Source organism: Clinocottus analis, unplaced genomic scaffold (assembly GCF_023055335.1).
Source record: "Clinocottus analis isolate CAN_PGR_092001 unplaced genomic scaffold, fCliAna1.0.p SCAF_15, whole genome shotgun sequence".
In the NCBI taxonomy this organism is placed as follows: domain Eukaryota; kingdom Metazoa; phylum Chordata; class Actinopteri; order Perciformes; family Cottidae; genus Clinocottus; species Clinocottus analis.
The window spans coordinates 2,679,570-2,748,813 of record NW_027175876.1 but is presented as its reverse complement, the minus strand read 5'-3'; the positions used below and the strand labels follow the sequence as shown (position 1 = coordinate 2,748,813).

Here is a 69,244-nt window from a genome sequence, read left to right as displayed (position 1 = left end):
GTAGCGCACACTGATGAGAGTGAAACAATGAGCTGAAAGACACCGAGGAGCTCTGTTAAACTGATGGAAGCTGTGAAGTCATTTATCCCCTTCCACTTACCTTCGGTTGATCAATCGTTAATGTAAAAATATTGATTATAGCTTAATAAGTACGTCTGTACGCTGCCTCCTGTCCTTCGTGTAATCAAAAATAGCAGAAGCACTGCGTGACTATATCAACTCCTATGGCAAAGTCATAAACTTTAAAGCGTTTTGTGCGCCGTATAAAACATAAAGCCAGACTGTGGATTCGGCTCTCTATACTGGCACCGGCATCAACGCAAAGAGAGAAGAGAAAAAAAGGACAATGTTCATGCCACAAACGCTTTTATTAGAGAAGTGTGCAATAAGCGTCTCTCATCGCTGCTGGAGTTTTGGCTTCGGCTATGAAAAACCCAGTCGGACCCTTTGGCAGTACGAGCGTCGACTGAAAGAACATTCAAAGTCAACAGTCTGTCCTCGGGTGGATTCTTTTTGTGCTGAACGCTGACACACAAAAAAAAGGGGGGAACGCCGTTCTCAGATGACGAATCAAAAGGAACAAAAGGTGAACGACTGTAGCGCAAGGCTGGCGGTTCCTTTGTAGGCGGCTGTGAAAATATTACCCTCCGAGGGCTTTCCCTCTTTCCCTCTTGCTCAGCTGTCAGCGCAGACATCAATGTGTTCTTAACTGAGCGAAGACAATATTGTTAGCGCTTGCCTCGTGAGATGTAGATGGAATAATGAACTTTGCTTTTGTGACTGGTGGCTTTTGGTTATTAGGAAACCAAACTGTTACCAATAACGTCCTGATAGAATCGTGCTGTACCTCCATAGAAACAGCCTGGCCGCAGCTCCCATCGGCTCTAATTGTTTCCAGATATGAAGTTTCTGCACAGTGGCTCACTGGACCCCTCCCTGTCTGTGTGTGTGTGTGTGTGTCTGGAACGAAAAGGCCTCTCCCCATCTGCGTGCTATAGTTGCAAGGTCAGACTGCAGCCGACAGCCTCGCCCTATGCCTATCTGTCTGTTTGCCTGTCTGTCTGGTGCCAATCAGACCCCGCTGTGTTCGTCCATATGTCTGTTTGCTGGTAGTTTACAGCTGGCCTGTTGTTTTTTTTGTCAATTGAATCGCTCCCTTTCTAAATCGTAGCTCTCACAGTTCGGCCTATCGTGGTTTTTTAGAGTCGAATGGCCTCTGCTTTTTTTTTCTCCCCACGAAGCTAATGAAAACCACGAGAGACGCGGCGATGCAATACAACTCTGTCTTATGTGACACAAGACCCGCCCGCTGGGAACTGACAGCGGGACGATACGACGCTCCCATCGTCCTCTTCACAACAACGTGGAATATTCCCCAGCTGGAACATTGGAATGGTGGATTTCTCAGCGACGTGAGGAGGAAGTGATGACGCAGGAAGGAGTCATCGCTCAGCTAGCTGTCAAACCGGGAGCAGACGACCCAAGTTTCACATGTTTCTCCTACCTCAGCACACAACACCAAGAAATGTGTTGTTTTTTTTCCACCGTCGGCATGAGTGAATAGCAGCATAAACACAAACGTTTTTAAATAGTTTAGTGGTGAGTGAAACACGCTGTCTACTTGGGACTTACGACAATGTGGACAACAGCCAATTGAAGGAAAACATTTGTACTTCTTCGCATTACTTACATCACTTTAAAGGAATTATTTGGAATTTAAGGGAATATGTTTATTTTCTTTGTTGCAGAGAGTGAGATGAGAAGATGGATGCCAACCTCTTTAGTTTAGCGACACTTTCAATTTTAATTAAATTGTGTATCTCAATATCACGCATACCAAAAATTTGCCTCAAAGGGTTTCATAATCTGTAGAATACACAAGGACAGAGGATGTCTCTGTCCTTGGACCCTCACATCGGATGAGCACGAACTCCTACAAAAAGCCCTTTGACAGGGAAAAGTGATATGAGACAACACATAACGTGTGAAATCGCAGCTTATAGGTTTACACTTTGGTTGTTGTACTGATTAAACAGACAAGATGTCATGTTTCTAGCTTTAGCTTTGTTGTTACTTTTGAATGGAGCTAGGATAGCTGTTTCCATTACATGCTAAGCTAAGCTAACCCTCTCATGAGCCTTGCTCCAGATTAAACAGTTAGACATGAGAGTGGTGTGAATCTTCTCATCCAATTATCAGCAAGAAAGAGAGTAAGCATTACCTAAAAGTCAAATTTAAAACTATATTTTCGAATACTATGTGCAAAACACTCAGTTGACCCTTCAGTACCTCTCTGGTTGACCGAATCTTTGCTGTTAATTAAGAGTCTAAACACATGGCCACACAATGTAATGTCTGCTTTAAGGATTATCAGTTTGTCCGATTTACAAATCTTAATTTAGGTAAAAAGTACAACCGCATGCGTTACCACTAATGTATCTCATGCATCATCAACTGCGAGTTCACTGCTATTTTTCCAGCTGCATCCAGTCCTGCTCCAGTGTATAAATCCATCAGCAGAGTAGGAGGAGGAGGAGGCGATGACGCAGGAAGGAACTATCACGCTGGTATCTGTCAAATCTGTGGCAGTGAACTAAGATTTTTCACAATCCATGTAATGCATTTGGGAGCTGTGACTACATAATTACCAGTTATTATCAGAATGTGTAATGTTTTATTCATATCGTGCAATATTTTCATTGCTAGATTGAAATATAGCATTAAATTATTGCTTTCACTTCGGTTTCTGTTGCTGAGATTTTCCCAGAGTCCTCCAGGATCAAAAATGGAGGCCTGCTTGCAAAAGAAAACCCCCCCAAAGAGCACAACTCCTGCGCTATAACAGTCCGGCATGAATGACCGGGGCCCCTTGTGAGGTCTCACTTACAGTACCGTGATTGAAGGGTGCGACAGTTACGTAACTGCAAGGTGTCGTGTGATGCTGTGTGAATATGAGGCCTTGTCCCACTGGGGAGAGCCTGCACGGGGCCCGTCTGACAGGTAGGTGTTCAATCACAGTGTGTCAATACGCAGCCATATATCTCAGGGGCCCCATTTGCACTCTTGCTGGTCTTTGCACATTTTTGGCTTTCAACCTTTGACTCGCTCATTTTGCCTAATCATTCTTGATGTTTCCGAATAGTTTTTCTCACCCAATCTGATTAGATTTTCGTACATTTTCTCCCTTTTCTTTGTCTCCTCCAGCCATCTGGTTTCTGTTGCACAACTCTAAACTGTGTGACTGCAACCTTTTGCGGTGAGCTGTATTCCACGTTACCTCTACTTCTCACGGTAAATGTTCCCAGGTATGTTTTTCTCCTGCCTTTTGGACATGTGGTTTAGCGTGCCTGGCAGGGCGGCTCTCTTGGCTCGGTGTGTTTATGCAGGTGCAGGACATTCAGGACACACCGCCCTGCAGAGTATTTTGGAGGGGCTTTTTCAGGGCAGCCTATCCTGCAGGATTGGAGGGGGCCGCCTATATGTGGCATTTTAGTGGGACAGCCCTGAAAAGGCATTTCCTCAGGTTACTGGAAATGGAGCAGTAAAACGTTTGAACAAATACATGAAAGTGAGAAATGTTTTAATGACAGGCGAAAGATTGATTGTCCGAAAAAACATCATGAGATAATAACACCATGAACAACAAGAGTGCTCAGTTTGAATCAGATCATAATCACTTGTGTGTTATATGAGTACATTTGTGGCTTAAAGAAAGTTCATTGAACCAGACAATACATTCAATTACAATTCTTATGATCTTCAATTTTCCTTTTTTTTAATTATGCGGAGGAGATACAACTCTTTTAGGTTTGCAAATAAGAGGCATGACCTAATTATTTTGGTCAAATATCTCGGACTGCACTACTTGAGTCCTCTGTGTGTCAAAAGACAGTGAAGTAAGCAACAACATTTAGTTTACAGGCTTCTTATCTGACATTATTAATTTTTTAAAAGACACTTATACTGCTATAATGGGTCATTCAACTGCAGGACATTGGTGGATATTCAATTTGCAAGAAAAATTGAATATTCAACAGCAAGGAAAAGACATAATACAGTGCACGTCGGTGGTAACAAGCTTTATTGGGACATACAGCTCTGTATCATCTGCATAACATTTGAAGTTTAACAATATAATGTTTGCTGGTGATTGTTTATTAAGTAAATATATAGTATTGTAATGTTATGTGAAGATGGAGTCTAAACTATCCCAAGTAGTAACAGACCATCTTTGCCTTTTCACACAAATTGTAAAAACAGGACTTCCAGCTAACCAGATACAGTTCATATGGTGCAAGAACAGTGGTCATCTGTAGCAGTAATAACTAAGTTGATTGTATGCCATGGCTTCATTGTCAGGAAGGACAGCAAAAAAGAACAGCCTTGCTCTGTTCTCCAAAAAGTTTCCAGGATAATGAATTCCTCCGGTTTGGTCAGCCAACAGAAGAAATTAGGAGAAAGGGGGAGGTGGACTGTGTGAGAGAGGAAAGGTGTTTGTCCAGTCAGCATTGTAGTATTGTGGATAATTGCAGATTACCGGTTAGATTAGTGGATTCAGCATGTTGCAGTCCAGAAATGCAAAAACAACACATTCAAGTTCGAGTTTGTCGCTTCGGGGAGATAAACGCATTAAAAATACCAAAGCAAACTCTTAAATGTTCATTAAAAAACAGGCCTTTTGGCTATAGAAAGCAGAGTTTTGTTTCAATCTGTAACCCTTCACATTTATGACCTACACTGGAGCTGGCTGGATATACTGGGCTCAGAGTTTATAATTTTTTAACTCTCCAGTATGTTCCACTTAGAAAACGATGTGAACTTTGGCACCGGCTTGAAATGAGCACATGCTCAATGAGCCATACTGTTGCTGCATGCGCACAAACACAGATGCACACCTAGCGCACACCGTAAAAACACACAAACACACACACACACACATGCAGCACACTGCGCTTCCACATCGGAGTGAACTAGGTTGAGAAATTTGAAGGAAAACAAACAGGATTCCAGAGCGGTGCGGTGTGGCGTGAGGCTGCTGGACCCAAACACAAAGAGAGGCCTGTTCGCGGCGTGCAGCAGCATTCCGGCTAACAGAACAGGCTCTGGGACACTGTTGACCTAAGCTACTTTAGAATGTTTGTGCAATAGCTTTTGACCACTTGATTAAAAATATCGTTTGATGCCGGAGTGGCCGGGTCCTAGCGAGGGGCAGTTCAGACCGGTCTGAGCAGAGCAACATGTTGCCGCATGAAGGGAGGGCTCTTATGAAGACGTGAGCGCTGGAGCCATTTTGCCAGGAACACTGAGCCACAGTCGGACCGTTGAGGATGACCGTCCGTGCTGTCGGGCAATTTCTGCAGTTATGTAATGTCAATTCTGTTGAAACATTTTGTCTTTTTTAGTGCCAGCATTTTGAGCATACTGGACTGAGACAGTAGATGAGCTTGTACATGGTTCATCTGATTACCGTTAAATGTTTAGACATTCATGTCCCCCTCAGGATGAATTTTAATCACTTTGGTGGTCCCATCACGAGGATATGACTCAAGATGTGTTCAGTACTTTGGTTTATTACCAAATACCTGCGAAACTAAGACTAAGAGTCTCTGCTGTTCCTTGTCTTTCGTGCTAATTAATCATGTCAGCATGCTATCATGCTAAACTAAAAAGATGTACATGATAAACCTTTTATTTAAACATCAACATTGTTAGCATGCAATGTTACCATTATCTAACATCTAACATTGTTAGCATTGTTCACATCAGCATGTTAGCATTATCTAACATTTAACTTTGTTAGCATTGTTCACATCATGACGTTAGCATGCTGACGTTAGCATTCAGTTCACTGTTGGGTCTCACAGAGCCATGCAGACTCATGTCTGGTCTTCACTGAATCCAATTAAAGGTAGAAGCCAAACCTGGATTAACTAACTGCAAACATAAACTACGACTTCAGAAATATGATTATAAAGTGTAAACCATTTTGTTCTATTTCAATTGCTTTAAAAAAAAAAAACACTAATCGGGACCATAACATGTAGGCTTTGATAGAATAATAGCATGGATGTTTATTGATTTGCTTTCCAAAATCCTTTCACCAAACGCTGGATTGTTTCTCTTCAAAATGTCTTTCATTACACAAAAGGTCCAGTTTCAACATGTGCAGACATCAAGCTCGGGCCAGTGGGCTGATGAGAAGATTGAGATGTCGGATGCCTGATTTGCCAAGAAAAATGTAGTTCATTGAAGGGAAGGCGGCCGGCTCTCCTCTCCTTCAGCTAACACCAATGAAATGTCCTTGAGCACATTTCTTACCGTCCAAATTGCTCAGTGGACCAACACTAGAGGACTGTGGTTGCACTGGGCCGCTGCCAGGTACGAATGTGTGTAACTTTGAACGTGTTGAGCGGAGATCGTTGATGAAAGAGCTCGTGTGTGCTGGGCAAATATTCCCAGGATAAATTAAGGCAGAAAGCAGAAGTCTATACTGAGATCTACAGTAAAAGAAAACGTTTGATGTGTTGGCAGATTCGTGCTTTGAAGGTCAGATTGAACCGCCGGTCACAGAAGGAGTTAAATGAAGTCTGACCCGCATCTGATGGGTTTGTTGTGTATCTTCTGGTTCAGAAGTTGCTGCTGAAACCCGCAGAAAATATCAAAAGTAGATCAAAGATTCACCAAAAAAAAAGAAAAGAATCCTGTTGTCAGGTTTGTCAAAGCTCTAATAATGATGATGATGTCATCGCATTAGTTTCTGACAGTTTGTGTCTCTTTACTTTTAGTTTGTCTCATCTCATCTCTGACGTTAATTAAATTTTATCGAAACGTCTTATCATTTTACAACATATGTCATTTTTAGCTTTTAGCTCACGTCACATTTTCTATTCCTGTATAGTTCATTTCATCACTTATGTCATCCAACCGTGCTTTGTAAATTCATTTAATGTCTTTTCATATCAGATTTGTCTCATTCTATCTCAGTCTAATCTAACCTGAAAACTTCCTCTCCTCCTGTCTCATCTGGTCTCATTCATCCGCTACACTCAGCTCCATCTTGACAGGTGGAGGATGAATCCCAGACAGGGAAATGGGAACGCGCCGTCCCAGAGTTCCCCCCGGTGTGAAAACATGACGAACATATCACAACACTGTGAGTAAACCGAGGGCCTCCCTCCTTCACTCTTTCCCTCTCGTGAGCTGTCTAGCCGCCGCTCGGCCTTCCTCTCCCTCGCTCACACACGTATCCTTCCCCTGCCTCTCTCACGGACTATGTGGCTGTTCGTATATCACGTGTGTTCGAGACGGCGAGCCGTGTTTGCCGAGCAGCTTTCGACCCGACCGCCGGCACTGCCCCGCCCATCAACCCCTCTTAACCTTTGACCCCCAGCAGCCCCACCTGCTTACTCAAACACACTTACGCACACACTCTTTCACACCTCTTGTTCTGGTAGCTTTGTCCACCTGTGACGTCAAACGCCTTTCAATGCGGGTAATTAACAGGTATGATTCAGTCAGGGCATGGAAGTAACGGGTGTGCATTCCTGCTTGTGCGTCGCTGTCTGCGGTAAATCGACCGCATTGAGATAAATAATCGAAAAATAGTTTAAATCTACATTTTTTTTGTTAGTCAGTAGTCCAAACAAAGAAAATGTATCTTTGATGCTACGTTCACACCAAAAGCGTTGCCAATATTCGCGACGCTTTTTCGCAAAGCTTTTCCACGTTAGTTTACTCGCTGGACTTTATGTGGTGAATAGTCTTTATTTAATGATTGTCACCGCAGTGATGTAACCAAAAAAAACCTCTTAACTTTAGTAAATCCCACTAAGGTAACATCCACGCTTAATCACGCTGATGCTCAAATATGATATTCATACTTCAGTACCCCCAAAGAAAAACCTGCTTCTTTCTTGTGGTTGAAAACTAAAGTTTTGCAATAAAATTGTATTTTTTTCTCTAAATTCACAGAAACTATCAAGGTATGTGTTCTCTTTGCTTCTTCTGTCTCATTTGATAGTTTTATATCACTATAAATACGTTAGATTGCACGTAGCTATCACAGTAAAGGATCAACTAACATAGAATTAATGGATTTGGTTCCCTAATTACCTAACATTACACTTATATGCATGGGAAGCTGTCTAGCTTACTCTGCTTTATCCAAATCCTCCAAGTGCAACATGGAGTTCCACAGGAACTTCTAACCCGGAGCGTAATTCCTTCCCCAGCACGACAAACACCCACAATTTATTACCCACCATTTTAGAAACGCAGAACCAAATACCGACCAGCGGACAAGCCCAGACGCTAATTCCTATGTTCCCTTCATAGTAAAGGGCCCGGAGTTAAACCTAACCACGACATAACAATAATAAGAGCTTGTTGCTAGTATCCGTGTGTGTGTGTGTGTGTGTGTGTGTGTGTGTGTGTGTGTGTGTGTGTGTGTGGTCTGACCAGTGCCCACTTCCTTCCAGAGCAACACATGGCCACCTAGGAGACACATCCATTCCTCAATTACCTCCCGGCCTCCCTCCATCCATACCTCCATCCTTTCCCACCGTCCTCGTCTTCGTCCTCGTCTACATCCTCCTCCTCGTCTTCGTCCTCGTCCTCGTCCACGTCTTCGTTCTCGTCCACGTCCTCGTCCACGTCCAAGTTTTCGTCTACGTCCACGTCCTCGTCTACGTCCTCGTCTTCTTCTTCGTCCTCGTCTTCGTCTATGTCCTCATCCTCGTCCTCGTCTATGTCCTCGTCTATGTCCTCGTCTACGTCCTCGTCTACGTCCTCGTCCTCGTCCTCGTCCTCGTCTACATCCTCCTCCTCATCTTCGTCCTCGTCCTCGTCTTCGTCCTCGTCTTCGTCCTCGTCCACGTCTACGTCCTCGTCTTCGTCCACGTCCACGTCTACGTCCTCATCTACATCCTCGTCCTTGTCTACGTCCTCGTCTACGTCCTCGTTCACGTCCTGGCCTACGTCCTTGTCCTCGTCTTCGTCCTCGTCTACGTCCTCGTCTACATCCTCGTCTACGTCCTCGTCTACGTCCTCATCCACGTCCTCGTCTACGTCCTCGTCTACGTCCTCGTCCTCGTCTACATTCTCGTCTTCGTCCTCATCTACGTCCTCATCCTCATCCACTCCACGTCTTCATTCTCGTTCTCGTCCACGTCCACGTCCTCGTCTTTGTCTACGTCCACGTCCTCGTCCTCGTCTAAGTCCTCGTCCTCGTCCTGGTCCACGTCCTTGTCCTCGTCCTCGTCTACGTCCTCATCTACATCCTCATCCTCGTCCACGTTCTCGTCTTCGTCCTCGTCCTCGTCTACATCCTCGTCTTTGTCCTCGTCCTCGTCTTTGTTCTCGTCCACGTCCTTGTACTCGTCCTTGTCCTCGTCTACATCCTCATCCTCGTCCTCATCCACATCCTCGTCCTCGTCCACATCTTCGTCCTCGTCTTTGTCCACGTCCTCGTCTTTTTCCTCGTCTTCGTCCACGTCCTCGTCCTCGTCCACGTCCTCGTCCTCGTCCCACCATCCTTCCCACCGACGGCGAGGCGGCTGGAGGTTATGACGTCCGTTGCGATACACAAGGTCACCGTAGTTTGTCTTTCTGCATTTTTCACTCCTGGTTACGTTGGCCTGTGCAAACAGTCCCCGCGCACATATGTAGGAGATGATTTGAGGTGCGCAAACAGGGCTGGTATTTAAACTCGTTCACACGGGATGTAACAAAAAACGGTCTGCGGCTCTGAGGTTGTTGAGGGCCTCTCTCACGTACTCCTTTGTGTCAAATGAATAAATCAATTTGTGCTGTAATCAGAGATGCGAGGAGAGACGAGGAGTTCAGGAAGAGCGTTAACACAAAAACAACCGCTAATATCTGCTGCCACCGTGGAGACGAGCCTCGAGTTTTAAGGTCAGCGTTTCAACCACAAGGCACAAGTAGTTATAGGAACAAGTCGGAGAATGTAAACAGAGTGCAGGAGAACTGAGATTGGAACAAGGATAGGATTTTTTTTATTTTTTAATGCAAACTGGGAGATGTTTTTCACTGCGGGACCCACCCAGACTTGTGAAAATACAGCGGTATCCCTGTGATGCAGTAATGTGGAACACGTAGACCTGGGAGGCATTTATAGTCGAAGCTTGAGGAACATCTGGCTCGGGGAGAGGAACAAGTGGCTACTAAGCAGGACACATACGACAAAATACACAAATGACTCAGGCTGGAAAAGTATATTTCAAACAGCAGCAGGTAAAAACACTGGCATATCTAGTGGGAAGTCACAAGAAAGACTTTTATTACAGACTTCATGTGTATTATTGTATGATTATGCATGTGTATATATGTATGTGTGTAGACCACAGGTATATGTGTATATAGGTGTATATGTGTATACATATATGTATGTGTATGTATATATGTATGTATATATTCATCTCATTTGATTTCATTTGCTTACATATATATATTTATTTCTCATTTCTGTATATATCTGTTATCCCTGTTCCTGTTATTCTTTATTTGATTTGATTTGTGTGTTTAGCTTAGTTTGTTTACTTCATTGGATGTCTGTAAGTGTGGGATGCTGCTACTCTGACAAAAAAAATTCTCCTTGGAGATTAATAAAGTACTTTTCATTCATTTTTCATTTCTTGAAGATGACTTAAACTCAAAAAGTTATTTCTGGCCACTAGAGGGCGATGCACTAAGCTGTAAACACAATGTTGACAGTTGTTGTAGCGTTGCTGTTGTGTTAGCCAGTTGCTCCTTTACACATTCAACCAACATTAGCGTTCTTTTTAAGACTTTGTTTATGGCTACCGAGAGAAATCCATTCTTGTTTTAGCTCTGTGATCTCTCCTGAGAAAAGAAGTACCTGGCTTTTCGGATGATGAATGCTCCATTATGCAGCTGGAAACACAGCCGATGAGGTCGGTGAGGGTGAACCAAAACAAGGCAGCAGCTGGACGAACAAATACACACAATGCGCTGAAAGGGGAACTGCAATCGCGCGATAATTCTCTGAGTTTCTGTTACTATAAACGATCCCTATCACATTACACATAGTGATTTGATCCATTCATTTAAATATTTTTCTGTGCAGCATAAAGGTACTCTGGTAAAACTAGATATTGCATGAAGCAATAAAAGAGAAAAGGGTCCCATATTTATGCGAATAAAGATACTATAAATGTGTGCTTTTTGCAAATGCAAAATGGGGATACAGGGTTTTTTACTGTGGGTAATATAAATACATATTTTTGTCCCGTTGGTGTTCTTTGGATTGAAAAGACCAGCCACTTTGGGAAATATGAGGAAAAATTGACTTAGAAAACATCTTTCTAGTCTTCCAACCACTCAAAGAGCTTTACACAATGTCAACATGTACCCATTCACACACACACACACACACACACACACACACACACTCACTGTTGGTGCTCTTTCACACTGCTGGCACAGCCTGCAGGAGCAATTTGGTGGTTCAGCATCTGATCAGCGTCTTGAGACTCAGTCATTGGGATTGAATCGTCAATCTTTCGATTAGGTTAGCGTACGATGCGCTCTTTCTTCCTCCTGACCCCCGGCCGCCCTGCCCAGCGCTCACTGGCGTCGCATCACTGGGTTTCTGCTCAACGGAGTCGTTGAGACGTTTACAGGAAGCCACCGGCACATTAAGGCCTAAATATGCGAGGCCGTGCGAGTTCAAAAACACAGAATCTGCACTCGCTTGATGCCCGTTATGGATTTGTTTTTCAGAGGTGATGAACGGCTCAGCGCAGGTGTTCTGTGGGTTTCTTCGGTGTGCGAGCTAGGAATTTTTTGGACTTTGAAATGGCAGGTGAGGGCAGCAGCTTCCTCTCGCCGTGGAACATCGTGTCACATACCCGAGAGCTACTTCCTCTTTAGAAAAACATCAATATTTACCAGAATATACAGGAGCCTCTAAATCTGAAAAAAAAAACTCTCGCCCGCTAGCGTGTTTTTCTGTTCTAGTGCCAGTTGTCATGCCACCAATGCCAGCTCTACCACATCTTTATTTATGACTTTTCAGAGAGAGAGAGTACACCTCAGGGAGGATATTTAACTGCAAACACTCTGCATTCCTCCTCCTGGACCCGGTGCTGGACTCCAAAGTAAAGTTTACATTCCTGGGCTGCCGGGAGGAATGCTGCCCTCTGGGGCTCTGGACCAGTCCTGAGGATTACGAGTCAGGAGATCCTGGGATGCTCGGTTACAGGTCCATTTTTCAAGATGTCAACAACACAGGCTCATTCACACGGACGTTAAGGGTTTAACTTTGTGAGGCACTGATTGCATCTGCAGGAACATACATGAATAGCCTGTTATAAGCGTTTAGTGATCGTTTTGTCACTGAACTTTGACTCCGGGTGGCTGTTAGAAAATGGAAAATGTCTTTAATGAACATGTAGTTAATGATTCTTTGTTAAAGTTTGATTAAGTCAGTTATGATACTCAGTGATGAAAGGCTTAGTCGGCTAAATTCGTCAGAAACACGCTCACAATTCCTACAATTTAATGAACTGACTTGGCAATCTTCATGTTGTGTATCAGTACTCAGGACAGTGTGCTCTTCGTGATTGTCCTGTGAAGGAAGCTGACATCCTGTAGGCTTCAGATAGCCCTAAAAATAGGGAGGGCATCCATAAATACAGCACTGTGGATGTACTGTAACGGAGAGCAAAGGAGAGAGGAGGGGAAGTGAGAGAAGGGCAGGAAGAGAGGAGAAGTTTCAGTTGTGATGAGCACGAGCCGACCGCTAACACGATTTCAGCTGAGAGAAATATTGCACTTCTCTACAGCTATTACTTATCCGTCGGATGATTATTATTATTATTATTATTGGCTGATCTGCACCACAGAGCAGACAGGGGTTCAAGGACACTTCTGCACGATGGATGCTGAAGGGATTGAAACTGAGCATCCACTTTGAAGGACAGTCCAGACCTTGATCTGAGCTAATTAGCATGAAAGATCTCACTCGGGAGAGATGAAAGCCCTGAGCTGTATGATAAAGGACGAATGGAAGAAGCACTTGCGTTTATTATATACATAATACATGAGATGTATCATTATAATAACATATTTAGCCCTCGCATTAGTGTACAACTGAATTGTGGTGTCGCTATTGTATAATTTCCGGCATACCAACAATAATACCAGCAAGATAACAGCTAAACCAGTGTGTGTGTGTGTGTGTGTGTGTGTGTGTGTGTGTGTGTGTGTGTGTGTGTGTATATATATATATATATATATATATATATATATATATATATATATATATATATATATATATATATATATATATATATATATATATATATATATATCTGGTGTGGCCTTATGGGGGTTATAGTCAGCACTGCCCCCTACTGGCAGCATTACTCATCTGGTTTAGTCATGCATAACAAAAACATTACTCACATGTGTGAATCCATATTTAATCAACATTCAACTGAAATACAACAACAACCAACAATAGAGTCCAAACATATTCATCTTTCTTAAATGGAATAATAAGTATTTTTCCACTTTGTTAACGGTTTATATATTTAGACATTATTTATGGCATACTCCATTATGATATTTTGTATGACCTTATCATGGCATAATATATGAAGACATGTCTATAATAAACTATACTGTGACTTTTAAATGACATGCTCATGTAAGATATTTCTTTATGTTGAACTGCATTCAGATTTTTCGACTTTTTGCATTTTCATATTGTACAATGTCTTTTTACTGTATTGTAGTTATATATTATGACATATTTGTGATATTTTCATGGCTTCTATACTTTTTTATCCATACTACACAATTACTTTCTTATTTTTTTGGCATGCTATACATCCCCATCAGCTATGCTAATGTTGCGAATGTCGTCGCTCGTCTTCCTGGGGTCTAAAAACAAAAATGAAGTCAAAGAAAAATGTGCGAAATGAGTTAAAATCAACATTTATTTAGTAAATAAAGCTGTGTCTGCCATAGAGTGTCGCGTTCAAGGTTAAAATTACACATTTCAAAGACCTACTTTCAGATTACTAAGGAAAAGAAAACTAATAGCAAATAGTTATTTCCTCCTGTCTTGTTTCTCATGACGCAGGTAAGAGACAGGGAGCTCAGTGTTTGCCCTGATGAGTAATTATTTTCCAATGTATGTGCATCACAACAGTCTGAAACTTGTTTGTGCCCTCCACCTCAAACCAAACACTTCCTTTGCAGTAACATTGCACCCGGTCAAAGTTTCCTCATCAGTTTGGAAGGAAAATCTTGCTCAGCTCTTTGCAGGAACCTGCTACTTTCTATGTGTGTGTGTGTGTGTGTGTGTGTGTGTGTGTGTGTGTGTGTGTGTGTGTGTGTGTGTGTGTGTGTAATCAGCCCAGAATACTCCCTGTCCTACTGACGCCCAGTTCAACTTGTTTTCTGCCCGGGTGATGTATTTACAACATTGTGTCCAAAGCCTCCACCGCTCTCCTTTTTGCCAAGGAAACTTTCCCTTCTGCGTCACAGCAGTCTGTTGCTTCCACGTCTCAATCCAGTCCTGACATATTCAAGCTACGTCCTGTCTGCTGCTTCATCTCATCCTCTCGTGGCGGCCTCCAACTTACTTTCTGCACTCTTTACGAAGAAAACAGGGAGATTATGTTAAATATTTGTATGTTTTTTTTAAACTTGTTTCGAAAATAGATATGAAAATGGTGTACCACATGGATCTGTCATTGGTCCTCTTTTATATCCACACTGGGTAAAATAAGTATTGAACACGTCACAATTTTGCTCAGTAAATATATTTCTAAAGGTCCTATCGGCATGAAATTTTCACCAGATGTCGGTAACAACCCGAGTAATCCAAACATAGAAAGGGCCGAAATCACACCGGAGCAATATGCGACTAGTTTCTCCAAACAGGACGCGTCTAGAAGCTGTCGTGACCAACAAAGGCTTATGTATGAAGTATTAAATACATTTCAGTCAGCATGTAAAATACTTTGTCATTCCATTTTATTACACATAACCTAATTTCTGTACTTTTTAAAAATTTTATTTGGATTACTGGTGAAAAAAAATGTCATGTCAATAGCACCTTCAGAAATAGTGACATGTTCAATACTTATTTAATCGCTAATATGATCAGAACCCTAACACATGAATTAACTGCCCAACAATGACGTCAACAGAGAGGAGAAATTAGCTGAAAGCAGTGGTTTAATAAGCAGGTAAAGTCCCTGAACACACATTTCTCTTTTTAGATGACAAGAATATAATATCTTACTTACAGTTTTTTTTACAATTTAAAAATCTAAACTCAAGACACACAATAACACACACACAAGATAATAACAAGACACAAATTGCATTTCTACATTTAATTGGCCACCAATATTTATTAAAAGTCGAACAAATAATATACATAAAACTATAAAACTAACACAACAACATACATTTACTTGTCTTTAATCTAGAAGTTAATTTTTTTTTAAAAACTAATACGGAAATAGAGACACCGTGTCTACTTTTTCCACAAGCACAAAGACAGAATAAAGCTAACATATTGACAGATATTATGCATCTTCATGTGAAGGCTCTGAACTACAGAGAGACGCGTGTTGAGCAAAGAAAATTGCTTCTCTCCAAACAGTTCCTCATAGGCAACAGCTTCCCCGTGGTCGACATGGCCCCACAGTACATCCCGAACGGAGGGCAGGCTTGCAGTTCTTCCAACATGGGCATCCCGTTCACCCACAGCCACTCTCCTGCCAGGAAACGTAGACCTATCCACACCTCCGGCGTCTGGGAACCCAGGATCACTATTTCGTCTCCCGAGTTCCTCACTCCGAAGTGGACGTGTGGGAGATCGAAGCGATGGCTGATGTATTCGCTGCCCGGCGTGTCGTCAACCTCAAGGTTCCTGCAGTGTTCCAGAGCCTCCTCCCATGTCCTGTTCTCTTTCACCATGATGAGGTCATCGTAACACAGAAATGCACGTTTCTGATCACATGGGATATCGTACCAAAAAAATGATCCCGTGACAGCGCAATACTCTGTGCTTTTAATACCATTAGGTTCTTTATAATGCCACTCTGTAAAGGTGCTTCTCTCTCCATCAGACCAGTTCCAGACATCATAATCGTTTTCGTCTCTTTGGAAACCAATCCAACAGGCGTTCACGTGCACGATGCATGGCGTCTGCAGTGCATCAAATTCATTCTCATTTCGAAAGGTAGCCAGGTCAGTGTGGTGCTTCCTGCAGTAGTCTCGGGCCAAATTCCAGGTCATCTTTGTCGCCACGTAAACATATATCCTGTCTCGGTGAGAGGCCTGCTCGAAGAGGGGGAGGTTGAAGATGGAGACGGCGATGAAGAGACCGGTGGAGCTGTTCTTCCACAACATGATTCCCCGGAGGTTACTCGACTGTCAGCGTTAAGATCTCTGCACCTCCGAGTTCTCTGTTTCACGTCGCCGCTTCAACACCTTGATGACCTGCGTTGTTACCAACTCAGCCAGACACATTTAGTGAATCCCTACAACAAGTTTCCCAATATAAGGAGCCGGGGACTCACCTGTCCAGACCCACCGTCACTCCCCCTAACATCAAACTGACCAATGATATCGTCCGCATTAACATGGGTAGCTTTGCATCAGAACCAACCCAACACACACACACACACACACACACACAGGCTCATCCACATTTCACTTGAGGCACAATGACCCCTGTGACACGACGCATTAACACGTCAGCAGCGTTGTAATGTTATAGAAGATGGAGACGGACTAATTTAATCCAATATTTACTGGTTCATTTAACAGTGCTCATTAAGAAATGTTGCTTTCGTGAGGCAAGTGGCACATTTTCAACAGATTTAGTCGAATTTCTAAAACACTATTGTGTATTTTCGATATTTCGGTAGCACTTTATAATAAAGATCAAGATTTAAACATAACTGTGTTCGTGAATGGCATACTATCGAGTTACTAATGAGTGTTCATGTTGGAATGATGCTTTAAAAATCATGAATTCAGTGTAAAATGGTGTGTAGTGCTACCGCTGTTTGTATATGAATAATAACTATAGCAGTCAATTAAATAACAAAGAGTAAAATGATCTCTAACAAGTCAGGTGCTGTGTACTTAAGGAAATTACCTGCAACATGTTCCCTATTGCTCACAACATTTGTCTTTTCTATTTGTTTAGGTAAATCAGAGACCCAGACAAAGTTGATTTCCCTTCTATCCAAATAGGTCTTACATGTAAACTGGGAAGTGAAGAGAACTTTGTTGCTTTTGCTTGGATCAACATGTTTGGTGTTCGCAGCTAAGGTAGGACTATATTAAAATAAATAATGCACGTATCATAAATCAAGTAATATATTTTATTGCTATTATTCATGCTTTACTAATGCTAAATAGTGTGTACTTATTATAAAGTAAATTAAATAAATAAATGATGCCTGTTATATTGCCAGATACGTTGTTATATTCATATTGCTGATGCACCAAAGAGTCAGCAGCATGTCAATGCGTATCGTTAATGAAGATAGACATAACTAATTTATTAATAAGTTTATTAACAACTGGTGCGGGTTATCATCTGAGTTAAAGGTGGAGGTGAATTTCTAAAACACTGTAAAGCAATCACTGTGTAATCCAGATATTTGTAAGTCGATTAAATACCCCATTGCATTATCCAAAGCGGTTATCGTATCCTGGGTCGCGGGGAGGCTGCAGCCAATCCCAGCCAGCAGCAAAGCAAAGAACAGGTCGCAGGGCACATGTAGAGACAGACAACCATTGCTACGAGCAATTTAGGCTCCAATTAACCTGAGCTGCATGTTTTTTGGACTGTGGGAGGAACCCTGGGCCCCTCTTGCTGTGAGCTGACAGCGCGAGCCACCACACCACCGTGCAGCCCTTCAATTAAATAGAATACAATATTCTCAAAGGATAAATAGCATAAAAAGTGATTTGCGTTGTACTTATAAACTTAACTGACACGTTCCCTATTGCTTACAACATTTTTTTGTTATTTGCTTAGGTAAATCAGAGACAAAGCATCTCTTTTCAAAGTCAAATAGGTCTCACATGTAAACTGCAAGTATCCGTCATCACATAGTCAAACTTGTTGCTGTTGCTTGGATCAACATGTTGGGTGTTTGCAGCTCAGGTACGAGTCATTTTAAACGAAATAATGTTAAAACATTTGATAAAAGTACGAGTCATTTTAAACTACATAATGCACATTTGATAAATACATGAATTACACGTTGAATTTACACATAATTTCCTCCGTCCATGACTGTAAATGTCTTATTGTGTGCTTACTTGGCGAGTACTTTATGAAGAACGCAGTCATACCTAAGTTATACTTCTGAAAGAAAAACTTTGGCCAAGAAATGTTGCATGTCATGGGTTATAGGAACGACAATATTTTAAACGCCGAGTTAATGATGTTCTCAATAAACAGGAAGACGCGCTTGCGTCACAGGCAGATGCAGTTGATGACTGTTTTAACTGTTCAGCAGCTGTCGCCAACATCGTGCTGAGTTTCATCACTTTGATCGAGCGTTCCTCATCGAGCATTTAGGCCACGACACCATTTTTCCGTTCCATGTGTCCAAATTGTGTTTGGGCCTGAATCCCGGTTTATTTTCGCCCACGGAAAGAAACTTGAATGTTGTTTTCCAGCGTCGCTCCCAGTAGACAAAAGTTGTACTGAAGCAGTTCAGTTAAATGTCTTGACCAAAGTTGAGAAATAGTCGTCGACGGAATCTTCCCAAAAGTGTTGGTGACAATTATGCTTTTTTTGGGAATTACAGGAACACTGTGGAAAAGTTTTAACCCGAAAAATAAAAAACTAATATAATACACGGGCCTTTTACTGCAGAATAATCGTCATGCACAAAAACTTTAGTTGAAGAATAACATCAGAATGGCACATACAAATGTTCACACTCACAATTTATTCCGCACACTACAGGCATCTCAGAAATACAAATATACACGTGACCATCATTTTACATACAAGTCAAATGGTCGAAGCAAAAAATAATTAGTGTTTGCTCTCGCTCACTTTACTTTCAGTTACATATGTGGTTCCTTCATATGAGGAATAAAGAGATGAAGACGGTTGGTTGCTGTTGGTTGTCACTCACAGAAACTGTTTTTCTCTAAGTCCCGCCCCCACACACAGGTGTTTTCACTTAATTTGGCTGATTAGACTTCTCCTCTGGACTGCTGTTGATTGACGTGGCTTTAGGGCCAGCCAGATAATGGGAAACACCTGTGTGGTGTGTGCAGCCTTCACAAGAAGCAGACCTCAGTAGAGTCGAGTACAACGAACCATAAAACACATTAAACACCATCGCTCTCTGTGTGGGATCATCTCTGATGCTGTGACATGCAATTTCATTTTAATAACAATGACTTTCGTTGACGCCCATTCAATCTCTCTGAGCTGAACATTTAAAAACAAAAAGGAAACACCCTGCCGACTTCAAAGTAAGAACAATATCTTGACTTGGAATGACTGGTGGCAGTGGAGTGTATTACATGGTCCCAATCACAGGAGTTAGTGTGGGCACGCGTGGCACTTCTCAATTTATCAATAGACTACAAGAGCAGGACGGGACGTGGTATAGAAACAATTCATTTGAATTCATTATAAAATAAAGGAAATGACAGGGAAATGTCACTGAGAGCCCTGCATTGCAATGAGGTGAATGCAGTTTTATTGCGTGAGTTTTACATATCTGACTTGAATTAAGAAAGCAGCTGCTGCAATATCGCTGATCTGAGGGTTCATCGCCTCCTTCCTGCATGAGGACACTTGCTGCTCCGTTGCAAAACCAAGTGAGGACTAAAACATTTAACCTTTCCCGTAAAGTAAATCACGCCAAAGTCAGACACGAATAATTCAATTAAAGCTGTGATAACGATAAAGACCTCGACCCTAGATTTGTTCTCACAGTGAAGGAGTGTGCAGTACTGTCAGTAAGGTCGGCTGCATCTCAAAACTATAATCGAGTGAAAGAAAGACAGACCAAATGACTCCCCTCGGGAGAGGGGTGAGAAGAGGAGGAAGAGGATGTCGAGGATGAAGAGGGATAGGTGCTTCATGCTTTTTGTCCAGGTTGATGACTAACCAGGAGAGGCGGATGAGAGGAGGAGGAGGAGGAGGAACAAACAGCCTTCAGTTTTTGACAGAAGCCCAGATGATGACTCCAATAATAACAGCGACTACGAGAAACACGATCAGCAGGATGCACATCTTCTTCCGGGAGCTTTGCTGGAGGGAAGGAGGGGAATAAAAGCATAAAGAGGTTGCTTTTGTAATATATATATATATATATATATATATATATATATATATATATATATATATATATATATATATATATATATATATATATAGTATTCAATATAATCTGGATCCTAATGGTATGAATCTGATCATCTTGTGACTCAGTTTTTATCTTTTCCTTTCCCCTTTACGCCTCTTTATCTACATCTATTGCCAAAGGAAACTTACTAAGAACTGAATTACACACAGGAGGCGTCACACATGCACATATATTCCTACCTTCAAAGAGCCCGAGAGCCATCTCTCTTACTCAGATCTATTCATTGCTCCACCAGTTACAGGTTAACTTCTCCAACTGTTATACATCATAATTCTTCTCCTCTCTTCCTCTCCTCAATCCCTTCCCATCCCCTCCGTCCTCTTGACTTTTACCTGGTAGGCTGCAGCGCGGGACAGCTGCTGGGTCGCCCTCTGGACATTCACATCTGCACTCTCCACATTGGCTTCTATACTGTCTGCAGAACACACACAGGAAACACACACGGTGTACACGCAGCAGGTGGCAGAAAGAGGAAGCACACACGCGGAATAAATGTACACGCTAGATAACTAGACAGTGATATGATTCTTTGTGTCATTTGTTCATTATTAACCTCTATTCAAGGTGCAAGTTGTTATAATAAATCTCCGAGCAGGTGTCAAAAGCTCACCTATCATGTCTCCCTGCTCGTGGACCATCATCCCCAGGTCCTTGAAGATGTCATTGATATCTGTGATGTCCGACTGCGCGACACAGAGAGAGGTGGTTCATGTGCAGCTGATGGGATGCCGTACGCATTAAGTGCCCGTGACGAATATAGACGTCTTATTTGTACCTCCAGCTGCCTGATGGACGACTCCCTCTCCTGGATCAGCCTCAGATCTTCTTCGGTGATGGCCTCAGCTTGAGCCTGCACCTGGGAGGGTCTGCGGCGACAAATGCAATTATAATAATAGTAATAATAACAAACGGAAAATTTAAAAAAAGGACCAGAAATAGTGGACCTACTGAAGAAAATCAGGCACATTTCCGACGCTGTCGTCTGGCTGCCCTCCCTGTGGAAGGACATTAAGAAGTTTAAGTAAACAAACTGCTCTGGTGTGCTAGTAACTGCAAACACACAGTAGAGGACGTTCTTCTCTGTGATTGTGAGATGATTCATTACACACAAGGGTGTACAAAACCTACAGTGCCCATAATGCCTCATTATATGTATGATTTGATTGTGTATTATATAACGGTTGTGGAAAAAGGTCTGCTTGGCAACACGGAGCAGATTAAACCTGGACTGCAGCTCCTGATACGTTTCTTAACAACCATTAGACGCTGGAAGGAACTGTTCCTGCTTATCAGCGTGAACGCAGCAGATACAGATACTTTTCTGTGCAGTGAGATTAGCGGTGCGGGGACGGAGACGCCGAGCATGAGGGCTCTCTAGAAGGAAACCGATGTCCAGAAACATTTAGCAGCACCTTAAATGTGAGAGTGACTTCCTGTGAAACTTCTATTTGAAACTCTCAGTTCAAACAAGTATGAAGACGCCGCTGAAGGGGAGAAACCAACGACAGCAAAGAGCGCTTCAGCAGCAGCTCCTCTTAAATGTTTTTTTAACGCTCGGATTTATGTCAACATTAACAATAAATATTTTACTTTGCATTATTTATACTTTACTTTTGAATGGATGTATAATTCAGAGACATGAGAAATCTGAGAAAATGTAGAATTTCTCATTAAATACAACAACGTCTGTCCTTTGAATCTTGCTTTGGATACGAGGTAGATAGGGTCTTTTATCCAAAGCAAGACTCAAAGGACAGACGTTGTCGTATTTGTAAAGATGGTTAAGCTCCTTGAGGCAATTTTGTGATTTGTGAGATTGTGCTATATCAATAGATTTGACCTTTCTGAGGCCATCCATCCTAATGCCTGTCTCCACATATCACGCTTTTGATTACACATCGCCTGCTTTAAGTATGTGGACCGCTGGCTGCTCACTGGCGTATGGATTATAAGTCACAAATATATCATTTAACTACTATCGCACTGGTCGATCGCCCTGACCTGGTGACCTTGTGACCTTGCAGACACAGCAGGCTACTCACCGACACCCTGGAGCTCGCTCTAACTCTGGCCACACACTCTCTCTCTTTGTCGGCCGCCTGCCGCTGGGTCTTCTGGAAGCTGTTCAGGGCGGCGGAGAAGTCGTTCACCAGGCGCTCCTTCTGCAACTTTCTCTGCCGCTAAAACACACGCACAGAATAAAAAATGTTACGGTAACGGAAATCAGGACTTAGAATAGTTAAGGCGGCTCAGGGCACCTGGTCAGGGCCGACAGGAAGTGCACTGAATGCTTTGATTAGTCGGTCCGTCTCCTTCGCAAGCTGGTTGCCTTGCTGCTGTTTCTGTTGCCTGGAGACCGAAGACATTTTTATTTAGTTGTTAAAGAAGAGAAATACTGTTCAGACATTAAAAAACTAGATTGCTGAGAGTAGAAGTGGTGGGTAGTCTGATATCATGAGACATCAAGAGCAGTTGATGCGTTGAAGTGTGTGCGGAGTTGCTAATTTTGACATTAAGATGGATTTCTATTAAATGCAAAATCATGATCAACCCAATATACAAATGTTTTATGATTGATCACTTGATAACTTCACTGTGTAACTTTTTTTTCTCCACCTGCAATTAAACCGAGCTGTGCAAAGTACAGCTGTAGACCAATTAAGCAGACCGAGCCGCGCCCCTCCATTACTCACAGCGTCTGTGGCAGATGGCTGCTGTCATGCTCCGGTCCCAGCTGGGAAACGACCCTCTGCAGCTCCGAGGCTGGAGAGGAAGAAAGAAGGCAGACATTGTTTATTGTTTATCTGTACACAAGTATCCCCACGCGTCACATGATTCACTCAGTGGAACCAGTAAAAAGGGTGCAATATGAAAGTTGCTGCTGAAAGTTGGTGGTGAGGACCATGAGTGTGTGTGCGTGAGTGTGTGTATTACTCAGTTGTGTCAGTCTCTGGATGTTGGAGCTTATGTTGTGGACCAGAACACTGGGCTCCTCTTGCATCCCAGCCTGGTAGGCCATGATGGAGAGCTGTGAGGACACACAACACATTTAATCACATTAACAACACATTTAATCACATTAACAACACATTTAATCACATTCACAAGTCAGACAGAGGTCTGACTTGAAAATACTGAAAATACTGAAATTACCTGGGCATCTGCACTGAAACATTAGTTTGGTTAGTTGAAATTATTTGTGTGTGTGTCTCAGTCACAAGTTTTAAATCCTACATGATTGTGAACAACACTAAATGACTAAAAGTGGCATGCAGATATTACACATACATATACAAACATACATACATATATGCACTGAAGCTCAAAGGTTTGTGATGATCTGCCACAAAAGCTTGATTTGTTTAAGGCGGATAGCTGAGGGGAATATTCTCTATTTATTTATGATGTTAGTTGTAAAAAGTACATGTTATTTTTGTATGAAGGGTTTGGAAATAACGTCATGTTTTGTACATGCAGAACAAAACGCTGTTCAACCAGACCAATAGTTGAAAGCAAAGAAAGAGACAAAGGTCCCCTTGAACAACAGTTGAATGAGAATAGAAGAGCTCACAACCGCCAATGGTGAAAGAAACTGGAAGTTTAACATCAAAATGTATCTAACAAGTTCCTGTTTCAGTCTCAAGTGCCTGATATCATCTATAACCAGCTGCACTATTTACATGTGTGTTGCTTAAGCACGATGTCACAATAGAAATGGAGAGTTGGTATAGGGTTAGCGCTGTTGGAATAGCAGCTGAACATACTGACCAAACAGTCTGGACCTCTTCAATCTAAATACTGAGTAGCTGGAAGCTCTGTGCAATAATGGTCGAGGGTCACTTGTGCTTTTCTGCACTGGAAAACAATTTGGGGATAAAATGTTCCAGCAGCGTTCTCCCCTGACATGTACCACTGTTGGGACACAGAGGGACATCAAATAAACATACATGTTGGATTCAATCATTCTTCTTCTTTTGGAGGTGAAGCTATTTGAAATGTAAATATTATATTTGGTGTCTGACTTATAGTCTCGGTTAAAATAGTCTTAATTTGATTGATGTTTGATATTGACAGATGAGCCAAATGATAAGTGGGAGTCACTGATAAAATATTGTTGTATAGATGTAAAAATAGCATAAAAGGACTCACTTCCCTTAATTGGGCCCAGGGGCTTCCCAGACCATTAAAACAACCCCAGTAAAATACCTCAAAGTCCGTCTATTCTAAAATAAATCTGTGATTCATTCTTCTATCTGCTCTTTTGATGCATAATAACTTTGTGGTATTGCAGCAGGGCTTGTGTCAACAATGTTTACTACAAACAGGTCCAGCAGACTTGTTGTGTCGTGACCTCAGAGGACTGGCACCGCGGCGTTGTGGGAAATATATGGAAATAAACCTCTTATCTGCTGAGAAACCCCTCAAACAGAACCTGGGATCCAGCCTCCTGTTAGTTACTTGAATAATAACTTTTACTTTCATGAAACTTATTGCATATCCACCCCGTCTGCGCGCGTGCAGTGTGCGCGTGCATGTGTCCTTAATCCAGTAGCTGGCGGCGGGGAGAAGAATGCGGAAATCACATGAGCTTTACAATCACAAGAGCAGTGCTGAACAATTTACCACTATTTACAAATACGCCAGCTATTAGTATTCATGTTACTAATATTAATATTATTCGTTTTCATGGTTAATTTGAACCTCAGTCTGTGGACTCCGACGAGCAGCGGGGTCATTAAGTTACAATCAAAGTCGCAGCACAATTTTAACAGTTCTCTCTCTCCGTCGTTTTTTGTTTTCGGGAGACATATTCGTTTAAATTCCGTTGTCCCTGCAGTCTAACCGGCATCATAATTGTTATTATTATCTCGCTGGTCCCGCAGCAATGTCAATCATTCCTAAATGTTCAGCCGAGTGGCGATAAAAGTATAGACGTTTACCTTTCTGGTGACTTGCGACAGCGGTTTGCTTCCTGCTTTCCGGCCCCGCCCCCGTCACGTGACCAGACCGCTGGAAGAAATAGTACTGCTATCCGACAAAGGAAGGTTTGTGCAAAGCAATACAAAACATACCACTGGAAATCATTTCGAATCACATGACTAGCATGTATTAGACTTGTCCCATTATATTATATATAACAGAGTTCACACACTCTCTCACACACAGACACAAACACACACACACACACACACACACACACACACACAAAACTTGTGATGGTTTGCTTATGAAATGTGATGCATTCTTTTAAATTAAAATAGCAAACAGTATACTGGTGCTTTTAAATTAGCATCGCTTTAACAAGCTGCGGCATGCAAATGCTGATAACTGTTACTGCACTCAGAAAAGGTAAACATTAACTAATACATGTGGCAGAGTATTTTTAAAGTACATTAATAAAAAAAAGGACTTTTAGGTCAGCAAAAAAATAAATGAACGGTTATTGGTAAGGTAATGAACGGACGTTAGTCAAGGCTGATGTTGTTTTACCCCATTAAAGAATAATCCCAGCCTCCACACAGTGATTCACAAATCAGTAATAAAATTGTTATAAATTCTTGGCCGCAGCCCTGTATTGACCCTGACAAACATCAATTACCAAACATGTGATGTCCTAAAGAGATGTGTTGAACTAATACTAGAAATGAGAAACTTAGGTAACTGACTTTATCGGCTGCTATAAGTCTAGCAGCGCAGTGTGTGTTTGGACAGTGAGGTTCATGCAGGTTAACCACACAGCTACATAACAGATTCCTCCAGTTCAGTGTCAGTTTACTGATCAAAAGCCAGTCGGGATCATTTCGCCATTTTTAATTTGTTGTACTTGCCTTTCCCAGTCTTTTCAGCTACAAACATGGGTCCACGACACCAGGTCTCTTTTTTCGTCTTTTGAAGTTGGAGGTGCCTCAAAAAAATTGCTGCCTTTCTCTCAGTGACAGTTAGAAAACTATGAATGTGGATCACTAACATCTGCACATCTGGATGTACCAATGTTGACCCACAGGACATTGCCCTTATCTTGTTATCAGTCAGCAGAACAGTTCATTAGGTTTCTGTGCAGATTGAATTGACTTTATCAGTTAAAAAAACACTATTTACTTTGAGAGGGAATCATTTATACACTATATACATATATATAAATATATATCTACACATAATATGTATATATTTATATGTAAGTATATGTCTGTATGAGAGAGACACTTACTGTTTCTGTGTGTTTGGATAGTATTGATCTCTGTCTGTGCACAGGACATATCTTATCTGTCGGTCAATGAGAGTCCACGGTGGGTCCGAACATTTGAACAGAGTATATAAGCGTCATCTTCATGCCTCGAGCTTCAGTCGTTTGAGAAGACCTTCCCATCTCCTCAGTCATGCTGCGACCCGCCGTCCTCAGCCTGCTCCTGGCGTGCGCCGTGTCTCTCGGCAGCGCTGCCGTCATCCTAGAGAATGGCATGCCCGTCCTGTGGGCTCAAACGGCCGCCCAAGTGACCGACCTTCCGTCGCAGAACGGCGTTCTGACCCCCGACCCCTGGAACGTCCTTCAGCGCATGAGTCTTTACAAGCTGTTGATCGCTGCCACAGACCCGTTCCTGGGCTCCATGGGGACAAATGCAACTGACAGTCCAATTTGGGGACTGCCACTGCAGTTAGCATGGATGCTAACATCAGGTAAAATGGGGGGAAAAAATGAGTATTATTTATAGTTTGTTTCCCTTTCCAAAATGAGAGTTGATGCAAAAGTGGATAGTGAGTCATAAGGAAGCAGTAATATGAAAATCAATGACTTCTCATCTATTCATTGAATAAATAACCAACTTTTACTAAAACAACACAAACGCCAATGAAACTAGACACAAACTGATGGCGTTATGTACAATGTGGTGTTTCTTTAGGGCGTCTCGCTGACCCAACTGGTGCTACAACCTGCGGCCTGGAAACCGGAGATACTAAGTGTATTTCTCCTCAGAGCTGGTGGGGCTGTAAGTGTGACACACACACACACACACACACACACACACACACATACACACACACACACACACACACACACACAGACACACCCGTAAACACACACACAGTTAAAACACTGACAAAACCACTGCTTTCTCCTTCAGGTGTGAACTACTTTGCCTCTGCACTACCCTTCCTGTCCGCTGCACAGCAGGGCTTGATGGGAGCAGGAGTTGAGGTACGTGTGCTGCTGGACATCTCAAACTAAAATTACGACAGTCGTGAACAAGACTAAGTCTACAGCTCAACTCGTCCTGTACCCACAAGGCGGCCGGTTTGATCCCTGGCCTCGAGCGAGTCATTGAACCCCAAAGTCATGTCGCTGTTATCTCTGTAAAACAAACAAATACACAGTTTAGTCTAGACCAAAAGACTGGATTAGTTTCAACATAGTGTGTAATGTTCTAGTGGATAAAAAGTATTATGACAAATAGTTTTTCATTCAACACTTGGTGGGTCTACACACAAGATCTTTCAACCCTATGCTTCCCATTCATTGTCTATGGAAGCAGCAGTGCAATGCATTCTGGTCTGTCAAGAGACGGCCAGCTCTTGGCAGCTCCTCCTTTGCATGAAGTTGTGGTCTCGGTATCTTTAAGCAAATTATAGGCCTCTAGCCCAACTCGTGCCTCTGGAAACGTCTGAAAAACTTTACAAGGAACCAATTGTTGATGAAATGAAGATACATATATCAACAGCTTGGCTCATATCTCAACCCAAATCAGACAGACAGTTCGGTAAACTAGTTTTGTAATATAAGAGAAAAAAGTAACAATACAATTCAACAATATGTGAAAATGTCGTTTTAAATGTGGCTGTGTCTCCTCACATTAAGGACTAAACTGAGCACGTGCAAAGTGAATCAGCTGACTTGTGATTGGAGAAATTGAAAGTGTGTGACCACCATCCCGTGTTACAACCACCCTCCGCCTCCCTTACTCAGGCACAGCAGTGCTTAGAGCTAGATGCTAACATCAACATGTAGCCATGGATAAAAAAAAACACTAAAAGATGTGCTCTTTTATTACTAACATTACGAACACATTGTGGAGTGTTGCTGTTTCAATTCCCTCACACAATGTGCAGCCTGCCAACAGCTCTAGTTTTGATGATGATGAAGATTGATGTTGACTCCATTAGGTCCAGATGCAGGTCCCTGAAGGTGTAACGGACTATTGCACAACATATGTCGCCTGTACAGTTGCCTACCCTGACGTCATGACTAAGTGGGATGCCTTCTTCCAGGTACGTCAGGGAACACACACTAACAGATGCACATTACTGTTTTTTGATATATCGATTCACCAGTGGACACACAGATTAATCATACTTTCTTCTGCACTTAATGAAGGTGCGATACTAAACCGCTGGAGGTACCGCTTTAATGCTGTGTGTGTGTGTTTAAAGGGTCTCAAGGCTGCGAGTGAGTCTCCTCTCCCTGAAAATGAGAAGAAAGACTCTCTTCTAGGTCTCTACTGGACGGCCCAAATGGCTTCATCGTATGCCACTACTGCATGCAGCGCGAGGTAATCTATCTATCTATCTATCTATCTATCTATCTATCTATCTATCTATCTATCTATCTATCTATCTATCTATTTGACCCTCATATCGGATTAGAACCAAATATCCCCAATAAACCTCAAGGAGAGCAACAAAAACATGGATACAGATTCCTTTTTTCTTGTTTCCACACACTTGGCCATTAAAGCTGATTCTGGATGTGTTCATGTTGAGAGTTAGATGAGAAAGTTGATACCACTGCCGCCGTAGGTATAGTAAGGTACAACGTACTGTTGTATCGGGAACGGCTCTTCCTACGCAACCCTCCACCCCGCAGGCCTCAGTTCAACCGCTCACTGTCTGCACTTACGCCCCCGTACCACTGTCATGACGTCTTGATTTAACTCTCGGCAACAATTCATATAGGCTGCATCCTTCTCTTGTTTCCTCTCCTCCAGGCAGAGCCACTACTCCTCTGCAGAGGTGTCGTTCTCTAAGAACTGGCAGAACGCGGCCGAGTACGTCTCTGCCGCTCATTTCCATTCCAATTTGGAAAATTCTGCAAATTTCATAAGCCCTCTCCCGAGTCGTATTTTACAGGTGCGTAATCACAACTGCGTCTATTCATTCATTTCATTTTTTTAAATAGTTTTTTACAACCTGCGCGCTTATCCCACCCTGGTCCTATCTGTCACACCTGTGTACATCTAGGACGGCGACAGCGCGCCTAATATAGCGAATCTGAGCGATGCGGAGAACCACACACTGTACATCTTCTCCTGGATCAACAGCATCAACTCTTTACTGGGTAAGCACACACACACATACTTGTTTACCTCCATTGTGGGGTCAACATTTGTTTTACCCACTTGTGGGGTCCACACTTTTCAGTATCATAAATATCACTTCAATTAATCATATTATCAAGGCTTTTTGAACTCTCGCTGATGGTCGTGTTCTCTTCTAGGTGGCACAGTGGTGCGTATGTGGAGAAGCGCCATGTGTTCAGTGAGCACACGAGAGAAAGGAAGAGATATGCTGGGCCAGCTTCTCCTGGATCCCAGATTCGCCACAAGCACCTTCCTGTCCATCGTCGGTGAAATGACTCGGGGCTGCTAAAACAAACACACGCTCTTGGACAGGGACATACAGCAGTTTTCCATCTGAAAATGTTAAATACAAAAGTGATATAATCTGATTTGACTTGACTTTTTTTTAAACAGCGTACAGGATTACTTTTGCATTTCTAGGGAGGAAGGTTTCACAAAGAGAATATATTTGCAACACAAAACTACATTTTGTAAAGTGATGTCATCTTCTGCAAGGTGTAGCTGATCGACAGGTACGTCCATATTACAGTTTAAAGCAGGTAGTCTTCTGTCTGTCTCTGTTCTGTATTGTTCAATAAAGCATGACGAAAACAATACTAATCCTGTCATTGTAGGACTCTTTTTTTATTGTATTTTTGCACTTTCATCGATAATAGTACAAAAAAATTGTCAAAGAAGAAACACAGTAAGTTCCCAAACTCTGGTTCGAAGATGAATAGTCAGGTTTTTTGTCAACAAGGGTTTTATATATTTTAAGATAACTACAGGATGTCACAATAACAATAGGGGAATACTAAATACGCATTTACTCGATGCTGTTCAACTTTTGGGTACTTTCACTTTATATAAGTATGACCATTCTCTTCTATTTGATAATTATACTCCACAAAATGACAACATATTTGACACTATATTCATCTGGCAGTTGCTGCTACTTTGCAGATTTAAATTCCTCAAAAATGATGCACAGTAATAAACTAGCAATGTGTAAAGAACTACATCATTAATGTGTTCCTCTCATATTTTGGATCAGTAATGATAATATTATTTGAGTTATGTAACATAGATATGTGTTTGGAGCGGTTTACTCTATCGACAGCACGACAGCGGCCTCTTGTGGTGATATGATGAAGGTGCTATCATGAATCGTCAATGGGTGAAGCACAAACCATTTCCAGTACTGTGATGATGAGAATAATTGAAATAACAAATACAATAAACTAACAGTCTTTGTTAAATTATCTACAAACTCTAGGAGGGTTTGGACTTATTACATTACAATCTCGCACATAAAGATTAGGACTGCAAAATAAACCCACAACGCAACGAGCGTGTGGATTTATTTGTTAAAAAAGAACTACGTCCACTTTCTAAATTCAGACTTGTCCTTTATATGATCCGAGTGTCCAAAAATATTAGTTAACATGAACAACTCTCGTCCGAATCCATCTGTAAAGCATTCAAGTGAAGGTTCAGGAGTATAGACAATGAATTGGGAAAGACGTTATAGTGTTATAATGTTTCTGGACTGAGAACAATATGGTTATAGCTCCATGAACTCAGTCCCCCTTAAGGAGCAGCTCCAGACTGTACAATCTTTCATATTAGATTTCTCTTCGGTTCATTCTGTATCTCTGGAGAGATCATCCACAGAGCAGAAAGGCAGACACATTTTTGGGGAGAAAGATGACTTATCCGTTCATTACTCTATAATGGTTATATCAGATGCAGCCCTCTTGGCAAGAGCCACATAAACATTCAATATCCATTTTCAAATTGAATACACAGCATGAGGGTTTCCCGGTAATGGATTGTTGAAAGGGAACAGACGCAGGAATATATTTCCGTGAATAATGTTCGTATACATTTCACAAAGAGAAACGAGACTAATGGAAAAAAAAACAAACTTTATTTCAACACAAAAACACAACATTTACTTTAACAAAATACAACACGCATGTTAAATCACGGAAGGTGACGGCATCAAATAAGAAAGACATCCAAGACATTTTTTAAAAAGGAAGACACAAAGGATCATTACACTCGCCATGGAACGACACAATAAAACCCTCTTCATATTATTAACATCATGTACTGTATCTACACTAGCTCATGATTGTCTGTGGAAAAGTAATATCAAATACAAACTTACACTAAAAAGACAAAATACAAATGCAGATTTGTGATATCCTGTGAAGGCCGGCACACTATGTGTACTTTAAGAGCTTTTTATGTTTAGTTTAGAGCTTATTCTTAACGGTTCTTCCTTGTCGTGATCGTTAGATTAGTGCTAACAAATGGGTTCTGTAGAAAAATCTGCGTAAAAAATTACACAGATGGGGGAAGATTTAACGTTACGATCGAACATGTCGTCCTTTCTCATATCACAATATAAATGAAGAATGTTCAGAGTGTATTGTGGTTGCACTGTAAGTGCATAAAAAAAACAAAACTGTAATGAAGTCTCATGTAACCTGGTGACTTCCAGACAGGACGCCATTACTGTTTTCTCCAAATAGTTTTCAATCGAGGATGATTCTACACATTTCTCTGGTTCATCAACAGCAGTGGTTCCCAAACGGTGTGGTGGAGCCCTCTAGAGGAGCGCAGAGGTATTGCAAGGCCCACGCGTTACTCACGGGTTAAATTAACATGCGCAAACGACAAATAAACCGTTTTCACCAGCAGATTGTTTTTTCAAATGTCTGACAGAGGTGTAATTGATAGATTTAGTAGTGGATCGCTTTTTAAAAATATTTTTTTGTATCATGGCATATTGTCCAGCAGGGGATTTTGTCCACATGCCGAAGCATCGTAGCTACGTGGGACTGAGGTCTGAGGTCAGTACCTTTATTTAAAAAAAACAAAAAAAAACACACACACACACAAGTTATTTGATAAAGAATACATAACACTGTGTGTTACTCTGCTCTAGCCTCCACAGCTGTAATCTAGAGTTATACAACATCAGGTGATCCTCGTGTCTAGTGCGTGTAAAGACATTTAAAGTCTTATTCACATTTTTATGTTAAACACCAGAACATAAAGTGAAAATTAAAAAAAAAATCCAGTTTGTGTTCATATGTTATTTAAATATATTTCATCTTCTTTTGGTAATAGTTTCCTTGGTATTGTTACCAGTTCATAATAATTCAATCAATGTATGTGTTTAGGTGAGGGACCAGTATTTCTTAGTCATTTTTTTGGGCTTCCACAAAGAGGACATGACACAAAATGTTTGGGAACCACTGATTTACAGTAACAATGATCTCCTTGACAGTAAAATTGGACCAATAAATAAACAATAACATTCCATGTGAAGAAATGTTATTATTTTGTATGTGTGTGTGTGTGTGTGTGTGTGTAAAGTGTCACATTGAGCACCGTGCCATCCGAGTGACAGCGAGGATACGAAAGACAGACGCGGATTAGAAACGTCGCCGAGGTCGATTTTATCGCCCCGCTTCCTCTATAAATTTCCCCGAGCTCGACAAAAACAAAAAAAAAAACTGTAATAGATGGCATAACTAACACTGAGTCTGTCCAGATATGAAGAAGAAGGAATGTCACCGTAAAGTCTAAACACAGGAGGAGGAGAGTCGAGCTGGGAGGAAGAATTTAAACAAACATTAGTCAAACCCGCGACGGGGAAACGAGTGAAACAGCTTCAGCGGAAAGTGTGCGACAAACGGCTTCGAATTAATTTAAATCGAGGGGCGAGGAGGGGGAGGGGCATCCCCGGTTGGTTTATAACGAGCATGTCTTTCCACATACACATGTACGACACAGTATTGGCCTTTATCAATCTTGCTTTGGCTTCTCGCCGCCTGCCGAGTGGTGAGGTAGAGAGAGAGATGACGGAGCGCCGGCAGGCCTGCCGGGAGCCGACTTACGGTCGAGGCCGCGGCGTCGGGGCGCCGTTCGGAGCGTTGCTCGGCTACGCGAGAGGTCAAAGATCGCCGAGCCTCAAACAGGAAAACCGCCTTGAGCCTGCTAATGCACTGGAGTGTGTGTGAGAGTGTGTGTGTGAGAGAGAGAGTGTATCTGTGTGATTCAATCTGAGAGAACGTGTTCGCTAATATGTTGGGTACGTCAAACATATATTTTGTGTGTGTGTGTGTGTTGAGAAGAATGTCCAAGGAAGTTAAGCCTCTCCGTAGGCGGAGGCTTTGTCCTTCAACAGGTCCAGACACACGTGACAGCTCCAGCTCCCTGCGGACGAAGAGAGGAAGAAACAGAGGCTGAAATCAGTGTCCTCCTCGCCGTTTTTTTTTTCTTCTTCTTCCATATATAGCCGTAGCTTGACTCTTAAATACACAGCACATGACACACATAGTATCAACACCGCCGATGTACTATAAATCCCACGAGAGTGGCCGTCGTACCTTCTGGAGGCTTGGTCATCGGAGGCTTCAGGCAGTACATGTGGTATCCTCTGTCGCAATCATCGCAGAACAGCAGCTGGTCCTGCATCCGCAACGAACCATCAACAGCTTAAATACATACGTATATGTGTGTATAAATAAACATGAATCCTGTCTGGAAAAGGATATAAATGCCGGAGTGAGTAACTCGTTGTGTTACTAGTACTGCTGTGAATGTGACCCACATTATGCTGCAGCCTTTATCAGCTTTAAAAGACGTCTGGTAAGTCGTACTGTGAGCTTTCAAATCATCTTGGGACAGACTCGAAGAGGAGGCTTCTGTCAAAAACCTGCCGGGTAACATGCAATCTTATGCAACACAACCTTTGTGGCAACGTCTGCTGTGCCTGGAATTTATTAACTTCACGTTGGAGTCCTATTTTCTAAAGTGCTCACATAATCATTGTCTTTTATTATGCTCGTTTTATGCTTGTGAATCCCCTGTAGATTTGTATTAAATGGTGCTACGCGTATACATTTAAATCCCATGAATTTATGATGATTTACATCTTTTATTCAAACAAGTAAAACCTTACACAACACATCATTAAAAATTAAATTAATAATAACTAATTGTATTTGTTGTGTAAAGTGTCTTTGAGTACCATGGAAAGTGCTATATAAATTAAATGCATTATTATTATTATTATATATAAATAATAAATAAATCCTTTTATCTCATTATGTTGACTTCATTATCTCTTAATTATGACTTTTTATCTCTTTTTTCTTTTGTTTTTGTTGTGGAAAAGGACTTCCATTTATTTACATCTTTTATCCAAAAGAGTAAAACGAGCATTTTTGTTTTTACATCTTATACAACACATCATTAAAAAAAAACAAAATAAATAAAAAAAATCCCATCAAGGGTGACTTGTCGCATATAATATCTGCTCGGCGAGTGTGTATCGCCTTTGACAGGCTGAGTGCTGACAGGGGAAAGGTCACATCATTAAAAAGGAAAGCAAGTCAGATTTTGTGCGCTCAAAAGGGAGAAACAGCCACAGAGAAGGACACACACACACACACACACACTTCCCTCTCCTACATTATACATACATCGTTCTCTGAGGTGCCACAGAGGCTGCAAGACTTGCACTCTATGCACTGCCACTGGTACGTCCGCACTGCCTGCATCATGTTATCAGTGAACTGCAGACATGTGGGGTGACCTGCAGAGGGACGGTGAGGGCAAGGCGGAGGGGGGAAAAAGGCAGGAGGGAAGGAAGGAAGGAAAGAAGGAAAGGGGGGGGGGGAGTGACAGAGTGGATTGCCAGAAGGGTTTACAAAACAATGTCAGTGGCGATTTGTTTGTGATAGCTGAGAGACACATTGCAAGAGCTTTTGAATAGGAGCCGACGGCAGAGCAAGACGGACACGCATCTGGACACATTTAAATAATCCACAAAGAGCCGCATCTGATTGTGAAAAACAAACAATTGCATCCAAAAAAAAATCTGCTCTGCTGCTTTCGTCCTGCTGTGGATTCAAACTGGTCACCTTTGGAGTAACAAAAAAACACGATTGGAAAGTAATTCAGACAACATTATCTCTGCCTTCAAAAGAAGATTGCTGTCTTCATAAGAGGCAGCAGTAAGTGTTAACTTCGTCTGTAATTGCACCCCGTGGTGTTGACAGTCCGTACAGCTGCATGAAATGTGCCATCGAAAGCAATCAAGTGATTATATGTCTGGAGAAGTGAACACGAGCCGTGATGTGTGCGCGAGGACAACACAGCCGAGCAGTATTTCACCATCCTCCCCGAAAGATCTGCAGCTGAGACGACTCAAAAAGAAGCAGGTTTGCTTGCATGTAGATCATTTTCAAATCTAATAGCGAGCATTTTGCAGCTACTGTCGGCATCCCCACAGCGTCGGGGGTTGCCGTCGGCCTCCCCGGTGCACGCGGTTATCAATGGTGTATCAATGAGCCATGAATGAGCCATGATGAAGGATTTACATCTGGACTGGGAGAGCAGCCGGAAAACATCGGGAGCATGTCCTCAAGCCTGTCGATGGGTTGAATAAAGACAAAATGTGGGAAAGGTTTTTTTCCGGCTGCAGCCTGCCTCCTGAATTTAAACTGAGGATTTTACAGTCGGGTCGAAATAAGCTGAGGCGGTTTAAAAGATGGCCCTTCGGCTTAAATGGATGCCACGTAATGAGGCTGTAGGAAAATGCATTTCTACACGAAGATCTTGTCTGTAAAGACGGAGAGAGGAGCCGATTGGCTCTTACCTCTCGGCTACCTGTCCTCTTTAGCCAATGGTGGGACTCCAGAGTCCACGTTCCTCCCCTCCCCCGTGCCACATCAGCGGCGACTGTAATGTAATTTATTCCTCTTTATCTCTGGTCCACCGTGTCGGCTATTAAGCTCTTCAGTCCAGATTTAATTAGGATGTAGCTCTGGAGATTAGTTTGTGATCTTGATTATCTTACGCAAGCAAGTGTGAGGAGGTTCATCGTTGATTTATGGAAAATGGAAAAATCCATCTGACCATGGTTTTAAAAAAACTAAATTCCTCCCCAAAAATATTGCTTGAAATGTTTTTTGAAGGAATATAGTTCCTACTTCCTTAAAAAGAAGTTCATGCAACATATGGAGATCTTAAAGGCAAGTCAGCTCTGTTGTCCGGTCTTCCAGAAATCCCTCAATGCCATTTTTTAAATCAGAATATTGGTTTTATCGCCACAAGGTCTACAAGGTCCACGAGGTCAGGAGGTCCATCAGCTTGTGAGCTACAGCGTCGTCATTGTCTGAAAACATAACGTCTTCCAGCTCTGTATCCTAAAAGCCATGAAACGCGGAGGCCTCGCTGTCTGACGCGCTGACGAACAATCCCTCTAGCTTCCTCCCGTGCTTCTTCCTCTTCCTCTCGGCGTCAGCGAGACACACACAGGCGACACACACAGCTGTTCTGACCATGACAAGAAAACCCACTTGTTGAAATGAATGCTCTCTTATCCAGAAGACGTTCGAGCTGATTTAAAAAATAAAAATGTTTTGTTGAGATATCCAGCAGCCTTTGGCTCGTGTGGAGGAAGAAAAAAAAAAAATGCAGCCAAAAAGTACCATGAGGTAATGCGTGAATGCGAAGCAACAAAATGAGTGAATGCGTGTCGTCTAAAGGCAGACGTCCGTACGGACATGGAGAAGCATGCAGGATGGAAGCAAGCGGCGGAGCCTTGGAAGCAATATTATCTTTTAGGAGGGCTGCAGCTCGTAACCCGACTTCCACAGTAATGCCGACGTCGACAAAGAACCGGAAGCGTTGATGGAAATCCTGCACGGAGATGGAGAGCGGAGACTCACCGGAGCGTCCGCAGTCGGAGCAGGACACCAGCTCCTCGGCCTGACCCGTCTTCCTGTTGGAGTCCTGGTCCCCCAGGCAGAAGTCACAGTAGTCGTTGGGGATGATGGAGCCATCCGCCGCCTTCTGAGCTGTTGGTCACGTAAACAGAGAAGGACGCGTGAGCTCGCCGCGCACTGTCCGACAGCCTGAGGCGCGCGCTGTGTAATCAAATGCAAATCCGGCAGCTTACGTTTGTGGTTGTCCGGGCAAAATGGAGGAGACGGGGCCATCTCCGTTTCCTTCTCCTCCTCGCCCTCCTCCTCCGCCAGGTGAGTGTGGGTGTAGTGGTAGCTCAGGCCCGGCCGGTTCTTGTAGCGCTTTCCACAGACTTCAGATAAAACATCAGAAGGTTCATTAGAAACACGCCAACACATCACGCGACAAACTGTGGGGGAGTCGAGTCTGCTCAAAAGCATCCGTCATCCCCGTCCGAATTGGAATACCACATATTTTACAGTAACTTTATGTCAGTAAAAATGGGATTAAACCATTAGTTGTTGAGAGGATATATAATTGCTGCTGAGACAGTGAGCTGGGAGATTTATGTACGAGGTATTTAATGCCAAGAAACTGGTTTCATCCATTAAATAAGTTGAAACGTAGCTTTATCAAGGCAGTACAAGCTAACACCAAAATCAGGCATTTATTTTTAAATGATTCATATGATGTATGTCACATGGACGTCTAGTGAAAGGACTACCACACACATGGGGACAGGACACAACAGATATTACGAGAAACCAGAAGAAGCTAGCTAGCTAATATAGCAGCTAATATATTTTAACAGGATTTGGAAGCATTGATGCGCTCATGAAGGAAACTACGATCTATAATTTAATATTGTCGTAGCTCTAGGGGGTCATTGCAGAATTTAATGAACATGTTAGAGCTGTAGCCATCATAGAAGTTTCTTATTATACTGCTTTTCTTGCAAGACCCAATTCTGCAATCCTTTTTTTTTTTTATTATCCCCGGAAAGCTTCAAAACCCACAGTTTAAAAAAATGGATCCGTATGAAACATATTAAGAAAGTCCACCCAGTGTGAACACTTCTACAATGGCTACATCTGTGGATCGCAACACAGCTAGTGCGGCCTTAAAAAAATAAAAAGCATGCATCCCCCTCAGTGCGACATTAGTGGAGCTGCTGCTAAAGCATCATTTGGTGCATTCCTTGCAGAAATTGCAAGCGTTAAGGCCCGCGGTGTTAGTGTCATGCAATGCTGGCACTGAAATCAGGGAAATTGACGATCGTAAAGCATTTAAAGCGTTAGATATCTCTGAAGGGATTAGCATTCAGTCAGCCATTCCTGAACTAGATGCCCAGGAGCAACAAAAAATAAATAAAAAAAAGCCAATCATATTAAAATAAAATAAAAAAAGACAGTTCACGGAGCGCCTAGAAGGACAAGATGGCGACAGGTTCAGATACCTTCTTCAGCCTTTTTTGAGTTATGCTTTTGTTTGTATTTATCTGGAACAGAGAAGACACAAAAGCAAACAATAAAGGAAAGACAGCACAAGACACAAAATGAGGATGAGATTCATTTGTTTGGGGGCTCAGTCAAGTCAGCGAAGGCTATCGCTCGGGGATTCTGTCCAAGTACGCGAGTGGCATGCCAGTCAGGTCTGGATCAACAGGGAAGCCTTTCTTAGGACAGAAGAAGAGGGGAGAGAGAGAGAGAGAGAGAGGGAGAGAGAGAGAGAGAGAGAGAGAGAGAGAGAGAGAGAGAGAGAGAGAGAGAGAGAGAGAGACTGCTGGATTTGTCCCCGTTTCTATAAGCTACGGTTTTAGAACAAGCATGTCGAGAGAGGTTTTATAAAATAAAGGTCACGAAGGAACTAACTTCGGTAACGCCAGATCGAAGGAGGGGAGATGTTTCCCTCCACTTTTCAGGAAACGCTCTGAATTCAGAGGCTAACAGCGACAGCGATCACACGACAAAGAAGGAAGTTTCCTTTTGTCTTACTGTCACAGACGTAAGGTTTGTCCTGGTCGTCGGCGTTAACGGCTTCTGTCCTCCTGCGACTGGATCCTCTGTTCTGAAAAGGAAACGTCCGATAATGAACCTCCAATGTGTGAATGTTGAAATACTGGATATTTTATATTTAATGGCAGAATACTTTCCATACATTATGTATTTTTCTATTACTTTATACATATATATCAGAAACAAGGTTTATTGTCACAATGTTTTTTGTTAGCAAGATGCTGTAATAATCACTTTTTAATTTAATAGGTTTTGTATTGATTGAGAGCGTCACTATTTTCTTTTACACCACACACACACACGCGCCCACGCACACACACACAGACACACACACACACACGCTTGTCTGTGACACTCACTTTTCCTCTGTTTCTGTTCTTTCTCTTTGGAGTATCCTGGTCAAAGTCTTCGTCATCATGGAGACCGTCCCCGTTTTCCTCTGCCTCCAGAACTCTCTACAGAACACACACACACACACACACACACACACACACACACACACACACACACACACACACACAATAGGGTGGTTAAGTAAAAGTAAAAAAGTTAGAAAGAAGTAATGGGGGGAGATTTGGGTTCACATTTTGACAGTGGATACACAGTAGAGATGTGTGTTACTGTACATTCTGCACACACGGTGCAATACCTGTATTTCCAGCAACGTTTCCTCTTCCTTACAGATGTTGTTTTTTTTCTCCAGCAGGCTGTCCCCCCTCAGGAGGGCCTCCAAAGCTGTGGCCTCCCCAGGGGGCACCTCGCGCTTTGGGGCCAGCTCGGCCTCTGGGGAGAGGGAGAGAGAGAGAGAGAGAGAGAGAGAGAGAGAGAAAGCCCTTTTAGATGGCAGGTGTGTGCGTGTGTGTGTAAGTGTCAATGTCTTTACCAGCACAATTCAGTTTGTCATCCTCACTGAAAAATTCATACTTGAACAACGTTCTCTACCGGCTGTCTGCCGGGCCAAAGTGTATCAGCATCAACGTGGACATTGTGTCAGGCAGTTTTACTAACAGCGGCACCAGTTGCACAGGAAGAGACGAGGAAATACTGAACCTAACTACTGAATTACGTCTCCGGCCCCTCCCTCTCTCTCTCTCTCTCTTTCTCTCTCTTGCATCTGCTCTTAGTCTTTCTTCCTCTCCCTTTATTCGTTTTCACGGAGGTGAACTTGCTGCAGGATTCACTCGCCGCCCTCTTCTTTGAACTCTAACACCGGGATCAGAGCAGAATGAAAAGCAGGGATGTGATGGGACCGGCGGGGAGTGAGCGAGATGTTCTTATTGAATACAAAGCTGCTGAATCTCCGGGTCTCTTCTTTCCCTCCTCCTCCTCCTCCTCCTCTTTCCCTCCCCACCCTCCTCTCATTTCTTTGTGTCCATTTGTGTACGTTGACTTGCTGGCACAGACAGGACATTCTCCCGCTCTGTATCCCACCCCGAACCCACCCCACATGCCCCCTCCTTCACCTCCGCTCTCTGCTGACACCCTCCCCTCCTCTTCTGCCCTCCTCCCCCCTTTGTAACCTCCTCACCCCTCCCCTGACTCATGGGACGAGACATGCTGGGGAGAATGTGGAGCAGAATGTTCTGCTCTGCCAGCAAAAAGAAAAGAAAAGCCAGACACCCCCCCCTCCACCCCGACCCCATGCCAACAAACCTCCACGCACGCTCACATATCATATTGATCTGGATCCACCGCTGACCCCCAAAGAGGCACGTCACCGATTTTTACCCGCGGAGGTCAGTTTACTCTGAACTCCTCGGCCTCTGAAAGCGGCTGCAGAGTCTCTTTCGCGGGGGGAAGGGGGAGAAAAAAAATGATACCTCTTCTGGAGAAGCTTTCCAACGTCTGAGAAAATGAAGCCTGATGATGTCATTATCTGGGTTTGGGCTTAAGACTTAAATCCCGCAACAGAAAGCTGGCGAGTCACACTTGAGGTGAAAAGAAGGAAGAGGACATTTAGGGGCCATAGAGGCAGGCATGTAGTCAAGTACAAGTACAAGACCGGGTCCAGTCAAGTCCAAGTTGAGGTTGAGTTGAGTCCATAGGTTTAGAGACAAGAACTAACTGAGAAAAACACGAGAAAGAAATGAACTTAAATTGCATGCTCATTGCTTTTTGTACATTTGTGCACTACTTTATTGATATTAAATATCTTATTCCCGTGCTTTTGCTTGCTTTTTTGTAACCCTCATTAGGATTAAAAGGAGCAAAATGGCCGCTGAGGCACGTCCACTTATCGACGAGCTGAACAAAAAGCAGAGGATCGACTCTTCACGAGCGAGGAGTTAGATTCCGGTTTCTAACCCTTTCAAAGTTGTGACAGAGCCTCTGTGTATCTTCACACACACACACACACACACACACACACACACACAAAAGCCAAACCTCTTTGCTCAGGAAGCATTAAATAAACATAAAGCGTTTCCAAAAGTCTGAAAGGGGAGCACTCGCATTCCTCTGCCGTGTTATGATAGATATGTGGGCCAAACTGCAGAAATGGATCTCTGAAAAACAAAACTGGAGACGTCTACTCTTTCCCCCCTGAGATGGCTCTCCTGCTCTGGTTAACTGCAGAGTATTGATAGCTTTCTTTCCCCCCTCTTTCATGCTTCACTTGGTGGGGTTGCTTCTGGGGGCTTTCTTCTCTCTAGTTTTTATTTCTTTCCTGAAAATGCCTCTTCTGCGTGAAGCTGAACCGTTCTCTGGTGGAACACTCTGGAGGATTATATTGCGTCTGAAAGACAGCAAGGTGGAAACAATAGTGTGGCAAAGCGGATACAAAGACTGGCCTTTATGTCTCCCACTTATCGGGTTCCTGAGGCATTCCTCTGCTAAAATCCCCTATAACACACACATGTGCATGCATGGATACACACACCCACCCACAGACACACCCACACACACACACACACAGATAAAAACAGGACACACTTCCACCTCATAAGACTCACTTACATTCTAATGCCTCATGGACAAATGATTATAGAGGCCCAGTTAGGGTGCTTCTGTGCCGCAACAGAGAGCGAGAGTCATGTGTGGGGGTGTGTTTGTGCGCCTATCTGTGTGTGTGTGTGTGTGTCTACTGCCAGAGAACAGTGAGAGGAGGTATTGATTCAGGAGAGAGAATGAACCTGGAGACCTGGCGAGAGAGAAGGGCTAACCAGAGCCAGATGGTCAGATAGGGAGCACTAAGGCCACCGCGCACGCCTGGAGCGCTGTGCGGCCGTAACAACACACACACAGGGCGCAAACACAGCGAGCATGTGTGCATTTAGGTGAGATGAACACACACACACACACACACACACACAAAAAAAAGGAGCTGGCGCACCGGTTTAAAGTGGCTTTCATTGTGCGGGTCGATACCGCTGCGGCTTTGGCGTTCACCGTGCATGCATGTCAATGTGCGGTGTGTGTGTGTGTGTGTGTGTGTGTGTGTGTGTGTGTGTGTGTATGCTTTGTTTGTCTTACCCAGTCGAAGCTCACACAGGCGGAGCTGGGGATCCAGGGGAGGGTGGAGTCGCCGTTTCTTTCTCCAGCAACGAGCAGGATAGGTGTACATCTGTCCTGCTGCTTGGCCTGGACACACACACACACACACACATTCATAAGTATAGGGGCACACACATGCACAAGCACACAGGAAGAATGTTAACAACCATTGGCAGGTTTACAATTTTAACAAAACTTTCATTGAGACCACGACACACAAACACACTCAGACTCACACTCGCGCACACACACACACACACACACACACACAGTGAACGGGTCTTTTTTTCCCTGACACTTAATATGTCTCGCTTTCAGTGCTCAGACTAATGGTCCACATATTCAGAAAAATCTGCTGCTCAGATTCCAGAAACTCGCGTAAAAAACCCGGAATTTGGGCTTTTTTTTATCACATCGGTGCCGAACCATTACTCAATGTGGAGAATGATAACATGGACTCCAATGAACAATTTCAACATTTGCTTTGTCACCCTTTCAGAAAAGCAGACTTCTCGCGCTTGAATCGAAAGGACTTGGGAACGTTGTGTCTAATCATATGGAGATGAAGACAGATATGGAGGAGGAATAAGCTATTTCCTCTCGCAGCATGAGCAGAGGAGAAGAAATAGAGAAGGAGGGGGGGTTGGGATGAACTCAGAATAAATTCATATAATGTGAGTTAGGTCTGCCACAAAGTATAGGGTGTGGCCTCAAGGGCTTTGCATACAAGATGGAGAACAGGCTATTTGTGTCCACCTCTCGGTAAAGAGCAGATTGTTCCCTTTGGCTGGACAGGCGACCCAGATGTGCATTCTGACGGCGTGCCTCGTGATACATCAGCGAGCGGTAACTCATGTAATAAACAAAAGATGGCTGGACTTTTTTTTATTACTGAGGGAGGAGATCTTGACATTAAATCCTTTCTAAGCGTACATATTTACGCATTTCTTCTGTTTGCTCACCGTTAGATGGGAAGATTGATACCACTCTTTGTGGGGTTTAATATACAGCGAGTAGCTACTTAGCCTAGCTTAGCATAAGGACCGGAAACAGGGAGAAACATCTGGTCCGGCCCTGTCAGTCAGAAACTCCAAGAAATCCCGAGATCTTCCCCTCTGTTTCCAGTCTTTACGCTAAGCTAACCAGCTAACGGCCGTAGCTTCGCATTTAGCGCGCAGGCGATAGCGGCGCCTCCGTCTTTTCGTCCACCTCTTCGGGTCGAGAAAGTGACGAGCGCGTTTCCCCAACGTGTCCGAACTGTATACCCACCTGGCTGGCGGTGGCACTTCTCCATCCAGATGTAGCAGTTGTTCTGCGCCACGCCCGTCTGCGAGTCCAGGAAGGGCATGCGCACGCTGCGCTCGGCGCAGAGGCGGGCATTGTAGCTGCGGCAGTGTTCGATAGCCTCCTTGTAGAACTGGTCGCCAAGCCTGAGCCCAGGAGAGAGACAGACAGACGGACAGAGAACGTGGCAGGTAAACAGTCAGACAGACAGACACGAAGAATCCGGCTCATCATCATGTACTTCGGCCTCAGCGGACATGTTCATTTAACATCTGACTCAAGTTACCCACAGAAACATAATAGTCCCATTTCTGCCCATTGATCTGAGCTATTCGCAGCATGCTGCTTTGATTTTTATGCTTTCTGCGCGCTGAGTCATCCTCGCACTTGAAGTCCTTTAAGCTAAACGCTAACTTTTTTTTTTTTTGGGGTGGTTAATGGCAATAACATGTGCTGGGCGGCTGATGTTTTGGTACAGGCCGCAGACTAAATGTAATCGGGCCTGTTGGGTCCTGGTTGACTTTAGCCGTGCGTGTCTCTGTCTGCATTTTGGTTCCGATTGTTGTGTAAATTCGTGATTTGATGCAGAGATCAGATAAAGCGGGGTGGGGGGAAGGTGGAAAGGAACATCTTCTCACACGATGAGGGCCGTGAGGGCAAACACATGCAGGAGTAGGTCGGTGAACCGTGAGAAGAGGAAGAAATGTTTCATCCCGTCAAATTAATCGATAAGTGCGAGCGTCGGATCGAAATCCACACAACAGATGGGCTGCACACACACACACACTGACACAAAAGAGAGGGTATAAATCAGGATGTGAGACATTAATAACCTTCACCGTCTCCCCCACGCTAGAGGGAAGATATGTGCAGCGTCATTAAGGACAGACCGAAAAAACAAGATTGAGTTACTTTTACTAAAAAACTAAATATACCTTAAGTGGGTTATTCTATATTTAATTACAGAGCTGGAGTCCGGAGAGGAAGATAAAGGACAGATACTTCTAATGGGGTCTGACCTGTAGCCAGCAGAAGCACACATGGCTAACCTCCAGAGGATGATTTGCCCTCAGGATGTGTTATTACCAGACATCTATAAAGCTAATATCTGAGCAACAAAAGGTGAAATTAAAAAAAGACCACCAGTATCTATTGCTGCTGGGGAGACAGCAGGATTGTGTCTCTTGTCTCTCTGTTTGCATACATGTCTGTCTGTCTGTCTGTCTGTCTGTCTGTCTCCCTGACTGGCCGAGCACAGATATGTTAAGAATTTCAAGCTGGACAAAGAGCAGCACTCTGGTCGCACTGGATCTCACAAAGATGCGCAGTGTTTGGAGGTGGAGGGAGCGAGCGGAGGGTGGCTGGAGGAGGAAGAGGGGGGAGGAGATGGGTGAGAGGTTGGAGTGAGTAGCAGCGGAGAGGGAGTGAGGTATTGCATGTACTGATGAAGGAGAAAATAGGGGGGAGAGAGTTCAGAGGAGACGGGGATGGAGAAGCTGCTTGATTTGTGGTGGAAAAGAAGAAAAGTAAGATACGAAGAAAGCAACAAAATAATGATATCCGGAGGGCGGATGTTTTTTTTAACACACCAGAAGTGAAATCATCTAGTCTGAATCATTGTGTTGAAGCAACAATCATAACTCTGACATATACTGGTGTGCAAGAATCTGACCTTACAATAAAAGTGTACGGTGACCTTGGTCATGGTGTATTATCTACAACCAGAGGAGATCCCAGTAAAGTCACTGCTACTGGCTAACAAATAGTCCAGCATGTAAAAAGTAGAACTACAACTCTGCCACGCTGTACATATAAACTCTGGTCTTCCACACACACACACATACACACACACACACACACACACACACACACACACACACACATGTTGTCAGGTGATCGACAGAAACGAGAAAGACGGCTGTTTTTTTTTTTTTTTTTTTTTTTTTTACAGATGCCTGTTTTTACAATGTGACGGACCAGCCGTTGCAGCGCTCCAGTCAAATCCCCCCAAATCTGCAGAAGAGACTTCCTGTCACATAACTCACATTCCCAGAGGTGGAGCGTTATCTCTGCTTTCATATTTGTTGCCTGAACTGCGTCTCTCTGTGTGTGTGTGTGTGAGAGAGTGTGTACCTACAGGCGTCTGTCTCCCCCACTGTTCTTCCCTCTCTTCCTCCCGGTGTCATCCCATATCGCCTGTACATTTCCAGCTCCAGAGCGTCTGTGTAACGTCCCCGGGCGGCTTCATAAACTCTTACATAAGCCAGCGTTCGTGCCTACATGTTTCACTGCTGTGCTTTTTTTCTGTCTGAGAGCTGTGTTTATGTGTTTAGTTAAAGTGAGAGTTAAAAAAAAAAACAACAACACATGTGTGTGTGTTTCTATGCCTCCAAAACCATCTGTCTACTGGTTGTGTACATCCTCCCCCCCAACCCTTTGGACCAGATTCAATCACCAGAGACTCCACCGCGCTCCTGTTTGTACCCATTAGTCCGCTGTATGGCTGATCCCGGTGATGGAGCTTATGTAAGTGGAGTTGTGCATGTCGGGGAACACATTCCTCTTGGTCAACAACTTCCTGGATACTGATGGAATCTGCAGTTGCTCTGCGTGTGTGCATGTGTGTGTGTGTGTGTTCACTGTGATTGTCTCAATTGCTCCCATACCATCACAGAGGAGCTTTGTGTGCGACCGTCAGTCTTTGTTTTTTTTTTTTTCTCCAACATGTCTATAGGTAAAAGCTCATAGGGGTAAGGCTCAGCGACTATATAGATGTTCAAACGTACACGTAATCCTTCGCTCTATTGATCAGACTTCCTGTTGGGATCGCTGCTGTCATTCCTCTCCTTTTATCTTACTTTGATCTGCCGACGCATATACCTGTCAGTTATTTATCGCTCACAGCACCGTCTCTCTCCCTCCTCGCTTCGTAGAGACAAGAATTTAAAAAATGAAACTCATCGGTGGCTTATTACACCGCTGTCATACTTGTCATCCACGTTCACACTCATTTCCTTCTCATCCGCGTCGTTTCCTTCCTGTTTCGGCAAGTTCGGAAAACGCGACGCATCTATTCACCGATTTTGTCGATTCAGGATTTAAACTGTGCCAATTCTTCTCAACTGTGAGGGTTTTCATTTATGATGTCACTTGAGAAAAGCTATTTTAATATGTCACATTGATCACATTTTCACTATTTCTTTAGGTTTTAAAAAATGATTACAAAATCTAAACACAAACACATTTTGCCTGGAGGCAGGAGGTGTATAATCACATCTCCCCAGTCGTTTCATTTAAGCTCTCGGCTTTGAAGTAGCATCTAAACTGATGGCTGTAAAAAATAATAATACATATTCTGTCCGTGTTTTGTTTTCATAAAGAGAACGAGAGCTAAATATGGGAGACTTTTAAGTGTTCATAATGCAAAAAAATCAAGAGGAACGTAAAAGTGAAATGCTTCACAGAGCTTCTGGTGATCTGCAAAACAGTTTAACGTTAGATTTCACCGCGACAACCACCAGCCAGCTGTGTGTCTGTGTGTGTGTGTGTGTGTGTACGTGTGTGTGTGCAGTCTGGCATTCTTGTAGGTGTGTGTGCAGTAGAGCAGAGGTAGTGATGAAACATTGCTCTATCTCTGTAATTGTTAGCATTAAATCTGACATTTGCAAGAGGTACAATGAGTTATACCTGCGTTTCAGACGTAAATGACATGTTATGTATGTTGTTCATGGTACATGGACATAGATAACAGTAGTTTTTCTGTGTGCGTCAGTCAATATGTTCAGACATCCTGGGTTAAAACCGATCGCCTGAATCTTCTATGATTCAGTTATTAATGTCTCCATTAAATACTTCACAAACTATGTTTTTTTTCAGATGCTACGTAAGCGAGAATTATTTAGTGGTTTAAATAAACTCCCCTTGCTTGAGTAACTACACCATCACTCAAGTTGCACAAATATATACTGTGTCTTTCGACGTACAGTCATTTTTGAAATATACAAAAGCTGAAAAGCCAACTGATGAGCTGATAATAGTCTGTGTGACCTTCCAGGCACAACATTTCTCAGCATGATCTGTTTAAATGTTGTTTGCATGACCTCATTCTGCACAATGCGTCAGAGGTACAGTAACAGGGGAACTGGATCATGAGCGCCTCACTCTTTCCCAATAAAAGCCCCTCCAACAAACCAGACACATCTTTCTAATAAAGCGTGCAGATCTGCTCAGACTTTGCATACAGTGTCTCGCGGGAACATCTTACACACAGCTCGTGGTGTCAAGGAACGATGAGGACGGGATCAGGACGGGGGGGTCACCACAAAATTAGGCAAAAGATAGTGCAGGGTAGAGGAAGTCCACTTGTGGGAGGCCCCAAAGGAAATGCAGGGCAGGGCAACAGCATGTGGGCATTGATATGCGTCGATATGGCACTTTGTAGGCCGAGCGGCGGGACGAAGGCGGGGAGGAGGGAGACGAGGAGGAGGGGGAGGAGCCAAGGAGGGAGACTGGGAGGGAAGAGGCGGGGCCCCCGATATGTCCCGGGGCACACGTGTTCCCTTTCAAACCCTGTCACACTCATTTTCTCTCAAATGCTCGGATGTGCGTACGCACGGGCGCACTTACACACACACAAACCAACACACACGTTTGTCCGTGTGTAAACAGACACACAAAAGGGGATGAAAGGGAAAGGTGCAGAGTGCAGTGGAGGGTGGTGCAAAAAGGGGGAAACCCTGATTCAGGTTTATTCAGATGCAGCAAGGAAGACATACTTGCGTGTGTCATCTCTGCACCATCCTCGTGGAAAATCTCACACGTGCATACAAAAAAATGACATGACGAGAGGACCGTGTGCCAGTTCCCATGTGCAGAAAAGGGAAGAAAATCAGGATTGATCCCCCCGCATGGAGCTTTCTGTATAACATGGTCCTGGACATTTAATTCCCCCTGCCTGGAAACCATTCCCGGACATTCCCATTCCCCGGCAGACAAAGGCCAGAGTTCACCCCTGTGCTGAGGGTGTAGTATGAATGTATGCAGTAAATGCAGCAGACAGACAAACCAAACCCCCCTCCAAAAAAAAAAAGAAAACCTCCATCACTCACTCATGCTCCCTCTCACGCAAATTGGGGGAGGGGTGGCCAGCTACACAACCGCCCACGCATGCAAAAAAAAACACACACATAATAAAAACACAACTCCACACACGCCCCCCTCGCCCCCTCACACACACACACACCCTCCCCCCAGCTCATCTCGTTTACATTTCCCTAAATCTCAGCCCACGTCTTTTTTTTCCAATCCCTATGCAAACAGAGCCAACCCACCTTCCACCTGAGCGCTCTTGTTCATTACAAATCCAAGCATAATGATAGGAAAAAAAGGACACATGACGTGCACATAAACACGTCTCTGCATATGAATCACGTCGCTCATTTGAATCCTTCTCATGTCAGCTCTTCATTAAAGCCCACCCCACAGAGCCACCCAGGTTTCAATCACAAAGAGGTCTTTGTATTGATACAAAATACCAAAAAAAAGAGAGTTTAAATAAATCAAGCAAAAATGCACGGCTGAACATGACTGGGTCGAGAGAGCCAGACGTATTTACTGCAAGCAGCTGGTGGGTGTAATTCATCTTTCAGAGCGGGCAAGATTATGATCAAGTCCTTACTGACTGCACATGATTTACCAGCCACATCCTTTGGACAGATGACAAGGTGGCCCCATTGTTTCAGAAAGACAGTGGACTCGAGCAACTGTCCGGCCTGAAAATTATGCCGCAACAGTGTTTCCCGTGGTAGTAACTCACACATTACCTAATATTAGCTGCTCTTACTACTCCTACGCGACAGTTTTCTGTTGCGTTATGGTACGAGCATATGCGTGTATGGGTGTTTATGGTAGGTGGAGTATCCTCCAACCTCCACGTAAACACGTTGTTTTTCTTTCTTCTTTTTTGTTGCAGATATTGGATAGGATGAGAGGGGGGCGGGGGCTGTCTGAGAGAATCCTGTCATATCAAGGGCAGATGGGGTTCCCTTCCTCCATCAGTCTGCCTGTCTTTACATGTACCTCTCCCTCTCTCAACAGATGGACCCAGGAGAATACTGGGACGCTCCTAATCTGCTGCTCTGCATGCACAACTGCAGACACGCGCGCGCACACAATGAAAAAACACAGAGAAAACACCAATATACCTACAGCCTCTACAGCCTAATCTGTTTCAGTAGAATACAGCAGCTTAGAGACGTTTGGCCGGGTGTAGAGTGGAATCCCTTTTGGTTGTCAACAAAGAGCTCCACAGAAAAAAGAGCATCGCAGCTTCTCTGTCGACTTTACAAACATGTCGTGCATTTGACAGTTGACAAGAAAACTTTGCACTTCCGAGGTGAGCCCCTTATTCCAACATGGCCTTGGGTGAGAGACAATTTAGGAAGATTGATATTGCCTCTTGCAAAACAGATTCTGTGATAATTGTCTCACTCTCTGCACATTCCACATCACTAGTGGTAAACATCTGCTGTCAGCCATGAGGAAGACGGACATGCATTCATTAATATCGTCTGAAATACAGCTGGAAGTTATTGGGGCACTTAATACAGGGCAGATATGAGGGGGGTCTATGTAATTTGTTAATTAGTTTTAGAATTAACAAATATTCTTTTCGTAATTTAGTGTGTAATAAGGTCAAATTGTATATATTTAACTTGTTACGTTGGGGGGTTTCCCCACATTAGTCCATTTGTGCATATGATGTCATTATCTTGAGTGTAATAATCAGACAATGTTCACGCATGTGTGTCATTTAAAAAAAAAAATCGAACTTCAAGGAAATTACACGCCCCCTAAATCTGCATTACATCGCAGCTTTTTTCCTCCCTTCCAACATGCATGGAAGGATATCAATACTGTAAAATATCATATAACCCATCATCCATTGTTTGCACGCATTTAAACATTCGCAGCGAGACCCGGAGCCGCGCTGTGAGCGAGAGAGTCGCCCTCTCAATGTGCGCTTTGTGACATTAATTGCATGAAATTATCTATGCAAATGCAGCCGTCTAGCGCTGACAAAGAAGCCGTGCTCGCAAACTTGTGTCAAACGTGTTTATAAAAAGCAGAAATGTGGACAATGGCAACTTTCTGCGCAGAGCGCGGACATTTACACGCGGCTTGGAGACATTTTCGCTGCAGATTGTGCACGAGTGCATGCCTTTATAATAGTATTACACAACAGAGCAAGTAGGCAACGGTACCTGCAAGATAACACACACACACACACACACACACACACACACACACACACACACACACACACACACACACGGAGACCGCCTAAGTACACGGTGAAAGTGTTCATTATGTGCTTCTCGTTAAAACGCGCGCTTAACCCCATACGGACGGATCGCCACACGTAATCAAACAAAGGAATGGTTTTATTCTAAAAAATATATATAAATAGAAATTTACTTACGATTTTAGAGGATTATGAATGACAGTCGCCATTTTCCTGCACGACTGTAACGTAATATTCCAAATCTCAGTGTAGTTTGGGACCCTTGTGAGAAAAAACACACACACACACAACAGCCAATGCGGTCGTGGGCACTGTGCTCCCTACCAATACGACACCAGCATCAAGACGTTGGGCGTGGCTTTGGAGTAATCTGTCAACATTAGTGTCCCAGTCCTCCGAGAGTAGTCTAGTAATAATGTCATGGAATAAAATGCATTTGTCTTTATTTTAAGTGGAAACGTCAGAATATGATATAAAGACTATCAAACATCCTGCGCTCGGTCGTGCAGTTTTGGTTTAGGGTTTTTTGGGACGACTGTATGGACAATAAGTCTTTATTTTTGTGTATATTATAATAAAGTGGTCGTAAAGGAGAGAGTTTGTAGAGCACACATTTTGTGTTGGTACTCTAGAGTGTTTTCAAAGTCAATCGTCCGCCAAATCATATCAAATAAAACAAATTCCTACATAATTTTTACTGATGTGTGTGCCTGAAAGAAAACAACCAATGAACGCCTTCGACGTCAGGCACTATTGTTAGCGAGCAGCCAATGAATGACGTTTGGAGGCGGGACAACATGGCAGGAAGTCAGCGCTTAGCTCATGAGGTGCTAAAAAATAACCAACTGTAAAACCAGTTTGATACAAAAATAAAGCCTGTTTATATTCAACGGAAAGCGTGTTTATTAATACATTAAAACTGTCTTTACGTTTACTCATGTTTAAAGTCCGGCATTGCAATACAAGTGTCGAGGAAGATATGTAGTAAGCATTAGCTCAAACACGCTAACGACTACAACTTGCTAACTTAGCGAACAAGTAAACATGCTGCCACACACTCGTGCCCAAAACGTTAGAAGCTAACGAAAGACGTGGCGCGAGGACCTTTACTCGGTGACCCAAGAAGGAAGGGATGAAGAAGTGGAACTGGCGAGAAGGACAGCGACCGCACAGGCGACGAGGCGCTAATCAACGCCGTGGATGGTACAGAAGCAACCGACAATGGTCAACACCGGACGAACCAAGGTATGTTGAAGGAAACGTTCAAGTACAGTTAAAAAAGAGAGAGAAATGGGACGTGTGCCTTTTTGTCAACGCTGGCCAGCACGGGAAAGTTTGTTTGTGACGTCAGTAAGAGTGGTATTGTGTTCACAGCTCTGGACGTAATAACGCATGGCCACCATTAAGAGCCCCTGAAAACCAGTCCGCCTCTTCTTCTTCTTCGTCCTCCTCTTCTTTGTCACCCCCCTCGTCTTCCTCATCCTCCTCTCACACCAGCAATGCCGCGCCAGGTCAGTGCCACACAAACATCGACCCTCTCCATAAGTTGTCTAGGTGTTCAAGTCAAGATATAACACTGTGCACAGTGAGCTGTCAGAAAGTCTTTATCAGAAAACATTGCAGCACAAAATCCTTGTCATACAGTAAAGTGTTATGTCATCTGAAACTAACATGTGTAACTTTGATAGCAAGAATTGGAAAATAGGTGTGTTCATGGTTAATTTAACCACCTTTTCTGTTGCCAGAACTGCCCGGTTTCTACTTTGATCCGGAGAAAAACCGATACTTCCGACTGTTGCCCGGACACAACAACTGTAACCCACTGACCAGAGAGCAGTTGCAGGAGAAAGAGAGAGAGAAGGAGAGAAACAAGATGCTTGCAGAGGATGACAAGCCCAGAAAAGTGAGTTTGTTGTGAGGGTAGTTTTAAAGTCTCTTCTGCTTGAAGCTCCAGTTGTACTTTTGCTCACTACATGCTTCGGTTTAATAATGACGTGTGCTATCTTCTTCCCAGAAAGCGCCACGAAAAGGACTGAACACTTCGCTGCTGCTGCAGAAAAGACACCTTGGCATGTTACCTGAGAACTCCTATTGCAGGTACTGTGTTGCACCGCTGTGTTGCACTAGCATTCGTGGACAGGAAAGCTGTTCTCCTCGAGTCCTAACCATATTGCGATACCCACAGCTGTAATACGTTCCAGAAAACGACCCCGGGAAAACTCTAATGATAATCAGTTCTGCATGTGCAGAGTGAGTTGTCTTTGGAGCGCTGCCGGGGCCACTCGCAATGATGCAAATCCGTTTTGACATGGGTTTGAAAATAGTCCGAAAAACATGCAACGCGAAACTGCAGTAAAATATATTCTGTTGCCTGACAATATCAGTTATGTCAATTGACTTGTTCAGAGGCCGGAGAGGGAGGGAGGGAGGGAAGGAGGGAGGGTGTTCATGTTTCTGGTTGAGTGGACGGTCTGCAGATGCTTCACAGTTGGAGTTTACGTGGTTACTGTGTGTCTCCAGGCTGGTCCACGAGGTGAAGGTGAGTGGGATGAGACGCCACAAGCTGGAGATCCAGAGCACCGACAACAGCAACCCCAACACTGACAACTTCAGACTCATAGTGGTGAGAACAGAGACACTCAAAACACGCTAAGGGCACGCAATATTGCAGTCGGAGTTTAAACACATTTTCTACTGGAAAAAAATAAATAATTAAAACAATCTCTCTCCCTTTTTTCCCCTCCTCATCTTTCTAAGGGGGACTCCGCATGCGAGCGAGTGTTCACGGTCAATGATGTCGCACACGGAGGCTGCAAGTACGGCATCATGAACTTCAGCAGCAGCAGCCGGGGATCTTTGTCTGTGGAAATGTGCGACAACCTCTACTTCACAAACCGCAAGGTGGGAGTATTTTAAAGGGAGCTGGAGCAGTGACTCTGAATGTGTTTTTTTGTACTTCACTGTTCCTCTCTACGTTTTAAGTAAAGCTTTTTTTTTTTTTTTATTATTATATTTAGATAAGCTAAAGGTTTTTGCTCAATGTGTTTCAGGTGAATTCCATCTGCTGGGCCTCGGTCAACTACCCAGACTCCCACGTCCTGTATCCTTCAGCTTCAGTAGTGAGATAAGTCAGCAAGCATGTCTCAAAGACGATATAAACTTAAGAGTCTGCCTGTATATCCCTTGACCAAGCGGACTGTCAGGCTGTGTCTGGTTGGAGCGGCAGACACCCCCGGCTGCGTCAGTTTACTTCCTGCTTCTCTCTTCAGCAACTTCAACCCAGGTTGTACTGAGTGGAATCTTCTCAGCTTTCTCACACTATTTAAGACCAGTAGCCTTCCATATTTAATTATAGATGGCGGTTTTATTAATCTGATTTTGACATATGGCTTTTTCATTTGAAAGAATAATGCATTACAAAACTTTTTAGTTCATTTAATCTCATGTTGCTTAAGAAATCCTCAATTTGTAAAGTACTCATGAGTCTGCAGAATGAAAAGAAATATTTCATGTTGGCATTGTTTGTTTACAACGTATTATTATAATATTTCTCCTCTCTCTCCTCAGACCAGCCCGGGATGCTGTGTAGCTTTAAGATCTCCTCAGCCTGGTCCTGTGCTTGGTGCCTCAACCCCCAGTTTGACAAGACCTTCAGCACTGGTTTGTGCATCCATCATCATCATTGACTATGATCAAATATGATATTCATAATCAAATGACCATAAAAGGCTCAAATTCTGAGTTTTTAAACAGTCTCTTATAGTATTCTCCATTTGTTTGGGCTGAAAAAAAGCTACAGCTTGCTTGCTTTGGAATACAGAGCAACCTACTAATTATTAGCTTTACGATAATTCAAGTAATACGTTTGCTTTTCACACATTTCCATATATAAGATTGTATGTGTTTTCACATGTGCTGGCCAGGCCTGTCACGCAGGGTGATAGTGAAAGATGCGGAGACGGGCCGAACACAGACGTACAGCACCAGCAGCGACGTCTTGGCTCAGCAGTTTGCCCTTCGGGTGAGTCGTCCGTTGCATTACGTGGCCACTGAGCACATTTGAGAGTTCATTCTCGACACGCTGTAGTGTGGATTTCTCTTTCCAGTGCAACGGAGAACAGCGTAAGAAAGGAAAAAGAGCGTCCGAGAAAGTAGAAATACCTCCTTGTTTCCCCACAGGTCCCCGTGCTGTTTAATGGCTGCCGATCAGGAGAGATCTTCAGCATTGACCTGCGGCAGCGTGGCCGCAGGGATCAAAGCTGGAAGGTGAGTCGCTTCCATCAGGAGTCGGCCATCACCTCCGTGCGTGTCCTCCAGGATGAGAACTACCTGCTTGCTGCTGACATGCTGGGCCAGGTCAGGTTTATTTGCTTTAAAACATTTTTTTTTTCAACTGGGTCACACACCAGAGTACCCGCATGGATTTTATTATTGCCATAATTCGGTTTTCCTTCATTCGTGTGCAGATTAAGCTGTGGGATGTGCGAGTAACAAAGCCAGTACAGGAGTACAAAGGACACCACAATGAGCACGCCTACCTTCCCATCCAAGTAAATGAGCCCGAGGGGCTTCTGTTGGCAGGTAAGTGAGGGCACGACATGCTTCGTCAACACACTGAAAAAAAACTATTTAGTTTTCACAACGTTCACTGTTTAACTGACTCAATCAAAGGGAATACCAGGTTTGGTGTCACTGTGCTCGTGGCATACTTAGTATAAGTCAACACGAGCTTCGAGATAAGTAGAAACACTATGGACAGATATTTCAGAGATGGTTTGAGAGAGCCGAAGCTTGCATAAAATGTCTTTCTCGAGGGGCTTTCCAACTCTGATCGGGAAAAAAAAAACACGCTTATTTTGCAATTCCTCCTTCTCTGTCTTTCCCCCTCCTAGTCGGTCAGGATTGCTACACGAGGTTATGGAGTCTAAAAGATGGCAAACTACTGAGGACTATCCCATCCCCACATCCGGCTGCAAACGACATGATCCCCAGCGTGGTCTTCTCCTCCAAGTTGGGCGGCTGCAGGGGGCTCCCCGGCCTGCTCATGGCCGTCAAGCACGACCTCTACTACTTCCCGTACAACACCGACTACCAGGAAGGAGGAGAGCAGCCTGGCCGGCATTTAGGAAAAGACTGAGAATTCTTCATCTCTCGTATCATTCCTTAAAACACCATGTTTTTTTTTGTGCCAAATTTATGGATGGAGTTATATTTCATATAGGTATTTTATAATTGAAAGGGTTTGGCCAGTACGCCGTTCATTTCCACCAGGCTGCGCTGAACTTTGACCCTCAGAAGAGTGACATGGAAGTCTCAGGGGAATGTTGGTTTTTGTTGACCGACTGGTTTGTGCCAAAAGGAAATAGAAGTGCCACATACACGAGTGCACGCAACGACTAGAAATCAGATTTCCCTAATCTTTACACGCAAAAAAAGTGCTCTTACTTACGACATGATTGACTTTGATTTTCAATGTGATTTTAGGATGTTTCTGATCTGAATTTGAAAAGCAATAATACTGTAAATCAACACTTTCTAATTGCTGTTCAATGAACATTTTTTTAAAGCAGTAAACAGTCTACTACTTTGTATTTGGACCTAAATGACACATACACACACACACTCTGAATTTCGGCAGTTTAATACAGACTGTATCAGCATACATGATCATAAACGGTATTGATTTGTTCTTTGTGACATTCATATTCATTGAACATCTTTGAAATATGAGCAACGGTGATAACGCACCGATTCAGGTACAACTGTTATTTCAGCCTATTTGTTGCCATTGTAACCATACCAGCTCTTCCAGTCAGTCGCGTGGAAAGAGAGACAGTAAAAATAAATACCCAGGTTAACCATCACGACTGCCGGATCCTCTCGACGCCTAAGCGTTCAGTCAAAAAGCGTAACCGCCATGTGTTTGTGGCTCGCTAGGTGCTACGAGCTAACTGGCTACACAGCCTGAGTTGGAAGAGTAAAAGACTCGTATTTTGTCCCAGTTTGAGGGGCCAGCCTCAAAGATGGCTTCAAGTCTTTCCCGTAACGTATTGCTACTGTGAACCAGTCGCGTCTTTAAAAAGCAGTTCTTGTTGCATTTGTATCCCAATGCAGTTAGATTTGTAGATTTTCTTAAGTAGTTTGAACATTTTAATAACAAACTGAGGCCATTTTAAAAAACAAATTCCCTATGAAAGTAAACTTTTTTTCTTTTCCCTCCATATATGTATAACAAGTCAAATTTAAACATTGTGGACAGCATAATTAAGGCTGTTTCTATTATCATCTGCCCGTTTGAATGCCAAACCAACCACAAAGTATTGAGGGATTATGTAAGAAGTTATTACTAAGTAGTTATATAAGTTGGAATGCATCTCGGTGCTACAGTACATCAATGGCTTCTGAAGTTCTAATCCTCCTGAAGCCAAAGCGAGGCAGGAAAGTTAAAGCTTCCAGGGCTGAAGCAGAGGAGAGAGCTACTGTAGATCCACTCCGACGAGGATCAGAAACAATTGCGAAAGATCATTTTTTAAGGTTTTTACGTAAGTTTTCCTCTCGAGCCGACCCCTGAACGCTACATCCGGGGCCTCCTGCAGAAACATTCTTAAGAGTAAAAGTGCTTCCCTGGAATACAGGAATACAGTCAGTACTTCTATAATGAAACGGTGACACGTGTAGCCCCCCCGACTACAAAAAAGGTGCTAATGGTACTAGTGTCACACTGGGGGGGAGAGGGGATTGTCAAAGGGTTTAATGTGCCTCAATACACATTTTAAAAAGGATCAAAAGAGGTACATTGACAATTACCTGAACTCAATTGTAAGCAAGCGTGTACAATACTCCCTTTCATACGACGCCATCACGTTCTTTGATCTCGCCTCTCCGTTCCTGATATTCAAGTCTCACTCTGACTGATATTCTTCACAGTGTAAAATATAGGCATTTCAAAGTGAAATAGGGACTGACTCGAGGACGGAAAAACAACAAACGGAGTCCAACCTGCCACAGAGAGTCCAGTGGCAGCCCGGGAATGCCACTAAAAAGAGACCGAAAAAAGGGTGCTTCAAGCCACGTGTCCAAACGTTGACAATTCCAGTTGATGCAGAGGCCGGCGTCCTCCACCGCCGCTCTCCTCCTACACTCCTGCTCCTGCTAGAGCTCCCCGGGTTTCTGGTTGCAGCCGTTGCAGACCCTCACCGGGTGGTCCCACCCGCGGGAGGGCACGGCGCGGCGCTCCTGGGAGCAGTCGTCGCACACTCCCTGGCCGCAGCCGCGGCAGTGGTGGATGGAGAGGCGCGGGGCGAAGTCCCTCTGGCACTCGCTGCAGGCGTGGATGTCCTGATCTGGGACCCAGTAGGCCGGACGAGCGGCGTCCTTCACCAGGCCTGGACGCAGAGGGGAGAGAGTTTCAGTTGGAATTTGTCTTCTCAACACACGCATTGTTTCGATAACGTGGACGGGAGAGGGGGGGGGGGGTTGTCACGCTCACAGAGAGGTATGTCGATGGCGCCGACCACGGCCCCTAAAGTGTTCTGGACCACCTCCCCGACCTTCCTGGCTATCAGGGTGCCTCCCTCCTCCTCCAAGGCAGCGTCCAGCAACTCTGCAACAGGCACGCACACGTAAAAACCTAGGAACTCGCATACCGACGAGAATCCCGTTCAGCGACAATCACACGGGACATTAAAGAGGGAGTTACCCGTTGGGATGCCCCGGTTCTGGAAGCATGCGTCGCAGACTCGGACAGGCGCGAGCCCCCAGCCCCTCTCCGGGACCGGCCGGGTTTTTGAGGAGCAGGACTCGCAGAAGCCCTCTCCACAGGCACGACAGTGGTGCTTGGTGTCGTTGGGTTGAAACTCTTCCCCGCATTTATGGCATTTCTGCAACACAACAGGGATGACACGCGGGTCTACCGTCAGTTGTCACAGTGTGGGTATTATTTACAGTATATACAAGCAACCAATGTTCCTCTTGCAACATAACTTCAGCTTGAAATGCTGCCTTACTGTGAAGCTGCCAGCTGATTGTCACAGACGTTGGAAAAAAAGATGGTGGAAAAAAGCTAAACCTCGGTGAAAAACACTGGGCTGTGTACAGCGTGGACTCTATTGAACTTTATTTTTTCCTCTTGGCAGTGACTGAGTGATTACCCTCACCGTGTTTGTTTTCTCCTCTAGTTTCCGTGCAGTTTTAGTTACGCACCAGGATAAGAGAGTTGGGCGTCCAGTAGGTTGGTGCAATCTGGTCGGTAAGCCAGGAAGTGACCGCTTTGGCAGGCTTGACGCTGAGTTCGGACACCGACTGAGAAATGTATTTGACTCCGTCCAGCAACCTCTGGGCCGCGTTGTTGTTGTCTTTCAAAAAGCCGTCGGACTAGAAAGAAGACAAGGGAAAAGTCAAGACTGCTAGCTGACAGATATTCTGTTGGGCAAGAAAAGTACTGAAAATGCAGCTCGCAGTGGATGTGACAACATTCATGTCAGGAAAAAAACCTTTGAAATCCTGGCCTGCGAGTTTGATTAGTTTCGGCAGAATCACATTTCGGTGTTCCACTGCGGACTTACCCCGGGCCAGATGTGCTGGATCTCTGTTCTGACCACTGTTTCCACTGGATCCTGGTTCCCGTACCAGTACTGCCTACTTCTGTAGATCACTGCACAGTTGGGGCACTCGATTACATACCTGAACAAAGACACACGAAGAGAAATAGCTCAGATCTAGTACCATAGGGAGGGACTATAATGCCTCTTCTGTGTGGCAGAGCAGCAATACATCTGTCTTTGCACTTTCTGTTATAAGTGCGAGTGGGTAAATGTTTCCAGGTTAACTAGTGGGTTGATTACATCATCGACCAAAACGGCCGTGCGGTAGCCAGACTCACCCGGACCAGGCGTAGATGGCCAAGCCAAACCACGGCGAGTCAGACGAGGCTGTCGTTTTGGGAACCACGATGACCTCCTTCCCTCCCTCATAGCAGGCCTGAGGAGTTCAGCAGAGACACTCAGACACTCGTCGAAGCAGGCACACTTCAACATATACACACACACACACACACACGTGTGGCACTTTCAGGTTTTCTGCTTGCCTTGCAGGTGTAGATGCGGTTGTCATACTGTGCAGAGTAGCGGCAGCGATGTTTGGCTTCGTGGTCGAGTCCTTCCTTCAGGTGGTTCATGCTTCTCTTGCAGCCTGAACTGAAAGTCGGAGACAAAAGATCAGAATTACTAAGGGATAAAGTTGACATTTAATAGTTGTCTTATTATTATCTCCACCAGGAAGACCATGCAATCGTTCACGTGTGGATGTGTATGTGAAAGAGTGAGTTCCTTAGTGTCTGTTCACGGCTAATCTTGCATTCTGCTGCAACAAACTGCATTATATCTAATTGCCCTTTTTGACCAGGTGTTTAAAAGGGCAATTGGACACTTATGGGTTATGTTGTCAATAATAGACCCGCGCAATTTCTACATTTCACGACACGTACCCACAGCTGAGGCAGAGGCTGGAGCAGGTAAAGTACTCATCGGGAAAGAACGAGTTGCTGGCCATGTGCTCATCTGAAATCTCCCCGCTGAAGCGCTCGCTCAGGGCCTGGAGGAAGGAGCCGGGAGGAGACAAAGAGACAGGACCAGTCAATAACGTTCACTGTAAATATTAACATCAATACGGCTTTAGTGTGCACGCACAAACCGGTTATTTCTGCGCCACATTACAAAACGTCCAGAGGCAAACGTGTATAATATTCATGAAAAGAAAAGCAAGCATCAGTACCTGCAGAGCCTTGTAGATGACGCTTGCGGAGCGCGGCGAACGGGTGGTGTTGTTGTCCAGCTGCTGCTCCAGGCTGCGCAGCAGGCCGCTGAAGTCCGTGGGAGGGTTGTAGGTGCGAGTCCCGCGGTACTGGATGGAGCTGAAGGCTTCTGGAAACAGACCCAGCTTTCTGAAACGCTCCTGGAGAAGACGCTCTGCCGATTCGGACGGCTTGTCTAGAGATGGAGAACAAAAGGATTCTTAGGTCAATCTTGTTCTATAAATTCCGACAAATAAAAAAAGGGAGCGACGGACGTACCGGATCCGAGTAGCTTGGTGTGCACGGTCTCGTGGAAGATGATCACGGCGGGGCCCAGAGTGGACAACGGGACGTCCAGGCCGCAGCGGGTGGTGGTCGCTTTTAGCTCCCTGGTGAAATGTTTCAGGTAGGCGTCCGACGCATCACCAAGGAACTTGAAAAGATCGTCGTGGAGCCGGTCGGCGTGAGTCCGGTAGATGACCAAGTCACAGATGGCCAGGACCTTGAGGAGCAGGCGCGTTCGCTGACCCTGATTTGCTCCTGACGAGGAAGAGGGGTGAAAATGTGCGTTAATTGAGATAAGCAGCTCTCCCCCCTACTCTGTACCTCTGGTTATTTCACGATATTAATCGGTGACATTGTTCGCCCCTCGTACCAGCAGCCCCGAGCAGTCCCTCCGTGTCGATGACCACCACCCGGTGCACGGGGTCCATGGCTGCCCACACACCCACGGTGCAGGACTCCTGAGTGGGTGAGGTCTTGAACACTTCTCGTCCGAGGAAAAAAGTATGGTTCAGGGTGTAGGACTTGCCCTCCCCGGTGTTCCCGAAGATGGAGACCACTTTGAGGAGCTCGTCTGACCGGCAGCCCAGTCTGCCCACAAAGTCGTCCTCGTCCTTCACCTGAGAACGTATGGAACAGCTACTCAACGCAGTCTGTGGCAAAGCTTTTCATATATGACAAAGTCTCAGGCACAATAACACAAATAGAAAACCAGAATCACAGTGTCGGACTAGACAGTCTAAACTAGTCTAAACCAGAGCCTGTGACGCTCAAGTCCCTCCTTCTTATGTCGGCTTGGTCGCTTATCATTTCTCTATGCTATATGTTACCATTACAACCCACAGGAGATCAGATCAGCCCCATCATCATCATACCATCCCATTAAGGAGGCACTATCCTGAGTGTTTACCTGCATCTCCTCCCTCTCGTCCACCAGAAGGAAGCTGCACACCTTCTCCAGCTCGGCTTTCAGGATCTCCATCTGGGACTCCCCGGCCGAGTCGTCCTGGGGGGCTTTGGCGGGCGGGTACGGCGTCAGAGGATGCTTCCTCTTGTTCACCCCACTGTGGGTGCGTTTCTGGCAGTCCAGGCACAGGTTGATCTTGCAGCCCTGGCAGCGCACCACCGCCCGGAGCCGGCCGCCGTTGACGGGGCAGCTGCTGTCGCCTTTGCACGAGTCACAGAAGGGGACGTGGCCCGGCGAGATCCGGACCCGGTCGTGGTTCCTCATCCGCTCCTGGCGATGGAGCTCCAGCTCGCAGCGGGCGCACTGCAGGCTGCCGCATTCGTCGCACTCAAACGCGGCCTCGTCGGAGCCCCCGCAGGCGTAGTTCTCCTGGCAGCCCAGGACCGCCGCGCTCGTCCCTTTCTCTGCAGCCGGACCCGGACCGCTCATCTCGGGTTGTCGACGCCGAGAGCGACTTGGTATATTGCAACAGCGATTGCGGCACCGAAGGCAAATTGACGGCTATCTATGACCAGATGTGATGCAACGTTACACCTTGTTGTTGAAACTCTCCACACACGCACACAAAAAGAAGATAAATTCACTCATGTGCAAAACTGTCTGAAAAACTTTGAAAATGTTCAGCTGGGGATCTTAACACTGCTTTGTATTACTCGTCCACGCGAGTAATCTCTTTATGTTTTGGCACAAGAGTTTGTTCGTTATGACATCAGCTGTTACTGCATCTCTCTCTCTCTCTTTCCTTGCCTTGTTTTGGTTATGATGCAGCTGTCGATGCAAAGCTGCTATTTAAAAGCATCCCAATACGGTCATAATATATACATACGTTAAAAAAAATGATATACGTTCTAAAACTCTGCGATAAATATAGTTGTATCGTATCACTGGCGACACAAAGAGACACGCTTGACACTTTTGAAGAAAAAAAAACAAACAACCTGACTGACCTCGCGGAGGGAGAGCCCGACGGGACGTCGACTGACACTAAACTGCCGACTCAACACGGTCTAAAACCGGACACGTATACCGTCAAACGCTGCCGGCTGCCACATATAACGCGAGATGACGTTGTGGAGAAAGTTAGCTAGCCGAGGTTCTCCGTGTCGGGCAGACCCCTGTCGATGTTGTTGCTTTTTGCATCAGCTGATCGGCTTGTTTTTATCCAGGGTTCAAAAGTCATTGGGGGAAAAAAACACAATGCATTCTGGGAAATGAAGGATTTGGGAGTTTCGAAGAGAGACGAGGGTTAAAGCTCTGCTTTTTTAAAGATTATTGTATGGATATCTGATTTATACACTGAACTAATACCCCTAAAATGTTTTAAAATGTAGTTTGACATTCGCTACTCGGCTATTTAAACAAATGAAGTGGATATATGTTGACAAATCACTAAATGTTACCCACAATGCTTTGCCCCTTCTACCGTTTTTAACCGGAGGACACCGAAGTTTATAAAGAGTCGGAGACAGCGTGTGATATCAGCCCACCGCGTGTTAATAACGATTCCCAGGATGATACGTGTAATTATATTGAATAATTAAATGTGTAGGGTTGTTGTAAAACAGGCAGAGCGACAGTGTCCGCCCCTCTAGCAGCGTCCAACCCGAACAACCTGGCGTGAGTAACGAGTGCAGCTAACGCTAAGCTAACGTGCTTCTCCTGGGAATACTCAGTAATATTAACTATCACTGCCGTCTTCTTTATTTATTTTTATTATCGTATATGTAACTGGATATTTAATTAGCACCCTATTGCATGCTCGCGTCATTTCCGGTCCACGAAAGCGACTCTTTATGTCTTCATATGCGGCTGACCTTGCCTGTTTTCAGATAGCCAAAGCTAAGTTTAATACAAATTTAGGTTAGCTTAACTGTGTCCGAGAGCGCTTCCTTTCCCCCTTCTACTCTTCCTTGTTTTTGTTGCGTTCGTGATGGAGGACGAAGCCTTCACCGACATTACCGGCAAACCAATTTCTCTGGACTGCCAGAGTCACTCCAGCCTCTGCAGGGAGTTCACTGTCAGCGTCCCCAAAGTGTCCATCGGTAAGATTCTGGTGTACACCTGCTGCGTTTGGCTCTCGGCATACGCCGTGTTCTGCTTCACAGAGGTGAGACAAATGACACCCCAGACCCCCAAATGACACCCATCCCTGAGATCATATCGCTAAATACTGACCAGAGCAAAATCATGTTAATGTTCCAGCTCATCTCTTTGTTATGACATGTTCTCAATCTTTGTTATTGTCATCATCTGATCATGTTATTCACCCATACATGACTACTTATTGTTGTTGAGACATTCAGTCAAATATATCATATTATTGTTGTTTTGTCTGTATTGTCCAGCTATAATAGCAGCAACAGCTGCCCTATGGTTATTTTTGGTTCTGTTAAACAACAATTATTTATTTCTCTTTGACAAAATATCACTGTTTTTCCCTTGAATGGCACATTATAAATAATCAGAGTATAATTTTTGTATTTGAGTATGTAAAGATCTACATGTTGAATGATCTCTCTCTCTCGCAGAATACAGCCGTTCTGTCCAGCGCTATATTTGTCACCCTGGTTGGCATGATGCTTCACATCCACTTTGTGAAGGTAGACCACGAGTCCCTGATTGTCATCCGCTCCTTGGGCATCCAGTTGTCCTCCAGCTACGCCTCAGGCCGTGAGACCACCACGTTCATTGAGATGAGCAAGATCAAGGATATAGTCATCAACGAAGCTATTTACATGGTAAATAATGAGCATTCATGGCTCCATCGGTTTGGTGCAAATTCACATTTTCGCATCATTATTTGATAATGTATATTAAAGTTGACCAGTTTATGTTTTTATAAGAAAAGTCCCTTGATGTGCAATGCTTTTATTTCAGCAACAAATCATATACCACCTCTGTGTGCTGTTGAAAGATCCTTCAGACCCTGATGCAGTGTCAAGTGTTGTGCCGTTGTTTCAGGTGAGGTAAACACAAGGTGTACACATATCCCATAAAGCAACTTGCTTTTGGCAAGTTACTTTTTGTGTTTCTTGTTTATCTCCTGTATGGAAGCTTTTAATACACACAGTATCATTTGTAGTAACCTCTTTCCAACTAACCTGAGATTTTTTCTCATCTTTCAGAGTTCAAAGCCGAGGCTGAACTGCTTGGTGAAAGTTTACAAAAGCTGTCAGGAGATTCTTTCAAAGTGCTGATGACACACAACTCCCACATCAGCAATGTTTCCGGTTGAGCAGTATGCTGTAATAATATTTATTTGTTCAGTTAATTTAATTGTCATTGATGGAAGCGGAGAGAAAGTAGTTTTTCTTGATTTGATGTAAAATGTATTTTTCACGGTTTTCCTCCTTTTCTCACCTGAATGAATGTGAATGTAATCTGTTAAAAACAAAATCAAGTGCAGCCATGTTTTAAACGCCAATATTAGTTTATTATAACTTTGTGTTGTACTTAGTTGTGTACTTGCGCAAATAGTGACGGTTTTAGACTACTTTAACCTAAAGAGCCAGACCTTTTTATGACTATATTTCACAAGCATTCCAACACTGTATTTTTGCTAAAAAATAAATTTGTAAAAATATAACTAAATCAATATTGCTACTAAATTATTTGCTATCACTAGTAGTTGGAGTTTTAGGGGCTTTACCTTCCTTCCCCAGGAGGGGGCAGCACCACACTTACTCAAGCTTATATATTGCCTTTGGAAATTCTATTTATGACCCAGTCCACAATTACACAAGAAACCTGTTTGTACGCAGAAAGCTTTATGAAATACTCATTAAATGTGAAGTGCCAGATTTAATATACATGCAACACATTTTTATAAATAAACAACCACACCTTCCTCAATTATATTATTACTTACTCATAACACTTTTTCAGCACTTAGAGTTACCCACATTTATCTCAGTTGACCCTTTACTTTACCAGACTTGTGTTCAGAAATGTTATTCAAGGGTACTTCACAGATCATGCAGCAGTAATGACGTGGGTAGGATCACGTTCCTTAACAGTTTGGTAAGCCATATTTAAGTGCTGACTTGACACTTTGTTTTGTAACCTTGTTACATTTTTATTGGAAAAATTATCCCGAGTGTTACGCTGTGACTATGAGAAGTTATTGAAGTTTATTTTCTAACTTTCAATGTGAAAAATCAAGTTCTTTTGGATAACAACCAAACAAAGAAGCAGTTTATTTTGAATAAGGAACTTTGTGTCCAGTGCTTACTGTAAAGGGATACTGCATGTTTTAATCACAATATAAATATAAAAGTGTGGGCGGTATAAGCATTTGATTTGATTTACTGTCTGCCAGAAGCAAAAAGTTATCCTTCTAATCTATGACTATATGATTCAAAGTTTAATGGGTCTCCTATGTCCTTGTTTTCACCTCCACTCTGCCTTTTTTTTTACCCCTGCGGGCCTTGTTTTCCCCCCGTTCTAATTCTCCATGACCATCTGCAGTTCCCGGTCAGAGCCTTGCGTGAACTCTCCGCTCCGCTGGCCGACAAAACAAGCAGCAGGGTGTGATTTTCACGGGGCGAAGCGTTACACTGCTGTGAAGAGTGGCCCTCTGACAGGGTAATAGTCCCTCCTGGAGGTGCGAAACAGCCAGGGACCAGGCGGAGGAGTAACCCGGGAATGAGCAGGAGGGACACCTCAGGGCCTCTGAATAGGCCTCATAAAGCAGCAACCCCCCCTACCCCCACCTCCCCTGAGTGTAAATCATAGGTAGTGTGTCGAGGATTGGCAGGTGGAAAAAACATAGTAAGGCTTTATTCAGAGACAGGTGTGGACTCTTAATTACCGCTGTTGGTAATTGCACATTTACTTTTGTGCTTCGCCTGCATTGTTTCTGTGAAGGTTTTTGACCTGTAATAATACGCAGCAATAAACGTTGCCTTTCCTGTTACTGTTGGTTTTTATTGAGTTTAATGTTTTGTAGTTCTCTGTTATCTAAACGATGGATGTATGAAATCAGCTGTCCATGTTTTGGAGATGCAATCCTGGTGGTTAAGTGCCCGCCCTAGCCCCATGAACCCCCTACTGACTATTACCACCTGCACACATAAATAGTTGAACACAGTCCAGCATAATAACCTCTTCGTAAAACTGCAAAATAATGTTTTTACATATTTTTATTGGTTACAGATGCAACAAAATATATAAAATGGTTTAAATAGCGAGCTTTCGGCGGTACTGATAGGAGCCAGGCTAGATGTTTCCCTTCGTTTGCAGTATCTATGCTAAGCTAAGCTAACCGACCGCTGTGTGACACGTGTCTAAATAAAGGACTTAATTAACACATCGTTGCCTCCTTTTAGGCTCAGTGGCAAAACGTAGCTACGCTATAGTTGCTGGTCATGAAGAGGACACATTCACTGTAAAGCGTGTATTTATTTTTTAAAGTTTTAAATTGTCAAATTCTGGCTATTATATTGGGAATAACTCTCTCTCTCTTTCTCTCTTTGGGCCCCGCAACAGCTGCACTGTCTACATATACACACTCTTTTTCCAGTTTTAAGCTAAGCTAAGCTAAACTAACCGGCTAATGGTGGTAGCTTTGTGTTTACAGTACACACACATTGGATGGTTCATGTCTTTATTTGTCATATGCACAATAAAAAGGGCAGACTTTAATATATTGGAATACACTTGCAGGTATGAACAGGAAGTTTTATGAAGGTCCCAGATGATGCCATGATTCTGTGGTGTGTTGTGTCTTCGTATCACTGTGTTATTGTGTTATTTGACTTCCTGGATGACAGATGAGGTAGGTAGAGAGCATCACGGCATTGTTTGAAACCTGTCCGTTTATCCGCTCAAACTACCGGTCCTTACAGGCAGGTGTAACTTGATGTCAGTTTGGATTTGAATCTGACGAAGTCCCTCCCTGCTTCTCTCTGTGGCGCACACACACACACACACACACACACACACACACACACACACACACACACACACACACACACACATACACAGTGTTGTGTAAACGTCCTGTGCGACTTGTATTTACATATTTCCCTGTGGAGCATGTAAAACTATGTTTGAAAAGATTTTTTTTAACATTATAGTGTTGAATTTTTTTATTTTGCATTTATGGCAGCGATTGTCAGGCTCCATGTCAGTTAACATTTTGTCAATGGAGCTTACCTCGGGGACTCTAACAGCAGAACCTTATTGTCCTTTTCTACAAAGCTCAACAGCTATTTGATCACCTGTCCACGTGACTGCATGGACAGACTATAATAGGCAAATAAGAACAGAAGTAAAACTACAACCCATGGACATTTCTTAATAGATTTTCACACATTTACAGAAAACAGAATCTACTGGTGTTCAACAGTGCCCGGCCTTCTTCACCCTCGACGAGACAGTGTTCACATCGATGACATCAGCAGTGCAGATAAGGCTGAGCTGCAGGTTGAGGGATAAGCTCGGCCTGCTGCTGGGTGGCATTGCAGAACCGGTCTTAATGGCACAAAGGAACACTGAAACTCTCTGAAACCTTGTTGGTCACGTGATCCACATTGAAGGCTCATTGTAGACGCTACAACTGATGATACAACTGCCGTCTTGT

The 69,244-nt window shown here is 43.8% G+C and overlaps 6 protein-coding genes across 11 annotated transcripts; 3 read left to right on the top strand and 3 right to left on the bottom strand.

Annotated features, from left to right (window-relative positions):
• Nucleotides 1–18,967: 18,967 nt before the first annotated feature.
• stx7l (syntaxin 7-like) lies at nt 18,968–25,406 on the bottom strand. 3 transcript variants are annotated; one of them, XM_068577737.1, is made up of 11 exons: nt 25,367–25,387; nt 24,195–24,338; nt 23,361–23,454; nt 23,120–23,189; nt 22,685–22,775; nt 22,469–22,606; nt 21,375–21,421; nt 21,202–21,292; nt 21,037–21,109; nt 20,759–20,841; nt 18,968–20,311 (listed from the first exon to the last, which is right to left on the bottom strand). In XM_068577737.1, the coding sequence occupies exons 3-11, from the start codon at nt 23,443–23,445 to the stop codon at nt 20,216–20,218; spliced, it is 774 nt and encodes a 257-aa protein (XP_068433838.1). In that variant the 5' UTR covers nt 23,446–23,454; nt 24,195–24,338; nt 25,367–25,387; the 3' UTR covers nt 18,968–20,215. The 3 variants fall into 3 exon arrangements, with proteins under 3 accessions (XP_068433838.1, XP_068433836.1, XP_068433837.1); XM_068577735.1 differs by lacking the exon at nt 24,195–24,338 and having other exon boundaries at nt 25,367–25,406; XM_068577736.1 differs by lacking the exon at nt 25,367–25,387 and having other exon boundaries at nt 24,195–25,095.
• Nucleotides 25,407–26,800: 1,394 nt separating this feature from the next.
• Nucleotides 26,801–30,370, top strand: LOC137785897 (protein LEG1 homolog). The gene is made up of 8 exons (XM_068577455.1): nt 26,801–27,101; nt 27,326–27,412; nt 27,548–27,621; nt 28,584–28,688; nt 28,851–28,969; nt 29,405–29,546; nt 29,658–29,754; nt 29,914–30,370. The coding sequence occupies exons 1-8, from the start codon at nt 26,804–26,806 to the stop codon at nt 30,063–30,065; spliced, it is 1,074 nt and encodes a 357-aa protein (XP_068433556.1). The 5' UTR covers nt 26,801–26,803; the 3' UTR covers nt 30,066–30,370.
• Nucleotides 30,371–31,696: 1,326 nt separating this feature from the next.
• dpf3 (double PHD fingers 3) lies at nt 31,697–52,866 on the bottom strand. 3 transcript variants are annotated; one of them, XM_068577443.1, is made up of 12 exons: nt 51,800–52,866; nt 44,305–44,465; nt 43,015–43,122; nt 40,193–40,326; nt 39,903–39,998; nt 39,523–39,595; nt 38,985–39,026; nt 37,743–37,880; nt 37,513–37,641; nt 35,260–35,372; nt 34,162–34,243; nt 31,697–33,988 (listed from the first exon to the last, which is right to left on the bottom strand). In XM_068577443.1, the coding sequence occupies exons 1-12, from the start codon at nt 51,829–51,831 to the stop codon at nt 33,921–33,923; spliced, it is 1,176 nt and encodes a 391-aa protein (XP_068433544.1). In that variant the 5' UTR covers nt 51,832–52,866; the 3' UTR covers nt 31,697–33,920. The 3 variants fall into 3 exon arrangements, with proteins under 3 accessions (XP_068433544.1, XP_068433545.1, XP_068433546.1); XM_068577444.1 differs by lacking the exon at nt 38,985–39,026; XM_068577445.1 differs by lacking the exon at nt 43,015–43,122.
• On the top strand, nt 52,415–57,311 carry wdr21 (WD repeat domain 21). Its single transcript, XM_068577442.1, has 13 exons — nt 52,415–52,867; nt 52,997–53,133; nt 53,368–53,525; nt 53,637–53,719; nt 54,143–54,245; nt 54,380–54,523; nt 54,673–54,722; nt 54,826–54,905; nt 55,190–55,282; nt 55,546–55,643; nt 55,802–55,978; nt 56,089–56,203; nt 56,515–57,311. The coding sequence occupies exons 1-13, from the start codon at nt 52,755–52,757 to the stop codon at nt 56,757–56,759; spliced, it is 1,596 nt and encodes a 531-aa protein (XP_068433543.1). The 5' UTR covers nt 52,415–52,754; the 3' UTR covers nt 56,760–57,311.
• zfyve1 (zinc finger, FYVE domain containing 1) lies at nt 57,254–63,955 on the bottom strand. The gene is made up of 12 exons (XM_068577441.1): nt 62,605–63,955; nt 62,068–62,314; nt 61,692–61,952; nt 61,394–61,608; nt 61,107–61,213; nt 60,708–60,816; nt 60,504–60,601; nt 60,187–60,304; nt 59,825–59,995; nt 59,322–59,502; nt 59,112–59,225; nt 57,254–59,007 (listed from the first exon to the last, which is right to left on the bottom strand). Exons 1-12 carry the CDS (start codon nt 63,088–63,090, stop codon nt 58,775–58,777), a joined length of 2,340 nt encoding a protein of 779 aa, XP_068433542.1. The 5' UTR covers nt 63,091–63,955; the 3' UTR covers nt 57,254–58,774.
• pigh (phosphatidylinositol glycan anchor biosynthesis, class H) lies at nt 63,057–67,033 on the top strand. 2 transcript variants are annotated; one of them, XM_068577448.1, is made up of 4 exons: nt 63,057–64,703; nt 65,266–65,399; nt 65,539–65,622; nt 65,787–67,033. In XM_068577448.1, the coding sequence occupies exons 1-4, from the start codon at nt 64,592–64,594 to the stop codon at nt 65,856–65,858; spliced, it is 402 nt and encodes a 133-aa protein (XP_068433549.1). In that variant the 5' UTR covers nt 63,057–64,591; the 3' UTR covers nt 65,859–67,033. The 2 variants fall into 2 exon arrangements, with proteins under 2 accessions (XP_068433549.1, XP_068433548.1); XM_068577447.1 differs by having other exon boundaries at nt 63,971–64,768; nt 65,190–65,399.
• Nucleotides 67,034–69,244: the final 2,211 nt, after the last annotated feature.

What these genes read in the sequence shown, in the direction of transcription:
- zfyve1 (XM_068577441.1), bottom strand. Translation starts at nt 63,090, where the DNA reads ATGAGCGGTCCGGGTCCGGCTGCAGAGAAAGGGACGAGCGCGGCGGTC. An exon ending in ACCGCATCTACACCTGCAAG is followed by an intron (nt 60,602 to 60,707) that starts GCAAGCAGAAAA and finishes TGAACTCCTCAG; the next exon opens with GCCTGCTATGAGGGAGGGAA. An exon ending in GAACCGGGGCATCCCAACGG is followed by an intron (nt 59,226 to 59,321) that starts GTAACTCCCTCT and finishes TGCCTGTTGCAG; the next exon opens with AGTTGCTGGACGCTGCCTTG.
- wdr21 (XM_068577442.1), top strand. Translation starts at nt 52,755, where the DNA reads ATGAAGAAGTGGAACTGGCGAGAAGGACAGCGACCGCACAGGCGACGA. An exon ending in TCAACACCGGACGAACCAAG is followed by an intron (nt 52,868 to 52,996) that starts GTATGTTGAAGG and finishes TTGTGTTCACAG; the next exon opens with CTCTGGACGTAATAACGCAT. An exon ending in CCTGAGAACTCCTATTGCAG is followed by an intron (nt 53,720 to 54,142) that starts GTACTGTGTTGC and finishes GTGTGTCTCCAG; the next exon opens with GCTGGTCCACGAGGTGAAGG.
- LOC137785897 (XM_068577455.1), top strand. Translation starts at nt 26,804, where the DNA reads ATGCTGCGACCCGCCGTCCTCAGCCTGCTCCTGGCGTGCGCCGTGTCT. An exon ending in TCCTCAGAGCTGGTGGGGCT is followed by an intron (nt 27,413 to 27,547) that starts GTAAGTGTGACA and finishes TTTCTCCTTCAG; the next exon opens with GTGTGAACTACTTTGCCTCT. An exon ending in TGATGGGAGCAGGAGTTGAG is followed by an intron (nt 27,622 to 28,583) that starts GTACGTGTGCTG and finishes TGACTCCATTAG; the next exon opens with GTCCAGATGCAGGTCCCTGA.
- pigh (XM_068577447.1), top strand. Translation starts at nt 64,592, where the DNA reads ATGGAGGACGAAGCCTTCACCGACATTACCGGCAAACCAATTTCTCTG. An exon ending in CCGTGTTCTGCTTCACAGAG is followed by an intron (nt 64,769 to 65,189) that starts GTGAGACAAATG and finishes TCTCTCTCGCAG; the next exon opens with AATACAGCCGTTCTGTCCAG. An exon ending in GTGTTGTGCCGTTGTTTCAG is followed by an intron (nt 65,623 to 65,786) that starts GTGAGGTAAACA and finishes CTCATCTTTCAG; the next exon opens with AGTTCAAAGCCGAGGCTGAA.
- stx7l (XM_068577735.1), bottom strand. Translation starts at nt 23,445, where the DNA reads ATGGCCTACCAGGCTGGGATGCAAGAGGAGCCCAGTGTTCTGGTCCAC. An exon ending in TTCCTGTCGGCCCTGACCAG is followed by an intron (nt 22,607 to 22,684) that starts GTGCCCTGAGCC and finishes CGTGTGTTTTAG; the next exon opens with CGGCAGAGAAAGTTGCAGAA. An exon ending in CGAGCAGGGAGACATGATAG is followed by an intron (nt 20,842 to 21,036) that starts GTGAGCTTTTGA and finishes TGTGTTCTGCAG; the next exon opens with ACAGTATAGAAGCCAATGTG.
- dpf3 (XM_068577443.1), bottom strand. Translation starts at nt 51,831, where the DNA reads ATGGCGACTGTCATTCATAATCCTCTAAAATC. An exon ending in GTGGCACCTCAGAGAACGAT is followed by an intron (nt 34,244 to 35,259) that starts GTATGTATAATG and finishes TTGCGGATGCAG; the next exon opens with GACCAGCTGCTGTTCTGCGA. An exon ending in GATGACCAAGCCTCCAGAAG is followed by an intron (nt 33,989 to 34,161) that starts GTACGACGGCCA and finishes CTTCGTCCGCAG; the next exon opens with GGAGCTGGAGCTGTCACGTG.